General features: G+C 40.9%; 1 protein-coding gene across 1 annotated transcript; it reads left to right on the forward strand.

Annotated features, from left to right (window-relative positions):
* The first annotated feature begins 25,214 nt into the window (after positions 1 to 25,214).
* On the forward strand, positions 25,215 to 50,917 carry LOC100664556 (zinc finger protein 709-like). The gene is made up of 5 exons (XM_010593131.3): positions 25,215 to 25,303; positions 30,583 to 30,809; positions 45,500 to 45,626; positions 46,714 to 46,861; positions 47,645 to 50,917. The coding sequence occupies exons 2-5, from the start codon at positions 30,807 to 30,809 to the stop codon at positions 49,428 to 49,430; spliced, it is 2,064 nt and encodes a 687-aa protein (XP_010591433.1). The 5' UTR covers positions 25,215 to 25,303; positions 30,583 to 30,806; the 3' UTR covers positions 49,431 to 50,917.
* The last annotated feature ends 21,172 nt before the right edge of the window (positions 50,918 to 72,089 follow it).

The following is a 72,089-nucleotide window of genomic DNA, read 5'->3' on the forward strand; positions in this document are numbered from 1 at the left end:
AGGAGATCCCTTAGGGTGTCTCTTAGTACTACCATGCCATGTGATTATATTCAATGGAAAACTACAGCAACCCAATTCCAACATGACTACTAATGGCCCAGACACTTCAGGAATGAAGGTTTGGGTGACGCCACCAGGCAAAGAACGAGCTGTGGTGCTTGCTTAGGGCCAAGGGAGTACAAAATGGGTGGCAGAAAAGGTAGTTCTAAATATCAGTTACAATCGCATGACCAGTTGCAGAGCTGAGGACTCTAATTGTTATGAGTATTTCTTCCTTGTATGTGTGCATCAAATATTTTTGTTTTCTTCACTTCTAAAATATAAGATGTAAATATGGCTAATGCATTTTTGGTTGTACACACATTAGCCATATCATGTTAGGTGCAAGTATGACTTTATAATTGTCTTTTTTCAGAGATTATGTATCATTTAAGGAGATGTGTATAAGTGCCAAGTTGACAAGGGATGTATTGTGATCGTTAAGGTTGTGTGTTAACTTGGCTGGGCCTTGGTTCTCAGTGGTTTGGCAGTTATGATGTAGTTTGGCAGTCGTATCATGATGTAATCCCTTCCATGATGAAACCTGATATAATTTAATCTCTTTCATGATGAGATCTGCTATAAGTAGCCAATCAGAAGAAAGGAGTTTCCTAGGGGTTGTGACCTGCGTCCAACATATGTGGACTTTCTGGCAAAGCTCACTGACGTTTGTTCTGCTCTGAATCCTGCATTTGGCTCATTAGCATCTGACCTCCAGTGTTGGGGACTTCAGCCAGCAGCATGTCATCTTTCCTGCCAATCTTTGATTCATTAACTTTCACAGCCATGAGCCAGCAGCCTGATGTCTGATCTGTGGATCTTGGGTTCATCAACCCGTGCAGCTCTGTGAGTCAGGAGAAGCCTCAAGCCTGATGCTTAATGCCTAACCCGTGAACTTGGGACTTCTCTAATGGGCAACTTTGGCTTGAGGACACCTATCAGCTTGGCTAAAAACTTTTTTAGAGTTTCTCTGCAGTGTGAGACTCTTTCCACTCAACCCTTATTTCTTCCCCTTCACCTTTCACTGATAGCAGACCTGCATTATGGTCTTAAGGCTCTCCCTACTTTCTCCTTTATCCTTCACAAGCATTTCCCCCTAATAAACTCTTTTTTTAAAAAATAAGAAACATGATTTCAAATTTTAATTATTTAAATTTTCTGAGAGTTAGTAGTCTTTTTTTCCCCAATAACTTCTTACATGCTGTTTTAACTATCTCGTGCTGCTGCAATAGAAATACCGCAAATGGGTGGCTTTAACAAACAGAAATTAATTTTCTCACAGTTTAGGAGGCTAGAAGTTCAAATTCAGAGTGCCAGCTCTAGGGGAAGGGTTTCTCCCTCTGTCAGCTCTGGAAGAAAGTCCTTGTCTCTTAGAGCTTCTGCTCCTGGGCTATCTTCATGTGGCTTTCCATATATCTTCCCGTATCTCGGTTCTGCTTGTTCATTTAATCTCTTTAATATCTCAAAAGAGATTGACTCAAGATAAACCTTACACTAATCCTATTTCATTAACATAACAAAGACAACTCATTCCCATATAGATTATAACCACAAGCACAGAGGTTAGGATTTACAACACATATTTTGGAGGGACATAATTCAGTCCATAACACATGCCTAATTCTATCTTGGTGTCTGCTTCTTGGAGGGCCTTTACAAACACACCTGTTGTATCCTCAGCTTATGGAACGGTACCTAAGATGCAAAGTGCTTAAGAAATATTTGATTAATGAATTAGTGCATGAACGAGGAGATGACATTTGAGCTAAGATCTGAAGAATAAGAAGAAAGCTGCCGTGCAAACAGCTAGGAGAAGAGTTTTTCAGCAAAGCACACACCAAGTGCCAAGGCCTCAAGAAAGGAAAGAGCTTGGAAGAATGAATGATACTGAAGCAGAGTAGAACAGGAGGGAGGTATAAAGTGAAGTGAGAGAAGCAGAGGTGGCCAAATCCCCTAGGGACTTACAGGTTTTATGAGGTTTTATTCAATGAAAATCGAAAGTCACTGAGGGATTTTGAACATGTGAATGACATGATCTGATTTATGATTTAAGGTCACTCTGACTGCTTTCTGAAGAGGAGATTGAAAAGGGACATAAGTGAAACAGGGCCAGTGAAGTAGCCTAGATAAGAGATGGTGGTAGCTTGGATTCAAGGGTTGCAGAGGAGTTGGAAAGGAGAGAACAATAGGTTCATGAAGATTTATAATAGAACAGAATACAATTTGCTGATAGACTGCACGAGGGAAAGATGACGCTAAGGTTTGGGGGCAATTGGATGACTAGTGATGATTTGTGGAGATGAAGTGTCTATTAGGCAGCCCAGTATAATGATCATTCGGGCAGTTGGACACATACGTCTGGACCTCAGGGAAGTGATCCTAGCTAGAGATGTACTTGGCAGTCAGCATCTATATATGCTCATTAGAACCATGGGACTAGATGAGATCACCTAGGGAAGGTGTGTTTATGATAGATAGACAAGGGCTTAACACTGAGCTCTCTATATTTAATAATTGCAGCCCTATAACATTTAAAAATTAGGTGGAGATGGCAGCAAATGAACCCCAGAAAGAACTTCCAGTGAGGCAAGAAAAAAACCAGGAGAGTATGGCCTTACGGGAGCCAATGTAGGATAAAGTGTCTCAAGAATGTTTGATCGTACTGAACGCTGATGAGAAGGCTAGTAAGAATTGGACACAGAGATGTGAACTGGTCTTGGCCCAATGGAAGATGTTGGTGACCTTGATGAGAGAATTCTCTTAGAATGGTATGGACAGAGACTAAACTGGAGTAGACTGAGGAGTAAGGGAACGGATGGGAATACAGACAACTCTTTTGAGAAGTTTTACTTTCAAAGGAAGTAAAGAAAGGGTGCATAGCCTGGGGTGAATGGGGGGTCAAGGTAGGGGTTTAAGGTGTTCTCAAACCAGGAATGTACCCAATAAGGAGGAAGAGGCTAAAGGTCAAGAAGAGGGGGTTAATGCTGAACCAAAGTCCATAAAAAGATGAGAGAGGAAAGAATCCAAAGTCTACATGAAGAGTTGGCCTTTGATGGCAGCAGGGAAACAGAATATGCTTACTGAAGTAGGTAGGGAGACCCTGGTGGCATAGGGGTTAAGAGCTATGGCTGCTAACCAAAAGGTCTGCAGTTCGAATCCACCAAGTGCTCCTTGGAAACTCTATGGGGCAGTTCTACTCTGTCCTATAGGGTCGCTATGAGTCAGAATTGACTCGATGGCAGTGGGTTTGTTTTTTTTCGTTTGATGTAGGTAGCTGTTATGATTGAATTGTATCCCTCAAAAATGTGTGTCAACTTGAATAGGCCATGGTTCCCAGTATTGTGTGGTTGGTTGTCCACCGTTTTGCGATCTGTTGTGATTTTCTTATGTGTTGTAAATCCTACCTCTACTATGTTAATGAGGCAGCGTTAGAGGCAGTTGTGATAATGAGGCAGGACTCAATGCAATCTCCAGGATTAGGCTGATGTTGAATCAATCCCTTCTGAGCTGTAAAAGAAAATCCGAGCAGAGAGGAAAGGGAATTCATGACCACAAGAAAGAAGTGCCAGGAGCAGAGCACGTCATTTGGACCCAGAGTTCCTCCTCTGAGAACCTCCTAGACCAGAGGAAGATTGATGACAAGGACCTTCCACCAGAACTGACAGAGAGAGAAAGCATTCCCTGGGAACTGGTGCCCTGAATTCGGACTTCTAGCTTCCTAGATTATGAGAGAATAAATTTCTGTTTGTTGTCTTATAGCAACATTAGAAAACTTAAGACAGAAACTTTGTAGATCTAAAGGAAGATGCGTCTTCAGGAAGACAAATTTTGATCCAGTGTACTCTCTCTGTTCTGGCACTTGAAGTCTAAATATCTTTCAATTGACAAGAAAACTTTTTTTTTTTTTAATTTTCAAATGAAAAAAAATACTCCATCCTCTTTATAAAATAAAAAAAGCTGCCCATAGTTTACTTTTATTTTTGGTCTCACAATTTAGAAGGCATCTCTGGTTTTCTCCTTTAACTGCCACTGGTGTTAAAAAGGATTTTTACTCACTTACAGGTAATTCTAAGAACATTTGTTGAAGGCCATGCTGCTTGGTATTTCCCAAGGGAGGCATGGTCCAAAAGGGATAATGTAATGCTCAATTGGAAGAATCTGAGTGAAACAATGAAAATATGGACTAAATATCAGGAGCCAGCTCCAAAACACTGGTACTTATGACACTGTGCAAAAGTATCCCTAAGGGAAGTGATAGAAAGGCCATCACTTAGGTTAAGACACAACTGTAAAAGGCGCTACAAATGTATTAGAGGGATCAATCCTGTAAGAAGCCCCTGAGAAGTACATTTTATGACCAAAGAGGCCTTATCTCTAATTTTTGTGGTTCTACAAAATTATGTTATATTTGCAGAAAAAGCACTTTGGGGTTGAAGAAAAAGAAGAAAGTGGAGTTTCCACATAAAAACTTTCATGTATTTTTTGGCTTTAAAATAGTGAAACATCTTTAAAAATCAATTCTATGTCAGCAAATACAAATGTCAGAGATTATAAAAGGTTAAACAATTGACAACTTTAGCTAGAACGTAGTGAACAAAATATTGTGGCATAGTAATATTCATGATTATGAAAGAAAGAAAAGACCAAAATGAATGTCAGGAGAGACTGGGAAGCTTTCTCTTAAACCTAGATTAGCTAAAGGGAATGGAAGAAATAATGAAATAAAATTGCTGAACAGAAGATTTCAAAGGGTGGCTCAAGAAGACAAAGCAGAGTATTATAATAAGATGTGCAAAGACCTGAAATAGAGACTCAAAAGAGAATAACACATTTGGCATTTCTCAAACTGAAAGAACTGAAGAAAAAACACAAGCCTCGAGATGCAGTATTGAAGGAGTCTATGGGCAAATGCTGGACAACGCATTAAGCATTAAAGAATATACAGAGTCACTGCACCAGAAAGAATTGGCTGAAGTTCATCCATTTCAGTAGGCTGCATAGGATCAAGAACCAATGGTGTGGAAGGAAGAAGGCCAAGCTGTACTGAAGCTATTGGCAACAAACAAGGCCCCAGGAATTGATGGCATACCAGTTGTTATATTTCAACAAGTGCATGCAGTGTTGGAAGTGCTCACTCATGTATGCCATGACATTTGGAGGGCAGCTACCTGGCCAACCGACTCAAAGAGATTCATATTTGTACACATTTGTAAGGAAGGTGATCCAACAGAATGCAGAAATTATTAAACAGTACCACTAATAATACATGCAAGTAAGATTTGGCTGAATGTAATTCAAAAACAGTTGCAGCAGTACATTGACAGGGAACTGCCACAAAGGCAAGCCAGATTTAGAAGAGTACATGGAAAGAGGGATATTATTGCAGATGTCAGATGAATTGTGGCTGAAAACAGAGAATACCAGAAAGATGTTTACCTCAGTTTTATTGACTATGCAAAGGCATTCAACTGTGTGGATCATGACAAATTACGGATAACATTGCAAACAATGGGGATTACAGAACAATTGTGCTCATGAGGAACCTGTGCATAGATCAAGAGGCAGTCATTCGAACAGAACAAGGGGACACTGTGTGGTTTAAAATAGGGAAAGATGTGCACCAAGGTTGTATTCTTTCACCATACTTCTTCAATCTGTATGCTGAGCAAATAATCCAAGAAGCTGGAGTATATGAAGAACATGGTATCAGGATTGGAGGAAGACTCAGATGACACAGCTTTGCTTGCTGAAAGCAAAGAGGACTTGAAGCACTTACTGATGAATATCAAAGACTACAGCCTTCAGTATGGATTACGCCACGACATAAAACAAAAATACAAACCATCCAATAAGCGACATCTTGATAAATCGAGAAAAAATTAAAGTCGTCCAGGATTTCATTCTACTTGAATCCTCAATCAACGCCCATGGAAGCAGCAATTAGGATACCAAAGGACGCATTGCCTTGGGCAAATCCATAGCCACTGTTTATGCTGGTGAAAAAAGGTATCGGCAATGAAGAAGTCGTTAGTCTTGCAAATTCTATCATGCAATGTCCACCATTGTTGCTATTACCAAGGCTATATTTTCCAACTACTAGTCCTTCTTGCATCCAACTTTTGAATTACAATCACCAATAATTGTCGTGAACCCTGATTGCATGTTGGATCAATTTCAGAATGCAGAAGTTGGTAAAAATCTTCAATTTCTTCATATTTGGCCTTAGTGGTTGGTGCATAAATTTTAGTAATAGTTGTATTAACTGGTCTTCCTTGTATGCATATGGATATCATCCTATCAGTGACAGCATTTTACCCCAGGATAGATCTCGAAATGTTCTTTTTGACGATGATGCAACAGCATTCCTCTTCAAGTTGTCATTCCTGGCATAGTATACCATATGATTTTGCAATTCAGAGTGGCCAATACCAGTCCATTTCAGCTCACTAATGGCTAGGATATTGATGTTTATGCATTCTGTTTCATTTTTGATGATTTCCAATTTTCCTAGATTCATTCTTCGTGCATTCCACGTTTGATTATTAATGGATGTTTGCATCTGTTTCTTCTCATTTTGAGTCATGCCACATCAGCAAATGAAGGTCCTGAAAGCTTGACTCCATCCACATCATTAAGTTCGACTCTACTTTGAGGTGGCAACTCTTCCCCAGTTGTCTTTCAGATGCTTTCCAACCTAGGGGACTCACCTTCCGGCACTATATCAGACAATGTTCTGCTGCTGTTCATAAGGCGTTCACTGGCTAATTCTTTTCAGAAGTAGACTGTGGGTTCCTTCTTCCTAGTCTGTCTTAGTTGGAAGCTCAGCTGAAACCTATCCACCATGGGTGACCCTGCTGGTATTTGAATACTGGTGTTGAAAAGCAAAGATGTCACCTTGAAGACTAAGGTGTGCCTGACCCAAGTCATGGTGTTTTCAATCACCTCATAGGTATGTGAAAGCTGGACAATGAATAAGAAAGACCGAAGAAGAATTGACACCTTTGAATTGTGGTGTTGGAGAAGAATACTGAATATACCACGGACTGCCAAAAGAATGAACCAATCTGTCTTGGAAGAATTACAACCAGAACGCTCCTTAGAAGCAAGGATGGTGAGACTACATCTCACATACTTTTGACATGTTATCAGGAGGGATCAGTCCCTGGAAAAGGACATCATGCTTGTTAAAGTAGAGGGTCAGTGAAAAAGAGGAAGACTCTCAACCAGATGGACTGACACAGTGGCTGCAACAATGGGCTTAAGCATAACAACAGTTGTGAGAATGGTGCAGGACCTGGCAGTGCTTCGTTTTGTTGTTCATAAGGTTGCTATGAGTTGGAATGGACTCCATTGGACCTAACAACAACAGTGACTCATGAGGAGCCCTGGTGTTGTAGTGGTTAAGACCCCAGCTGCTAACCAAAAGATTGGCAATTCAAATTCACCACGGCTCCTTGGAAACCCTATGGAGCATTTCTACCCTGTCTAATAGTGTTGCTGTGATTTGGAATCAACACGACAGTAATGGCTTAGTGACTCATGAATTTGAAGATCTTTTCATGTGGTTGTTTGCCACTTGAATATCCTCTTTGGTGATATATTGTTCAAGTGTTTTGCCCATTTTTTGATTTGGTTGTTTGTCTTTTTGTTTTTAAGTTGTACAATTTTTTAAAATATATTTTGCATATTAGACCCTTATCAGATACATGGTTCCTGAAAACTTTCTCCCAATTAGCAAGTTGTCTTCACTTTGTTGATTAAGTCCTTTGATGAACAGAAATATTTAATTTTTATGAGGTCCCATTTATCTGTTTTGTCTTTTGCTGCTTGTGATTTTGTTGTCATATCTGATAATCCATCATTAAAAACAAGTCCTGCAGCCTCACCCCTATAACATACCAAGAGGGGCAGTTTTATTCCCAGTGATTTTTTTAATTATAAAAATTCCTTACTGTAATAGAGTCACTATATCAAAAAGAATTGTTTGATGTTCAACCATTTCAGGAAGTAACATATGATCAGGAGCCCTTGGTACTGAAGAAAGAGGTCCAAGGTGCACTGAAACATTGGCGAAAAACAGGCTCCAGGAATTGATGGACCATCAACTGAGATGTATCAGCAAATGGATGTAGCACTGGAAGTGCTCACTCATCTATGCCAAGAAATTTGGAAGACAGTTACCTGGTCAACCGACTGGAAGAGGGCCAAATTTATGCATATTCCAAAGAAAGGTGATCCAACAGAATTTGGAAATTATTGAACAGTATCGTTAATACCACAAGCAAGTGAAAGTTTGCTGAAGATCATTCAGAAGCGGTTGCCATAGTACATCGATAGGGAACTGCCAGAATTTCAAACTGGATTCAGAAAAAAAAAAAAGAAGAGGACATGAAATGAGGAATATCATTGCTGATGTCAGATGGATCCTGGTTGAAAACAGAGAATACCGGAAAGATGTTTACCTTAGTTTTATTGACTTTGCAAAGGCATTCCACTGTGTGGATCATGGCAAATTATGGGTAACATTGCTAAAAATGAGAATTACAAAACACTTAGTTGTTTTCATAAGGAAACTGTACATAGATTAAGAAGCAGTCATTCAAACAGAACATGGGGATACTGTGTCAGGAAAGGTGAGCATCAGGGTTGTATTCTTCCACCATACTTATTCAATCTGTATGCTGAGCAAATAATCTGAGAATCTGGACTATATGAAGAAGAACATGGCATCAGGATTGGAGGAAGACTTATAAGCAACCTGCATTATCCAGATGACACAACCTTGTTTGCTGAAAGTGAAGAGGACTGGAAGCAATTACTTATGAAAAACAAAGGCAACAGCCCTCAGTATGGATTACACCTCAACATAAAGAAAACAAAAATCCTCACATCTGGACCAATAAGCAACATCATAATAAGTAGAGAAAAGATTGAAATTGTCAAGAATTTCATTTTACTCAGATCCACAATCCACATCCATGGAAGCAGCAGTAAAGAAATCAAATGATGCATTGCATTGGGCAAGTCTGCTGCAAAACACTTCTTTTAAGTATTAAAAAGCAAAGATGTCACTTTAAGGACTAAGGTGCACCTGACCAAGCCATAGTGTTTTCAGTTGCTTCATATGCATGCAAAGGCTGGACAATGAACAAGGAAGACAGAAGAAGAATTGATGCCTTTCAGTTATGGTGTTGGTGAAAAATATTGAATATACAATGGACTGCCAAAAAAACAAACAAATCTGTCTTGAAAGAAATAAAGCCAGAATGCTCCTTGGAAGCAAGGATGGTGAGATTATGTCCTACATACCTTGGACATGTTATCAGGAAGGATCAGTCCCCAGAGAAGAACATCATGCTTGACAAAGTAGAGGATCAGTGAAAAAGCTGAAGACCCTCAATAAGATGGATTGACACAGTGGCTGCAAAAACAGGCTCAAACATAGGAGCAATGTGAGGATGGCACAGGACCAGGCAGTGTTTCGTTCTGTTGTACATAGTGTCGCCACAAGTCAGAACCAACTTGAGGGTACCTAACAACAACAACATAATAGAGTCACAGATGCTTTTTATCCCCAGGGTATTATTCAAGATATAGAATCAGTAAGATCATGAATTAATATTGAATGGAGGAAAAATAATATTTTTATACTGTAAAAATAACTTCAAATGTAAGAAATCAGAACAAAGCCAATTCTTATGAGGTGGAGGTCAAATACACCCTAGATTTCCACATTCTCCAAGCTGTTGTACCACTCCATTTCTGACACTGGTTATTCTCCCTCCCCCCGGCACTGTTCCCTCTCCTATTTGCATTAGGTAATTTGCCACAGTGTGTCACAGAGCTCAGGAACTGTATTTACAGTTAAGTGGCTTATTAAGGAAGTAACAGGGTACAACTCAGGATCAGGATCAACAGGCTACAACTCAGGATCAGAATTAGGAAGCATGTAGGCAAAATTTCTCTTCTTCAGTGCAAGATATTTCTCTCAGCCCTGCAGGCCTCCTCACAGCCCATTCAGGACAGGCTCCTCGGGGTTCCCTAAGGACTGGCTCTTCTCAACCCCCTCAGGACAGGCCTCTTTTTGTAACCTGATGGGGGTGGGTCCTGCCCAGTGCGACCCTCAAGTCACTTGAGAGATACTAGGCCTTTGAGGAAGAGAAAGTAGACTTTATTGCAAGCTTAGTTAAGCAAGGAGCTTGGAAACTAAGTCTCGAATCAAGCTCCGCAAGGGAAGTTATGCATAATTCATAAAGTTTCTGAGAAATAGGTGGGCAATTCCAGGAACTAATTAACATGTACCAGTACCATGGTACGATGGTACTGAAGGAAAAAGTCCAAGCTGCTCTGAAGGCATTGGTGAAACACAAGGCTCCAGGAATTGATGGAATATCAATTGAGATGTTTCAACAAACAGATGCAGCACTGGAGGTGCTCACTCGTCTATGCCAAGAAATATGGAAGACAGCTTCCTGGCCAACTGACTGGAAGAGATCCCTATTTATGCCTGTTCCCAAGAAAGGTGATCCAACTGAATGTGGAAATTATAGAACAATATCCTTAATATCACATGCAAGCAAAATTTTGCTGAAGATCATTCAAAAACGGCTGTAGCAGTATATCAACAGGGAACTGCCAGAAATTCAGGCCGGTTTCAGAAGAGGACGTGGAACCAGGGATATCATTGCTGATGTCAGATGGATCCTGGCTGAAAGCAGAGAATACCAGAAGGATGTTTACCTGTGTTTTATTGACTATGCAAAGGCATTTCCTCATATATTTGTTAGCTACCTGAATGTCTTCTTTATTGAAGTGTCTATTCATATCTTTTGCCCACTTATAATTGGGTTATTTGTCTTTCTGCAGTTGAGTTTTTGCAGTATCATGTAGATTTTAGAGATCAGGCACTGATTGCAAATGTCATAGCTAAAAACTTTTCCCCAGTCTGTAGGTAGTCTTTTTACTCTTTTGGTGAAGTCTTTGGATGAGCATAGGTGTTTCATTTTTTAGGAGCTCCCAGTTAACTAGTTTTCTTCTGCATTGTTAGTAATGTTTTGTATACTGTTTATGCCATGTATTAGGGCTCCTAGTGTTGTCCCTATATTTTCTTCCATGATCTTTATTGTTCTAGATTTTATATTTAGGTCTTTGATCCATTTTAAGTTAGTTTTTGTGCATGGAGTGAGGTATGGGTCTTGTTTCATTTTTTTGCAGATGGATATCCGGTTATGCCAGCACCATTTGCTAAAAAGACTGTCTTTCCCCCCATTTAACTGTTTGGGGTCTTTGTCAAACATCAACTTCTCATATGTGGATGGATTTGTGTCTGGATTCTCGATTCTGTTCCACTGGTCTATGTATCTGTTGTTGTACCAACACCAGGCTATTTTGACTACTGTGGAGGTATAATAGGTTCTAAAATCAGGTAAAGTAAGGCCTCCCACTTTGTTCTTCTTTTTCAATAATGCCTTATTTATCTGAGGCCTCTTTCCCTTCCATATGAAGTTGGTGATTTGTTTCTCCATCTCATTAAAGAATGTCCTTGGGATTTGGATCGGAATTGCATTAAATGTATAGCTCACTTTTGGTAGAATAGACATTTTTATGTTAAGTCTTACTATCCATGAGCAAGGTATATCCTTCCACTTATGTAAGTCTCTTTTGGTTTCTTGCAGAAGTGTATTGTAGTTTTCTTTCTATAAGTCTTTTACATCTCTGGTAAGATTTATTTCTAAGTATTTTATCTTCTTGGGGGCTATTGTAAATGGCATTGATTTGGTGATGTCCTCTTCTATATTCTTTTTGTTGGTGTAGAGGAATCCAACTGATTTTTGTTTGTTTATCTTGTATCCTGATACTCTGCTGAACTCTTCTGTTAGATTTAGTAGTTTTCTTGAGGATTCCTTAGGGTTTTCTGTGTATAAGATCATGTCATGTGCAAATAGAGATACTTTTACTTCTTCCTTGCCCATCTGGATGCCCTTTATTTCTTTATCTAGCCTAATTGTTCTGGCTATGACCTCCAACACAATGTTGAAAAACAGCGGTGATAAAGGGCATCCTTGTCTGGTTCCCGATCTCAATGGTAATGCTTTCAGGCTCTCTCTATTTAGGGTGATGCTGGCTGTCTAAATGCCCCTTATTACGTTGAGGAATTTTCCTTCTATTCCTATTTTGCTGAGAGTTTTTATCATGAATGAGTGTTGAACTTTGTCAGATGCCTTTTCTGCATCAATTGATAAAAGCATGTGATTCTTGTCTTTTGTTTTATTTATGCTGTATATTACATTAACTGTTTTTCTAATGTTGATCCATCCCTGCATACCTGGTATGAATCCCACTTGGTCATGGTGAATTATTTTCTTGGTATGTTGTTGAATTCTATTGGCTAGAATTTTGTTGAGGATTTTTGTGTCTACGTTCATGAGGAATATAGGCATATAATTTTTTTGTGATGTCTTTACCTGGTTTTGGTATCAGGGATATGGTGGCTTCATAGAATGAGTTTGGGAGTATTCCATCCTTTTCTATGCTCTGAAATACCTTTAGTAGTAGTGGTGTTAACTCTTCTCTGAAAGTTTGGTAGAAATCTGCAGTGAAGCCGTCTGGACCAGGGCTTTTTTGGTTGGGAGTTTTTTGATTACCTTTTCAATCTCTTCTTTTGTTATGGGTCTATTTAGTTGTTCTAGCTCTGTTTGTGTTAGTTTAGGTAGGTAGCGTGTTTCCACGAATTCATCCATTTCTTCTAGGTTTTCAAATTTGTTAGAGTACAATTTTTCATAGTAATCTGATATGATTCTTTTAATTTCAGTTGGGTCTGTTGTAATAATGCCCATCTCATTTCTTATTCAGGTTATTTGCTTCCTCTCCTGTTTTTCTTTTGTCATTTTGGCCAGTGGTTTATCAATTTTGTTGATTTTTTTCAAAGAACCAGCTTTTGGTCTTGTTAATTCTTTCAATTGTTTTTCTGTTTTCTATTCCATTTAGTTCAGCGCTAATTTTTATCATTTGTTTTCTTCTGATGACCGTGGGTTTCTTTTGCTGCTCTTTGTATTTGTTCAAGTTGTAGGGGTAATTCTTTGATTTTGGCCCTTTCTTCTTTTTGGATGTATGCATTTATTGATATAAATTTGCCTCTGAGCACTCCTTTTGCTGTGTCTCAAAGGTTCTGATAGGAAGTGTTTTCATTCTCATTGGATTGTATGAATGTCTTTATTCCATTCTTAATGTCTTCTATAATCCAGTCTTTTTTGAGCAGGGTATTGTTCAGTTTCCAAATGTTTGATTTCTTTTCCCTGTTTTTCCTGTTATTGATTTCCAGTTTTATGGCCTTATGGTCAGAGAAGAGGCTTCGTAATATTTCAGTGTTCTGGATTCTGCTAAGGCTTGCTTTTGTGGAACCAGGGATATCATTGCTGATGTCAGATGGATCTTGGCTGAAAGCAGAGAATACCAGAAGGATGTTTACCTGTGTTTTATTGACTATGCAAAGGCATTTGACTGTGTGTATAACAAACTATGGAGAACACTGCGAAGAATGGGAATTCCAGAACACTTAATTGTGCTCATGAGGAACCTTTACACAGACCAAGAGGCAGTTGTTTGGACAGGATTGGAGGAAGACTCATTAAAAACCTGCGTTATGCAGATGGCACAGCCTTGCTTGCTGAAAGTGAAGAGGACTTGAAGCACTTACCGATGAAGATCAAAGACCACAGCCTTCAGTATGGATTACACCTCAATATAAAGAAAACAAAAATCCTCACAACTGGACCAATGAGCAACAGCATGATCAATGGAGAAAAGTTTGAAGTTGTCAAGGATTTCGTTTTACTTGGATCCACAATCAACAGCCATAGAACCAGCAGTCAAGAAATCAAAAGATGCATTGCACTGGGCAAATCTGCTGCAACGGACCTCTTCAAAGTTTTGAAGAGCAAAGATGTCACCCTGAAGGCTAAGGTGTGCCTGACCCAAAGCCATGGTATTTTCAGTCACTTCATATGCATGTGAAAGCTGGACAATGAATAAGGAAGACCGAAGAAGAGTTGATGCTTTTGAATTGTGGTGTTGGCGAAGAATATTGAATATGCCATGGACTGCCAAAAGAATGAACAAATCTGTCTTGGAAGAAGTGCAGCCAGAATGCTGCTTAGAGGCAAGGATGGCAAGACTGTGTCTTACATACTTTGGACATGTTGTCAGGAGGGATCAGTCCCTGGAGAAGGACATCATGCTTGGCAGAGTACAGGGTCAGCAGAAAAGAGAAAGACCCCCAACGAGGTGGATTGACACAGTGGCTGCAACACTGAGCTCAAGCATAACAGCGATTGTAAGGATAGCATAGGACCGATCAGTGTTTTGTTCTGTTGTGCATAGGGTCGCTATGAGTCGGAACCGACTCGACGGCACCTAACAACAACAACAAAGGCTTGCTTTATGACCTAATATGTAGTCTATTCTAGAGAATGTTCCATGTGCACTAGAAAAGAGGTTATGCTTGGTTGCTGTTAGGTGGAGTGTTCTGTATGTCTATGAGGTCAAGTTGGGTGATGGTGGCATTTAGATCTTCCGTGTCTTTATCGAGCTTCTTTCTGGATGTCCTGTCCTTCACTGAAAGTGGTGTGTTGATGTCTCCTACTATTATTGTGGAGCCGTCTGTCTCACTTTTCAATGCTGATAGACTTTGTTTTATGTATCTTGCAGTCCTGTCCTTGGGTGTATAAATATTTTATATGGTTGTATCGTCTTGGTGTATTGTCCCTTTAATCATTATATAGTGTCCTTCCTTATCCTTTCTGATGGATTTAACGTTAAAGCCTATTTTGTCAGAAATTAATATTGCCACTCCTGCTCTCTTTTGATTGTTGTTTGCTTGATATATATTTTTCCATCCTTTGTGTTTTAGTTTGGGCCTCTAACTCTAAGGTGTGTCTCTTGCAGGCAGCATATAGACAGATCTTATTTTTTAATCCATTCTGCCACTCTCTATTTCTTTATTGGTGCATTTAGTCCATTTACATTCAGGGTAATTATGAATTGGTATGAATTTAGTGCTATCATTTTGATATCTTTTTTTGTGTGTTGTTAACCGTTTCTTTTTCCACTTTATTTTATGTGCTGAGTAGATTTTCTTTATATATTGTCCTTTCCTCATATTTGTTGTTGTTGATGTTGTTTCTGCTGAGTCTGTATTTTTCCCTTGTATTTTATTTTGATGAGTAGGATAGTTTGTCTCCTTTGTGGTTACCTTATTATTTACCCTATTTTTCTAAATTTATAACTAATATTTATTTCTTTGTATCCCTGTATCTTCCTCTCCATATGGACGGTCTGTGATTACATTTCTTAGTTCCTCTTTATTATTTTAACGTTGTCTTCTTTTATATAATAACATCGCCATTACCCTGTGTTGGGCTTTTTTTTTTTTAATCTTGCTTTTTTTTTTTATTTCCCTGTCTGGGTTGACTTCTGGTTGCTCTGCCCAGTTTTCTAGTCTTGGGTTGATACCTGATATTATTGATTTTCTAACCAAAGAATTCCGTTTGGTATTTCTTGTAGTTTTGGTTTGGTTTTTACGAATTCCCTCAACTTGTGTTTATCTGGAAATGTCTTAATTTCACCTTCATATTTAAGAGACAGTTTTGGTGGATATAAGATTCTTGGCAGGCAATTTTTTTCCTTCAATTTTTTAAATATGTCATCCCATTGCCTTCTTGCCTGCATGGTTTCTGCCGAGTAGTCTGAGTTTATTCTTACTGGCTCTCCTTTGTAGGTGACTTTTCATTCATCCCTCACTGCTCTTATAATTCTCTGTTTATCTTTGGTTTTGGCAAGTTTGATTTTAATATGTCTTGGTGGCTTTCTTTTAGGATCTACCTTATGTGGAGTTCAATGAGCATCTTGGATAGATGTCTTCTCATCCTTGAGATATCAGGGACGTTTTCTGTCAACAAATCCTCAACAATTCTCTTTGTATTTTCTGTTATCCCTCCCTGTTCTGGTACTCCGATCACTTACAGTTTATTTCTCTTGATAGAGTCCCACATGATTCTTAAGGTTTCTTCATTTTTTTTAATTCTTTTATCTGATTTTTCTTCATATATATTGGTGCAAAGTGATTTATCGTTGAGTTTAGAAATTCTAGCTTCTACTTGCTCAATTCTGCTCCTCTGACTTTCCATTGAGTTATCTAATTCTGTAATTTTATTGTTAATCTTCGACTTTCCAATTGCTGTCCGTCTGTGGATTTTTCCAGCTTATTAAACTTTTCATTACGTTCCTGAATAATCTTTCTGATTTCTTCAGTTGCTCTATCTGTGTGTTCCTTGGCTTGTTCTGCATATTGCCTCATTTCCTTCCTGATGTCTTGAATGGTTCTATATAAACTTTTGTATTCTGCCTCAGGTAATTCCAGGAATGCACTTTCATCTAGAAGATCCCTGGATTCTTTGTTTTGAGAGCCTGTTGAGGTGATCGTGGTCTGTTTCTTTATGTGACTTGATATTGAATGTTGTCTCCGAGCCATCTATAAGTTATTGTATTAGTTTATGTTTGCTTACTGTGTCATAGGTTCTTGCTTTGTTTTGTTTTGATATGCCCAAATGGGTTGCTTGAGTGAGCTAGCTTGATTATTTTCGCCTTTGGAGCTCTGACGTCCCCAGATGGCTAGAGCAGTTATCAGGCATATCAGTCTAGGAGTCCATTCAGTTTTCTTGTATGAATTCAGCTCAGTTGTCCAGGTAGCTGATCGTCAAGTATGTGGTACAGGCTCTGTCGTATAGTCTTAGAGGGGCGGGGGTGTTTGGTGTAGGTACTGGTATCTGGTTGCAGCAGGGAGTCACTCTCTGAACAAGGAAGGGGGTTGAGAACCAACCCCTGAGTTTCTCTGAGGAAAGTGCGTCCCCGTTCCCTAGAGCGTGCAGTTGAGTGGGTTCTGCAGACAGACCATGGGCACCCAATATTTTTTTATCGTAAGGACTAGGATGTACCAGTTACCCTTGGACCCCTATCGTGGGTGGCTGGGTGACCTGAGTGGAGCTACCAGTCCTTAGGCCCCTGATGTGGGTAGGTGAGGACCCTGTTCAATAAGCAAAGCAATGTCAAACATCAAACACCCACCTCTCCACCGCACAGCTGAAATGGCTGGAGTCTGCCAACAAGGGCCTATTCTCCTGAAATTGGCCCACACATGTCCATGCAGAGGGAAAAGCTGCTGAAAGTCAACGAATCATTTATGCCTAGACAGGAGCTGCTTCTGTCCTGAGCTCCCCAGGTTAGTGGAGCTGGCAAATTATCTTTTCCCAAAATGCAAATTTTTTCCAAGTCCAAGGCTGAGATGATGGGTCTAGGCTCTCAACAGTGTCTATCTCAGGCCCAGGAAATTCAGCCTGCTGAAGCCGGCTTGGGGGTGGTGGGGCATGTTAAAATATACACAAGTACTTAGCTTTTGTCGAGAGCGCTGTTCTTCTCTGGTTCCAGAGGTGTGAGTAGGCTGTGTGGCTGGCTGCTTCTCCCTGAGGAAACTGTGGCTGAACGGTAGTACCAGCCCACTCCCGCCGCTCCGGGAATGGTGCCTGAGGGCTCACTGCAATTCAGGTCCTGTAACTCCTCTCCACTTCTGAACCACCTCTTCCTCCCCTTGCCCCTCAGTTCATTTTCTATGTGTGCCTTTGATGCTCAGGGCTCCTAGCTTGTCATAAATATACTCGTTTCACTTGTTTTTTCTGGTCTTTGTTGTTAGGATGGCTTGCCGGAAGTGTCTGTCTATTGCACCATCTTCTAATTGACATTTATTGAACGCTATACCCTGGTGGCATAGTGGTTAAGTGCAATGCTGCTAACCAAGAGGTTGGCACTTCAAATCTGCCTGGCTCTCCTTGGAAACTCTATAGGGCAGTTATACTCTGTTCTGTAGGGTCACTATGAGTCAGAATCAACTCAGTGGCAGTGGTTGGCATACCCAGTGTTCTCTATTTCAATTAATTCTGCTCTAATTTTTATTATTTGCTTTCTTCTGGTGTAAGGCATTATTTCTAAGTGCTGTCCAAACTCAGACTCTGAAAAATTCAAATTAGAGATATTTTGAGAGGAAAAAACGCAACTTAAGTTAGGGAGGCAGTGACTTCTACTGAGTAAATAGACTGCTTCGCTGGGGCCCAAAGTGACAAGGATCCATAAAGACAAAAGCCGCCAGCAGCTAAAGTCATCTTCATTGACAGGCCTTGCTGCAGCAGGCAGTGGTTGTGAAACTAAGTTCATCTTCATTGGCTGGCATTGGCTCAGTCAGCCAGGGTGCGGGAGCTACACCCAAAACACCTCTGAGTGGCTGACATTTAGGCTGGTGTCTTAATTACCTGATGCTTCTATAATAGACATACCACAGGTGGATGGCTTTAACAAGCTGAAATTTATTCTCTCACAGATTAGGAGGTTAAAAATCCAAATTCAGCTTGGCAGCTCTAGAGGAAGGCTTTCTGTCTCTGTTGGCTTTTGGGGAAAGTCCTTGTTATCAATCTTTCCCTGACCTAGGAGTGTCTCAGCCCACGAATCCTGATTCCAAAAGATGCATGCAGTCCTGGCTCTTCTTGCTTGGTGGCAGTGAGGTCCCTGTCTCTGCTTGCTTCTCTCTCCTTTTATCTTTTGTAAGATAAAAGGCTATGCAGGCTACACCGCAGGGAAGATCCCCTTCTGTTAGCTCAGGGCTGTGACCAGATAGATTAAGGGTGTTGCATCCCACCCTAATGCTCTTTAACATAACCTAACCTTGCCTCATTAACCACAGGCAGAGATTAGGATTTACAATACATGGGAAAATCACATCAGATCACAAAATGGTGGACAATTACACAATATAGGGAAACATGGCCCAGCCAAGTTGACACACACTTTTGAGGACACAATTCCATTCATAACAGCTGGTTAGAACAAAGATGTGGAAAGTTACAAGTATGATAAGGGGATCAGATAAACATTTTTCAAGGGATTGAGGGGGTATCTTCTGAGAATTGACGGACCACTGTGTTTCCTGAAACAATAAATCATCTACATACCTGCAGACTGTTTTAAACTAGTCTATTTCAGCATTGTAATAGTGGGCTGTGTTGAAATATAAAAGCAAAGGGTTTGCTGAAGCAATAGAATAATTATAATTAAAAAATGCTAAGTATTCTAATACTTAAGGGGAGAAAAAGTTTTGAAATAGAAAATCTATAGATCTCTTTTTATTTAACATCTGCTTATTGTAATGATGAGCATATTTTTCTACATATTCAAGCTTAACCATAATTTGTTCTCTTTCCTAGAACATTTGCACAGGCAAGGCAAGTAAAAATCACACTTCAAAAAATAGAGGGCAAGCATGTTTCTTAAAATTTTCCACTCTTATATACTAAAGCTAAAGTGCAAGTGTATATGGGTAAAGATGGAGTCACTCTTGCTCACTTCACATGAGTCCAGCCTAGGCCAAGAGTGAGGTTTTGGATGGTTCCTTCTGTCAATGCTAATTAAGTATTCAGCAAGAGTCTATAAGAGTCACACCTTAGACTTAAGGACAAAAGCAAACTAAAACTCAAAGGGTGGAAAAAATATATCAAGAAAACAATATTCAAAAAAAAAAAACGCAGGAACGGCAATATTAATCTCTGACAAAACACACTTTAAAGTAAAACCACAAAGGATAAGGAAGGACACTATATAATGATTAAAGGGTCTGTACACCAGGAGGACATAACCATAGTAAATATTTACGCACCCAACGACAGTTCTCCAAAATACATAAAACGAACTCTAACAGCATTGAAAAGAGAGTAGACAGCTCCACAATAATAGTAGGAGACTTCAACACACCACTTTCGGTGAAGGACGGACCATCCAGAAAGAAGCTCTATAAAGACACAGAAGATCTAAATGCCACAATCAGCCAACTAGATCTCAGAGACATATACAGAACACTCCACCCAACAGCAGCCAAGTATACTTTCTTTTCCAATGCACATGGAACGTTCTCCAGAATAGACCACATATTAGGCCATAAAGCAAGCCTTAACAGAATCCAAGGCATCAAAATATTACAAAGCACCTTTTCTGATCATAAACCCATAAACGTAGAAATCAATAACAGAAAAAGCAAGGGGAAAAAAAAAGCAAACATGGGGAAAACCCTGCTCAAAAACTACTGGGTTATAGAAGGAATTAAGGACTGAATAAAGAAATTGGCAGAATCATATGAGATTGAAAACACATCCTACCAGAACCTTTGGGACACAGCAAAAGCAGTGCTAAGAGGTTACCTGATAGCAGTACATGCACACATCCAAAAAAGAAGAAAAGGGTCAAATAAAAGCATTAACCCTACAATTTGAACAAATAGAAAGAGAGCAGCAAAAGAAGCCCTCAGGCATCAGAAAAAAGAAAATAATAAAAATTAGAGCAGAATTTAATGAAATAGAGAATAGAAAAACAATTGAAAGAATTAACAAGACCAAAAGCTGGTTCTTTGAAAAGATTAACAAAATCGATAAACCATTGGCCAAACTGACAAATGAAAAACAGGAGAGGAAGCAAGTAACCCGAATAAGAAATGAAATGGGATATCACAACAGACCCAACTGAAACTAAAGGAATCATGACAGAATACTATGAAAAATGTACTGTAACAAATATGAAAATCTAGAGGAAATAGACCAATTTTAGAAACACACTACTTCCCTAAACTAACACAAACAGAGGTAGAACAACTAAATAAACCCATGACAAAAGAAGAGATTGAAAAGGTAATTAAAAAACTCCCACAAAAACAAAAGCTTGGGCCCTGATGGTTTCACTGGAGATTTCTACCCAACTTTCAGAGAAGAGTTAACACCACTACTACTAAAGGTATTTCAGGGCATAGAAAAAGACGGAATACTTCCAAATTCATTCTATGAAGTCAGCATAACCCTGGTACCAAAACCAGGTAAAGACACCATAAAAAAAAGAAAATTACAGACCTTTATCCCTCATGAACATAGATGCAAAAATCCTCAACAAAATTCTAGCCAATAGAATTCAACAACATATCAAAAAAATAATTCACTATGACCAAATGGGATTCATACCAGCTATGCAGGGATGATGCAACATTAGAAAAACAATCAATGTAATCCATCACATAAGTAAAACAAAAGACAAGAACCACACGATCTTATTAACTGATACAGAAAAGGCATTTGACAAAGTTCAACACCCATTCGTGATAAAAACTCTCAGCAAAATAGGAATAGAAGGGAAATTCATCAACATAATAAAGGGCATTTATACAAAGCCAACAGCCAACATCATCCTAAATGAAGAGAGTCTGAAAGCATTCCCCTCGAGAACAGGAACCAGACAAGATGCCCTTTATCACCACTCTTATTCAAAATTGTACTAGAAGTCCTAGCCAGAGCAATTAGGGTAGAAAAAGAAATAAAGGGCATCCAAATTGGTAAGGAAGAAGTAAAAGTATCTCTATTTACAGATGATATGATCTTATACACAGAAAACTTGAAACAATCCAAAAGAAAACTGCTGGAGCTAATAGGAGAGTTCAGCAAAGTATCAGGATACAAAATAAGCATGCAAAAATCAGTTGGATTCCTCTACACCAACAAAGAGAATGTTGAAGAGGGAATTGTCAAATCAATATCATTTACAATAGCCCCCATGAAGATAAAATACTTAGGAATAAATCTAAGCAGAGACGTAAAAACACCTATACAAAGAAAACTACAAGACACTGTGGCAAGAAACCAAAAGAGACCTACATAAGTGGAAAAACATACCTTGCTAATGGATAGGAAGACTCAATATTGTGAAAATGTCTATTCTACCCAAAGTGATCTATAGATATAAAGAAGAAGAACAAAGTGGGAGGCCTCGCACTACCTGATTTTAGCACCTATTATACTGCCACGGTAGTCAAAACAGCCCGGTACTGTTACAACAACAGATGCACAGAATTGAGAATCCAGACTTAAATTCATTCACCTATGTGCAGCTGGTATTTGAAAAGGCCCAAAGTCCATTAATTGAGGAAAAGACAGTCTCTTTAACAAATGGTGCTGGTATAACTGGATATCCAACAGCAAAAAAATGAAACAAGACCCATACCTCAAACCATGCACAGAAACTAACTCAAAATGGATCAAAGAGCTATTTATAAAATCTAAAATGATAAAGATCATGGAAGAAAAAATAGGGACAATGCTAGGAGCCCTAATATGTGGCATAAATAGAATATAAAACATTACTAACAATGTACACACACCAGAAGCGAAACTAGTTAACTGGGAAACCCAGTAAAACCCAGTGCTGTCGAGTCGATTCCGACTCATAGCAACCCTATAGGACAGAGTAGAACTGCCGCATAGAGTTTCCAAGGAGCGCCTGATGGACTTGAACTGCCAATCCTTTGGTTAGCAGCCGTAGCACTTAACCACTACGTCACCAGGGTTTCCAAACCCAGTGCCGTTGAGTCGATTCTGGGAGCTCCTAAAAATCAAACACTTATGCTCAGCAAAAGGCTTCAGCAAAAGAGTAAAAAGACAACCTAGAGACTGGGAAAAAGATTTTGGCAACCACAAATCCGATCAATGTCTAATCTCTAAAATCTGCAGCATACTGGAAAACCTCAACAACAACAAAAAAGACAAATAACGTGAAAAAATGGGCAAAGGATATGAACAGGCACTTCACCAAGGAAGACACTCAGGCGGCTAACAGACACATGAGGAAAGGCTCACAATCATTAGCCACTAGAGAAATGCAAACAAAACTACAATGAGATACTATCTCACCCCAACAAGGCTAGCATTAATTCAAAAAACACAACATAATAAATGTTGGCGAGGTTGTGGAGAGACTGGAACACTTATACACTGCTGGTGGGAATGTCAAATGGTACAACCACTTTGGAAATTGATTTGGCCCTTCCTTAAAAAGCTAGAAATAGAACTACCATACATCCAGCAATCCCACTTGTTGGAATATATTCTAGAGAAATAAGAGCCATCACACAAATAGATATATGCATACCCATTTTCGCCGCAGCACTGTTCACGATAGCAGAAAAAGATGGAAACAACCTAGGTGCCCATCAACAGACAAATGGATAAACAAATTATGATATATTCACACAATGGAGTACTATGAAATGATAAAGAACAACGATGAATCCATGAAATATAACATGGATGAATCTGGAAGGCATTATGCTGAGAGAAATTAGTCACAAAAGGACAAATATTGTATGAGACCACTATTATAAAAACTCAAGTAAAGGTTTAAACACAGAAGAAAACATTCTTTGATGGTATACAAGGGTACAGAGGGAGGGAGAGGCGTATTCACTAACTAGAGAGTAGACAAGAATTATCTTAGGTGAAGGGAAGGGCAACACACAATACCAGGGATGTCAGCACAACTGGACTAAACTAAAAGCTAAGAAGTTTCCTAAATGCAACCAAACACTTTAAAGGACAAAGTAGCGGGTGAGGGGAGTGGTATCTAGGGGCCATGGTTTCAGGGGACTTCTAGGTCAACTGGCATAACAAAGTTTATTAAGAAAATGCGCTGCATCTCACTTTGGTGAGTGGCATCTGGGGTCTTAAAAGCCAGCAAGCGGCCATCTAAGATGCATCAATTGGTCCCAACCCACCTGGAGCAAAGGAAAATGAAGAACACCAAAGACCCAAGGAAAATATGAGTCTAAGAGAAAGAAAGGGCCACATAAACCAGAGACTCCATCAGTGGGGTGCAGAACTCAAATTCTCGTAAAAAGACCAGACTTAATGGTCTGACTGAGACTGGAGGGATCCCGGAAGACATGGCCCCAGACTCTCTGTTAGCCCAGAATTGAAACCATTCCTGAAGCCAACTGTTCAGACAAAAATTAGACTTGACTATAAGATACAAAATGATACTCATGAAGAGACTGCTTCTCAGCTCAAGTAGATACATGTGAATAAATGGGCAGCTCCTGTCTGGAGGTGAAATGAGAAGGCAAAAAGGGACAGGAGCTGGTTGAATGGACACAGGAAATCCAGGGTGGAAAGGAAGAGTGTGCTGTCACATTATAGGGAGATGGAAAAGGGCCACATAACGTGTGTATAAATTTTTGTATGAGAAACTAATTTTCACTTATAGCACAATAAAAAATAATAATAAAAAAATTCAGCAAGGTAGACCATATGCTGGGTTATAATATAATTTTAAGAACAGAATAAAATAAATGAATAAGAGAAATTGTAGTATATTCATCCACCGAAATACAACAAATCAAGAACAACCAAAAATAACTAATTACTGGTATATGCAATATTGATAAAATTTCTCACATTATGTCGTCTAGATAAGTCACACACAATATACTTCATATAGCATTATTCTGATTATATGAAGTCCAAGAATGGGCAAATCTTATCTCTGGCAATAACAGTCAGAGCACCAGTTACTCTAGGGTGAATACTACCTGGGAAAAGGGCAGGAGGGAATCTTGTGTGCTGGAAATTCCTCTTACTTGATCTCAGAGAGGTTAAATGAGTGTATATCCAGATGTAAAAATTCATCACATAGTACACTTTAGTCACATTATGCACTTTATTATATGTGCGTATATGAGAAAAAAATAAAAAACTGTTTATAGCTGCCATTTTCAAAAGTACTTCACCTTTTACCTCCTGGCCCTCAAAACTACTGGTATTTTCCAGCCTCCACCCTTGGAGAGCTCCTCTCTCCAGGGTCCTTAGCACTTGGAAAGATTAGGCTGGGTGTGCACAGTCTGTACCCTGCTCCTAGGCAAAGATACCTGATATGCAAGAGACGACAAACCATGAAACAGAAGCCAAACTAGAGATTTCAAAAATTCTAAAGATGGGGAAATATTTATGAGGAGCAAACAAATTATTTCTCTAAAGATCATGGTAAAGTTTTTTCAAATAGCCAAATATCCAAATACCAGCTTTCTCTGCTCCCAAGTGTATTTTGAATACTGAAATCCACGTTTCGTTTCATGTATGCATATAAGAAAACCTAGGCTTTTTTGTACAGAGGAAATAAGGATTAAAAAAAGCCGTGACCAAATCCCAAATACAAGGGCCTGCCGCGTAACCCCACGGTCAGGAGTTACCGCCGTCTAGGTTCGGCACGGAGCCCTTTTCTTGAGGCACCATGCGTCCCAGGAACCGGAAGCGAAGGTGTGTGTTTTCGGGTTGGCAGCCCTGTGGCACTCCTACTCCTTTGTGAGGTAGGTTTTTCCTCTGTCGCCAGTCACTCTGACCCACTACTAGGTGACCCTGTAGGCTCCTGTCCCAGAGTCTAAGGGCGTTGCTCCTGCTGTCTTGCGCACTTCTGGTCTGTCCGCTCTCCCAGAGTGGGGGACTTCTCTAGTCGGGGAAGCCGCAGCTGCTGCTCACCGGGCCGCAGCTGTATTCTGGACGGCCAGGTAGGTGGGGTGGACCTGTGTCTCTTGGTGGATTTACAGGTAAAAATCACGTGAATCTTCGCTAAGCAAAAGTGTGGTTCTTAGGTCAGCAGCGTCAGCTTCATTTGGGAATTTATAAAAAATGCAGTCACCATCGCCATGGATGCCCAGGGTCGTACCCAGCATAGTTAGCCTGAGGCTAAATGCCCCGCTCCCATCCCCTTCAGTGTCCGCTCTCCATGGTCCCCTTTGTTGTTGTTTTCTTCTTCTTTTTTTTTTTTTTTTAATTCTCCGTCTTCGGCCGCATCTGCCACCACCACTCCCTAACGTCAAGACTCGCTCTACCACGCAACACACCCAGACGCTACAGTCAGGTTGAGCTCATGAGGCCTCAGTCACCCCTCGGCCTGATGTGTATTTACCTGAGCTGTTTCAGAAGGGCTTGGCATTTCAATTAAAATTAATTAAAACTAAAATAAAAAGTTCACTTCCTTAGTTGCACTAGTCCTGTGTTCAGTACTAAATAACCACATGGGGCTAGTGGCTACCATATTGGACTGTGGAGAAAGAGAACATGGTGCTGCTCAAGAATATGTACAAGACATAATCATCTGTGTGTGTCCTCAATGATCAGTGTCATATGCCAGAAGGAACAAGAAAACAAAATACATAGTGTCTACCCATAGATTTAAACTCTAACATGGGAGACAGTTTTAAATAAATAATGAAAAACCAGGGACACTAACCAAGGAATTGGGTGGTAGTTGTTAGGTGCCCTTGAGTCAGCTTTGACTCATAGGGGTACCATGCACAACAGAATAAAACACTGCCCGGTCCTGTGCCATCCTCCAAATTGTTATGTTTGAGCCCATTGTTGCAGCCACTGTGTTAGTCCATCTCATTGAGGGCCTTCCTTTTTGTCGTTGACCCTCTGTTTTAACAAACATGGTGTCCTTCTCCAGGGACTGGTCCCTTTTGATAACATGTTGAAAGTATGTGAGACAAAGTCTCACCATCCTCACTTCCAAGGAGCAATCTGGCTGTATTTCTTCTGGCTGTCCATGGTATATTCAGTATTCTTTGCCAACACCATAATTCAAAGGCATAAATTCTTCTTCGGTCTTCCTTATTCATTGTCCAGCTTTTGCCTACATATTAAAAAAAAAGACGATTGCAAATATCATCATTTGGGTCTGGTGCACCTTAGTCCTCAAAGTAACATCTTTTCTTTGTAACACTTTAATGGGGTCCTTTGCAGCAGATTTGCACAGTGCAATGTGTCATTTGGTTTCCTGACTGCTGCCCAAGTAAAATGAAATCCTTGACAATGTCCATGTTTTCTCCATTTACCATGATGTTGCTTATTGGTCCAGTTGTGAGGACTTTTGTTTTCTTTATGTTGAGGTGTAATCCATATTGAAGGCTTTAATCTTCATCAGTACGTGGTCCAAGCCCTCTTCGTTTTCAGCAAGCAAGGTTGTGACATCTGCACATCCCAAGTTGTTAATGAGTCTTCCTCCAGCCATGATGCCATGTTCTTCTTCATATAGCGCAGCTTTTCAGATTATTTGCTCAGCATACAGATTGAATAGGTATGGTGAAAGGATACAGCCCTGACACACACTTTTCTTGATTTTAAACCATGCACTATCCCCTTGCTCTATTCAAATGACTGCATCGTGGTCTATGTACAGGTTCAACATGAGCACAATTTAAAAAAGAAAAAAAGCCAAACCCGTTGCTGTGGAGTCGATTCCAACGCTTAGTGACCCTAAAGGACAGAGTAGAACTACCCCATAGGGTTTCCAAGGAGCGTCTGGTGGATTTGAACTGCTGACCTTCTCGTTAGCAGCCATAGCGCTTAACCACTACGCCACCAGGATTTCCATGAGCACAGTTAAGTGTTCTGGAATTCCCATTCTTTGCAATGTTACCCATAATTTCTTATGATCCACACAGTCAAATGCCTTTGCATAGTCAAAAACACAGGCAAGCATCTGTCTGGTGTTTTCTGATTTCAGCCACGGTCCATCTGACATCAGCAGTGATATCCCTCATTCCATGTCCTCTTCTGAATTCGGCTTGAATTTCTGGCAGTTCCCTGTCAATGTACTGCTGCAGCTGTTTTAGAATGATCTTCAGCAAAATTTTACTTGTGTGTGATAATAATATTGTTCGATAATTTCTGCATTCTTTTGGATCACGTTTCTTTGGAATGGGGACAAATATGAATCTCTTGTTGGTTGGCCAAGTAGCTGCCTTCCAAATTTCTTGTCATAAACGAGTGAGCATCTCCAGTGCTGCATCCCTGTGTTGAAACATCTCAATTGATATTCCGTCAACTCCTGGAGCGTTGTGTTTTGCCAATGCCTTCAGTGCAGCTTGGACTTCTTCCTTCAGTACCATCAGTTCTTGATCATATGCTACCTCCTGAAATGTTTGAACAGCGACCAATTCTTTTTGGTACAGTGATTCTGTGTATTTCTTGCGTCTTTTTTTTTTGTTGTTGTGTGTGTGTGCTTTATGTGAAAGCACAATATAAGTCAGTTTCTCATTAAAAAAAACTTACATTGTTATGTGGCCCTAGTTGCTCTCCCTGCTATGTGACAGCACACTTCTTCTTTCCACCATGTATTTCCTGTGTCCATTCAACCAGCTCCTTTCACCCTCTGCCATCTTATCTTGCCTCCAGACAGCAGCTGCCCACATAGTCTTATGTGTCTACTTGGTAAGCTAAGAAGCATATTCCTCACCAGTATCATTTTATGTCTTATAGTACAGTCTAATCTTTTTCTGAAGGGTTGGCTTCGAGAATGGTTTTAGTTTTGGGCTAAAAGAGAGTCCGGGGGGCCATGACATCTGAGGTCCCTCCAGTCTCAGACCATTAAGTCTGGTCTTTTTTACTAGAATTTGAGGTCTGCATCCCACTTTTCTCCTGCTCCATCAGATTCTCTGTTGTGTTTCCTGTCAGGGCAGTCATTGGTGGTAGCCGGGCGCCATCTTGTTCTTCTGGTCTCACGTTGATGGAGTCTTTCATTTATGTGGCCCTTTCTTTCTCTTGGGCTCGTATTTTCCTTGTGTCGTTGGTGTTCTTCATTCTCCTTTGTTCCAGGTGGGTTGAGACCAATGTCTTCCCATCTGCTTTTGATGCTCCCTACATCATTCAGTATTATGCCCATAAACCAAAAAACCAAACCCAGTGTCGAGTCAATTCCGACGCGAAGTGACCGTATAGGACAGAGTAGAACTGCCCCATAGAGTTTCCAAGGAGTGCCTGGCGGATTCGAACTGCCCACCCTTCAGTTAGCAGCCGTAGCACTTAACCACTGCACCACCAGAGTTTCCATTATGCCCATAGAATCCTTCAAAATTGCAACTTGAAGCTTGAATTCTTTCTTTAGTTCTTTCCGCTTGAGAAATGCCAAATGTATTCTTCCCTTTTGGTTATCTAACTCCAGGTCTTTGCAGGTTAAACTGCCTGAAAAGGAGAATTATTTAAGTGAAGATTCAGAGAATTCATTTTATTTAGCTACATGCATGGTCGTGTAGGGCTGATATCATGTGGTGTGGGTGGGGGTGGAAGTGTATTTCAGATGGGAAAAATGAGTGTGTAAATCCCCGAGGCAGCAGAGAACCCAGTATTATCCATTCCTTGATGAAAGTCAGAGACGATTGAAGCAGAGAAAATAAAGTGTGTGTGGGTTGGAGGGAGTTGTGTGAGCCAGATTGAAGGAGGCAATGGCAGCAGCTTGTTTAGAACTATGCTGACTACTCTGGGCTTTTTGAAGGCCACTGGGCAGCCACTGATGGGCATTAAGCATTTCCTGTGCTGCATATAGATTTTAGATGAGACAACCATGGTTGAATGACATCACGCAGGAGCTTGTTATGAACAAGTTAAGGAAGACCATGAGGAGGCCTAGACATGAGATTGGTTGTGGATCAGGAAGAGATGGTTCAGTGATATGAAATAAATGTAGATGGTTCAAAGGGCATCTGTTTATAGAATGCTCATTCCTTGAGTTATAGGCTATAAATCAGTGAATGCTTCTCATACTTGAATAACAATGTGGATAACCCAGTAATCTTAAAATGCCAGTTTTGATTCAGCAATTCTGGGGTGGGGGTTGAGATTCTACATACTGAACAAGCTGCTCTTTTATGCTAGAAAGAATAAGTATAGAAATAAGGATATGAATTAATATTAGAGAGGGCTATTAGAGTAAATAATACAAGGAAGGATAATTCTTAAAGGGGAGACACTGGTGTAAAGATCATACAAGAGAGAGAACATTTACACTGATACGAAGAAATGAAAGAATAGGAGTGAGCTTGGAGGGAAAGCTGAGTGAAAAGAAACAGGGACAGAGGCAGGAGATGGCTCCATAGAGAAAACTTAATGATTTTCTGACTTATTTGTTGATCGATTTATTATAAAGATTAAAAGGCGAAGTGTTCAGGAATCCTCCCAGATTTCTCAAAAGCTTAGGGACTGGTGGTGTCATGGTATGAGAGCGAAGGGGTGGAGGGACTCAAGGGAGAGAAAGAAACGTTAATTGTTAAAACAATAGGAAAACTACCCAGTCACATTACAATGGTATAAATGAAGTGGAAAAAATTTTTAAAACGCAATAGAAGGGTTTTAACTGTACATAATTAAAAATGAATAAACCATGATGTATTCATTGACAAAACTTGAAAAGTATGCTCTTCCTGAAAATTCACCCATGTTAATATCAAATAACAGTGCACTTGTTGACCTATCAGGGACAAAGGTATGTAGGTGAACCCAAAACTTCAACATTGGACCCCTGACTCCCTGGAGGAAATCAGGCTCAAGTTTTCTAGCCTGGCCAGGCCTGGTTGCTTTTCATGCTCTGGAATAAGTAAATTCCTCCATCTCTGATGTTATTGCCAGAAAGAAGGAGCCCTTGGACCTGCATGGAGAATGTAGATGTATACTCTGGAAGGCTGGAGTCTGTTCTGCCTTAAGTGCAAATGCCGTCTGGGTGGAGCATTGCCCTGAGTCTGGAAGGAAGCCAAAAACCTGTCACGCCCTGCTTACTCAACACTGTTTTCTCCCCACCGTTCTTCCATTTCAGGTCTCAAGTATAGTCTAGTCCAGGCAGCTGGATACCTACGCCAACCATCTCGCACGTCCATAAATCACAAGTAGGATTTCACCTGCCCTGACTGGTGTGTGGACCAAACATTATTCATCTGCTTCCAGACTCTGCTCTGCTTCCACTCCCATCTGTCTTACTGAAGTGACTTATTGGGCATAGAGACGACATTCTCTTAGATTTCTGGAAGCTGGAGCAAGGAAATGGTGAGTTCTCTGAAAACTGGGTTATTCTTACCATAAGTGGGTGAGGCTTGACATGAATTGTTGGGGGGCCAGCTGTGTGCTGTGGGACTATGGCTTCTCAATGAAGAATAAAGTTGGCAGAGTAGGCCAAGGAACTGAGCCTTAGGAGGCATCCTAAGGCCCTACTCCACTATTGCTGGGCCCTTGTCTATACACATGTGGCTTTTCAAGATTTGAATGCCTGAGGTTATTTTCCTTATGGGACTCTCAGATCTGGCCGCCTGGGGTGTTAACATCCCCACTCTGGGCTTTGGTGCTGTGTGTCGAATGACAGAGTCTCCTGACCAGAGCCTGAAGATGGAGCAGCTCTGGCTGTGGATGCTGAGACCCAGCCCTCCACAGCCATCCTGGTCCCATCTCTCTTTTAACAGTTTTCTTGACCCCCCTCAGGGACTAGAGCGTTTTCTCTGCAGTTCTAAAAGTATAGTTCCACCTCTCCCATTGTGTTAAGAGTTAGAAGAGAGGGAAGAGAATTCATAGGGGAAAGCTCTGAATGTTCATGGCATCCTGGGTGGTGGTGGTACTCTCCTGACGTCACCAAAGGTATGAAGCTGAGGACAGTGAGTCCACTGGATCCTCTCTGGGGTCTTCACAGCCATTTTCCCCCCAGCGGGGAATGCCTTTGCCTTGAGGCTTTTAGGTGTATGGAAAGTGTGAATCCCCATGTAGGTCCTTGTCTTCCCACGCATGCGTAGAGCTGGTATTTAAGCCCTATGTTCTCCATAGTCGTGAATTAGAATCTAAAGTTTAAGTGTTCTTTTTTGCTAACCCACTGCTGTTGAGTCCATTCCAACTTATAGCAACCCTATAGGACAGAGTAGAACTGCTCCCTAGGGTTTCCAAGGCTGTAAATCTTCATGGGAACAGACTGCCACATCTTTCTCCTGTGGAGCGGCTGGTGGGCTCAAACTGCTGAGCTTTTGGTTAGCTGCCAGGCTCTTTAACCACTGCACCGCCAGGGCTTCTTTCTTTTTTGCCAGAGAAGCTCAACATATGAGATGTGTGTATTTAAGTTCTTGGGTTTACAATTCCCACTGGAAGAAAATTGCTAGATCATTTGGTGTGTTTCTACCGAGAATTTTTCAATTTAATGGATATAAACTTCTCAAACACTGAGGAATGCCTATTTTAACATGTAAAAGTTACTCTAAAGCTTAGTTAAATCTTCAGAAGGTTCTTAAATACTTTTACTACATTTAATAAGTCATACCAGAACTCCTAATTTGTTCAATATTTTAGCCATTTTAGAAACATTCTCCTGGCAGAGATAAAATGGATGTACAGACTCTGATATCCCTGATTACTGTGTTTTGAAAGAGCTCTAATTTATATATTGTGATTTGTACAAGTGTATTCAACTATTTAATAGAAGTTGGGCCCTAAATGATTAAAGTTGAAATGGTTTTATTAATATTGTTGTGTGCCATCGAGTCAATTCTAACTCATAGCAACCCTGATTCCGGCTCATAACGACCCTGTAAGACAGAGTGGAACTACCCCATAGGATTTCCAAGGCCATGATCTTTACAGAAGCAGACTCCCACATCTTTCTCCAGTGTAGCAACTTGTGTGGTCAAATGTGAATTCCTAGTAAAAACACTTAATATCTCTTTTGACTTTTATCATTTTTAAAAGTATAATACATACAGTTTACTGAACTTATCCCCCATGTGTCTGTCAGTTTGTCATACTGTGGGGGCTTGTGTGTTGTGCTGTGATGCAGAAAGCTATGCCACTGGTATTCGAATACCAGCAGGGTCACCCATGGAGGACAGGTTTCAGCTGAGATTCCAGACTAAGACAGACTAGGAAGAAGGACCTGGCAGTCTACTTCTGAAAAGCATTAGCCAGTGAAAACCTTATGAATACCAGTGGAACATTCTCTGATATATTGCTGGAAGATGAGCCCCCCAGGTTGGAAGCCACTCAAAAGATGACTGGGGAAGAGCTGCCTCCTCAAAGTGGAGTTGACCTTAATGATGTGGATGGAGTAAAGCTTTCAGGACCTTCATTCCCTGATGTGGCATGACTCAAAATGAGAAGAAACAGCTGCAAACATCCGTTGATAATCGGAGCCTGGAATGTACGAAGTATGAATCTAGGAAAATTGGAAATCATCAAAAATGAAATGGAACGCATAAACATCGATATCCTAGGCATTAGTGAGCTGAAATGGACTGGTATTGGCCATTTTGAATTGGACAGTTTTATAGTCTACTACGCTGGGAATGACAACTCGAAGGAATGGTGTTGCATTCTTTGTCAAGAAGAACGTTTCAATATCTATCCTGAAGTACAACGCTGTGAGTGATAGGATAATATCCATATGCCTACAAGGAAGACCAGTTAATATGACTATTATTCAAATTTATCAGCTGCTATAGTCTGAAATTGATCGAACATGCAATCAAGATGCATTGATAATTACTGCTGATTTGGAATGCGAAAGTTGGAAACAAAGAAGAAGAATCAGTAGTTGGAAAATAAGGCCTTGGTGATAGAAACAATGCTGGAGATCAAATGATAGAATTTTGCAAGACCAATGACTTCTTCATTGCAAATACCTTCTTTCACCAACATAAACGGCGACTGTACACATGGACCTGGGTGGATGGAACACACAGAAATCAAATTGACTACATCTGTGGAAAGAGATGATGGAAAAGCTCAATATTATCAGTCAGAAAAAGGCCAGGGGCTGACTGTGGAACAGACTATCAATTGCTCATATGTAAGTTCAAGCTGAAACTGAAGAAAATCAGAGCAAGTCCATGAGAGCCAAAATATGACCTTGAGTACATCCCACCTGAGTTTAGAGACCATCTGAAGAACAGATTTGACGCATTGAACACTGGTGACCGAAGACCAGACGAGTTGTGGAATGACATCAAGGACATCATCCATGAAGAAAGCAAGAGGTCACTGAAAAGACAGGAAAGAAAGAAAAGACCAAGATGGATGTCAGAGGAGACTCTGAAACTTGCTCTTGAGCATCAAGCAGCTAAAGCAAAAGGAAGGATTGATGAAGTAAAAGAACCGAACAGAAGATTTCAAAGGGCCTCTCGAGAAGACAAAGTAAAGTATTATAATGACGTGTGCAAAGAGCTGGAGATGGAAAACCAAAAGGGAAGAAACATGCTCAGCGTTTCTCAAGCTGAAAGAACTGAAGAAAAAACTCAAGCCTCGAGTTGCAATAGTGAAGGATTCCATGGGGAAAATATTAAATGACATAGGAAGCATCAAAAGAAGATGGAAGGAATACACAGAGTCATTATACCAAAAAGAATTCGTTGAAGTTCAAACATTTCAAGAGGTGGCGTATGATCAGGAACCGATGGTACTGAGGGAAGAAGTCCAAGCTGCTCTGAAAGCATTGGCAAAAAACAAGGCTCCAGGAATTGATGGAATATCAACTGAGATGTTTCAACAAACAGATGCAGCACTGGAGGTGCTAACTCTTCTATGCCAAGAAATATGGAAGACAGCTTCCTGGCCAACTGACTGGAAGAGATCCATATTTATGCCTATTCCCAAGAAAGGTGATCCAACCGAATGTGGAAATTCTCACACGCAAGCAAAATTTTGCTGAAGATCATTCAAAAGCGGCTGCAGCAGTATATCGACAGGGAAATGCCAGAAATTCAGGCCCGTTTCAGAAGAGGACACGGAACCAGGGATATCATTGCTGATGTCAGATGGATCCTGGCTGAAAGCAGAGAATTCCAGAAGGACGTTTACCAAAAACCAAACCCAGCGCCGTCGAGTCATTCTGACTCATAGCGACCCTATAGGTCAGAGTAGAACTGCCCCATAGAGTTTCCAAGGAGCGCCTGGTGGATTCGAACTGCTGACCCTTTGGTTAGCAGCTGTAGCACTTAACCACTACACCACCAAGGTTTCCGAAGCATGTTTACCTGTGTTTTATTGACCATGCAAAGGCATTCGACTGTGTGGATCATAACAAACTATGGATAACGTTGCGAAGAATGGGAATTCCAGAACACCTAATTGTGCTCATGAGGAGCCTTTACATAGATCAAGAGGCAGTTGTTTGGACAGAACAAGGGGACAATGATTGGTTAAAAGTCAGGAAAGGTGTACGTCAAGGTTGTATTCTTTCACCATACCTATTTAATGTGTATGCTGAACAAATAATACTTGAAGCTGGACTATATGAAGAACGGGGCATCAGATTGCAGGAGGACTCATTAACAACCTGCATTATGCAAATGACACAACCTTGCTTGCTAAAAGTAAAGAGTACCTGAAGCACTTACTAATGAAGATCAAAGACCACAGCCTTCAGTATGGATTGCACCTCAACATAAAACAAAAATCCTCACAACTGGACCAATGAGCAACATCATGATTAACGGAGAAAAGATTGAAGTTGTCAAGGATTTCATTTTACATGGATCCACAATCAACAGTCGTGGAAGCAGCAGTCAAGAAATCAAAAGATGCATTGCATTGGGCAAATGTGCTGCAAAGGACCTCTTGAAAGTGTTGAAGAACAAAGATGTCACCTTGAAGACTAAGGTGCGCCTGACCCAAGCCATGGTATTTTCAATCACATTATATGCATGTGAAAGCTGGACAATGAATGAGGAAGACTGAAGAAGAGTTGATGCCTCTGAATTGTGGTGTTGGCGAAGAAAATTGAATATACCATGGACTGCCAAAAGAATGAACAAATCTGTCTTAGAAGTAGTACAATCAGAATGCTCCTTAGAGGCAAGGATGGCGAGACTGCGTCTTACATACTTTGTACATGTCGTCAGGAGGGATCAGTCCCTGGAGAGGGACATCATGCTTGGCAGAGTACAGGTTCAGTGGAAAAGAGGAACACCCCCAACGAGGTGGATCGACACAGTGGCTGCAACAATGAGCTCAAGGATAACAATGATTGTAAGGATGGCATAGGACTGGGCAGTGTTTTGTTCTGTTGTGCATAGGGTCACTATGAGTTGGAACTGACTCGACGGCACCTAACCACAACAACTATGTATTAAAAATTTGAGGTACACAGATTTAATGGTCTGACTGAGACTAGAAGGCCCCCGGAGGTCATGGTCCCCAGACCTTCCGTTAGGCCAAGACTGGAACCATTCCCAAAGCCAACTTTTCAGATGGATTGGACTGGACTGTAAGACAGAAAATGAAACTGGTGAGGAGTCAGCTTCTTGGCTTAAGGAAACACATGAGACTATGTGGGCAAATCCTATCTGGAGGGGAGATGAGAAGGCAAAGGGGGACAGAAGCTGGCTGAATGGACATGGGGAATACAGGGTGGAGAGAAGGAGTGTGCTGTCTCATTAGCAAGAGAGCAACTAGGAGTACATAGCGAGGTGCATATAAATTTCCATCTGAGAGACTGACTTGATTTATAAACTTTCACTTAGGGCACAATAAAAATTTCGAGGTACATACAGTGGTTCTTTTTTTTTTTTTTTTTTTTAAGCTTCAAGTGAACGTTTACAAATCCAATCAGTCTGTCACATATAAGTTTACATACATCTCACTCCCTACTCCCACTTGCTCTCCCCCTCTTGAGTCGGCCTTTTCAGTCTCTCCTTTCGTGACAATTTTGCCAGCTTCCCTCTATATCCTCCCATCCCCCCTCCAGACAAGAGTTGCCAACACAATCTCTCAAGTGTCCACCTGATATAATTAGCTCACTCTTCATCAGCGTCTCTCTCCCACCCGCTGACCAGCCCCTTTCATGTCTGATGAGTTTCTTCGGGGATGGTTCCTGTCCTGTGCCAACAGAAGGTCTGGGGACGATGGCCGCCGGGATTCCTCTAGTCTCAGTCAGACCATTAAGTTTGGTCTTTTTATGAGAATTTGGGGTCTGTATCCCACTGATCTCCTGCTCCCTCAGGGGTCCTCTGCTGTGCTCCCTGTCAGGTCAGTCATCTATTGTGGCCGGGCACCAACTAGTTCTTCTGGTCTCAGGATGATGTAGGTCTCTGGTTCCTGTGGCCCTTTTTGTCTCTTGGGCTCTTAATTGTCGTGTGACCTTGGTGTTCTTCATTTTCCTTTGCTCCAGGTGGGTTGAGACCAATTGATGCATCTTAGATGGCCGCTTGTTAGCATTTAAGACCCCAGACGCCACATTTCTAAGTGGGATGCAGAATGATTTCATAATAGAATTATTTTGCCAATTGACTTAGAAGTCCCCGCAAACCATGTTCCCCAGACCCCCGCCCTTGCTCCGCTGAGCTTTGAAGCATTCATTTTATCCCGGAAACTTCTTTGATTTTGATCCAGTCCAATTGAGCTGACCTTCCATGTATTGAGTGTTGTCTTTCCGTTCACCTAAAGCAGTTCTTATCTACTGATTAATCAATAAAAAACCCTCTCCCACCCTCCCTCCCTCCCCGCCTCGTAACCACAAAAGTATGTGTTCTTCTCAGGTTTACTATTTCTCAAGATCTTATAATAGTGGTCTTATACAATATTTGTCCTTTTGCCTCTGACTAATTTCACTCAGCATAATGCCTTCCAGGTTCCTCCACGTTATGAAATGTTTCACAGATTCGTCACTGCTCTTTATCGATGCGTAGTATTCCATTGTGTGAATATACCACAATTTATTTACCCATTCATCCGTTGATGGACACCTTGGTTGCTTCCAACTTTTTGCTATTGTAAACAGAGCTGCAATAAACATGGGTGTGCATATATCTGTTTGTATGAAGGCTCTTGTATCTCTAGGGTATATTCCTAGGAGTGGGATTTCTGGGTTGTATGGTAGTTCTATTTCTAACTGTTTAAGATAACGCCAGATAGATTTCCAAAGTGGTTGTATCATTTTACATTCCCACCAGCAGTGTATAAGAGTTCCAATCTCTCCGCAGCCTCTCCAACATTTATTATTTTGTGTTTTTTGGATTAATGCCAGCCTTGCTGGTGTGAGATGGAATCTCATCGTAGTTTTAATTTGCATTTCTCATGTGGCTAATGATTAAGAGCATTTTCTCATGTATCTGTTGGCTGCCTGAATATCTTCTTTAGTGAAATGTGTGTTCATATCCTTTGCCCACTTTTTGATTGGGTTGTTTGTCTTTTTGTGGTTGAGTTTTGACAGAATCATGTAGATTTTAGAGATCAGGCGCTGGTCGGAGATGTCATAGCTGCAAATTCTTTCCCAGTCTGTAGGTGGTCTTTTTACTCTTTTGGTGAAGTCTTTAGATGAGCATAGGTGTTTGATTCTTAGGAGCTCCCAGTTATCGGGTTTCTCTTCATCATTTTTGGTAATGTTTTGTATTCTGTTTATGCCTTGTATTAGGGCTCCTGGGGTTGTCCCAATTTTTTCTTCCATGATCTTTATCGTTTTAGTCTTTATGTTTAGGTCTTTGATCCACTTGGAGTTAGTTTTTGTGCATGGTGTGAGGTATGGGTCCTGTTTCATTTTTTTGCAAATGGATATCCAGTTATGCCAGCACCATTTGTTAAAAAGGCTATCTTTTCCCCAATTAATTGACACTGGTCCTTTGTCAAATATCAGCTGCTCGTACATGGATGGATCTATGTCTGGATTCTCAATTCTGTTCCATTGGTCTATGTGCCTGTTGTTGTACCAGTACCAGGCTGTTTTGACTACTGTGGCTGTATAATAGGTTCTGAAATCAGGTAGAGTGAGGCCTCCCACTTTCTTCTTCTTTTTCAGTAGTGCTTTGCTTATCCGGGACTTCTTTCCCTTCCATATGAAATTGATGATTTGTTTCTCTATCCCCTTAAAATATGACATTGGAATTTGGATCGGAAGTGCATTAAATGTATAGATGGCTTTTGGTAGAATAGACATTTTTACTATGTTAAGTCTTCCTATCCATGAGCAAGGTATGTTTTTCCACTTAAGTATGTCCTTTTGAATTTCTTGTAGTACAGCTTTGTAGTTTTCTTTGTATAGGTCTTTTACATCCTTGGTAAGATTTATTCCTAAGTATTTTATCTTCTTGGGGGCTACTGTGAATGGTATTGATTTGGTTATTTCCTCTTCGGTGTTCTTTTTGTTGATGTAGAGGAATCCAAGTGATTTTTGTATGTTTATTTTATAACCTGAGACTCTGCCAAACTCTTCTATTAGTTTCAGTAGTTTTCTGGAGGATTCCTTAGGGTTTTCTGTGTATAAGATCATGTCATCTGCAAATAGTGGTAACTTTACTTCCTCCTTTCCAATCCAGATACCTTTTATTTCTTTGTCTAGCCTAATTGCCCTGGCTAGGACTTCAAGCACGATGTTGAATAAGAGCGGTGATAAAGGGTATCCTTGTCTGGTTCCCGTTCTCAAGGGAAATGCTTTCAGGTTCTCTCCATTTAGAGTGATATTGGCTGTTGGCTTTGCATAGATGCCCTTTATTATGTTGAGGAATTTTCCTTCGATTCCTATTTTGGTAAGAGTTTTTATCATAAATGGGTGTTGGACTTTGTCAAATGCCTTTTCTGCGTCAATTGATAAGATCATGTGGTTTTTGTCTTTTGTTTTATTTATGTGATGGATTACATTAATGGTTTTTCTGATATTAAACCAGCCTTGCATACCTGGTATAAATCCCACTTGATCATGGTGAATTATTTTTTTGATGTGTTGTTGGATTCTATTGGCTAGAATTTTGTTGAGGATTTTTGCATCTATGTTCATGAGGGATATAGGTCTATAATTTTCTTTTTTTGTAATGTCTTTACCTGGTTTTGGTATCAGGGAGATGGTGGCTTCATAGAATGAGTTGGGTAGTATTCCGTCATTTTCTGTGCTTTGGAATACCTTCAGAAGTAGTGGTGTTAACTCTTCTCTGAAAGTTTGGTAGAACTCTGCAGTGAAGCCGTCCGGGCCAGGGCTTTTTCTTGTTGGGAGTTTTTTGGTTACCGTTTTCAATCTCTTTTTTTGTTATGGGTCTATTTAGTTGTTCTACTTCTGAATGTGTTAGTTTAGGTAGGTAGTGTTTTTCCAGGAATTCATCCATTTCTTCTAGGTTTTCAAATTTGTTAGAGTACAATTTTTCATAATAATCTGAAATGATTCTTTTAATTTCATTTGGTTCTGTGGTGATGTGGTCCTTCTCGTTTCTTATTCGGGTTATTTGTTTCCTTTCCTGTATTTCTTTAGTCAGTCTAGCCAATGGTTTATCAATTTTGTTAATTTTTTCAAAGAACCAGCTTTTGGCTTTGTTAATTCTTTCAATTGTTTTTCTGTTCTTAGTTCAGCTCTAATTTTTATTATTTGTTTTCTTCTGGTGCCTGATGGATTCTTTTGTTGCTCACTTTCTATTTGTTCCAGTTGTAGGGACAGTTCTCTGATTTTGGCTCTTTCTTCTTTTTGTATGTGTGCATTTATCGATATAAATTGGCCTCTGAGGGCTGCTTTTGCTGTGTCCCATAGGTTTTGATACGAAGTATTTTCATTCTCGTTGCTTTCTATGAATTTCCTTATTCCCTCCTTGATGTCTTCTATAACCCAGTCTTTTTTCAGGAGGGTATTGTTCATTTTCCAAGTATTTGATTTCTTTTCCCTAGTTTTTGAGTTATTGATCTCTAGTTTTATTGCCTTGTGGTCTGAGAAGATGCTTTGTAATATTTCGATGTTTTGGACTCTGCAAAGGTTTGTTTTATGACCTAATATGTGGTCTATTCTAGAGAATGTTCCATGTGCGCTAGAAAAAAAAGTATATTTTGCAGCAGTTGGGTGGAGAGTTCCGTATAAGTCAATGAGGTCAAGTTGGTTGATCGTTGTAATTAGATCTTCCGTGTCTCTATTGAGCTTCTTACTGGATGTCCTGTCCTTCTCCGAAAGTGGTGTGTTGAAGTCTCCTACTATAATTGTGGAGGTATCTATTTCACTTTTCAATTCTGTTAAAATTTGATTTATGTATCTTGCAGCCCTGTCATTGGGTGCATAAATATTTAATATGGTTATGTCTTCCTGTTCAATTGTCCCTTTTATCATTATATAGTGTCCTTCTTTATCCTTTGTGGTGGATTTAAGTCTAAAGTCTATTTTGTCAGAAATTAATATTGCTACTCCTCTTCTTTTTTGCTTATTGTTTGCTTGATATATTTTTTTCCATCCTTTGAGTTTTTGTTTGTTTGTGTCTCTAAATCTAACGTGTGTCCCTTGTAGGCAGCATATAGATGGATCATGTTTCTTTATCCAGTCTGTGACTCTCTGTCTCTTTATTGGTGCATTTAGTCCATTTACATTCAGCGTAATTATAGATAAATAAGTTTTTAGTGCTGTCATTTTGATGCCTTTTTATGTGTGTTGTTGACAATTTCATTTTTCCACATACTTTTTTGTACTGAGGCGTTTTTCTTAGTAAATTGTGAGATCCTCATTTTCATAGTGTTTGACTTTACGTGAGTTGAGTCGTTACGTTTTTCTTGGCTTTTATCTTGAGTTATAGAGTTGTTATACCTTTTTGTGGTTACCTTATTATTTACCCCTATTTTTCTAAGTAAAAACCTAACTTGTATCGTTCTATATCGCCTTGTATCACTCTCCATATGGCAGTTCAATGCCTCCTGTATTTAGTCCCTCTTTTTGATTATTGTGATCTTTTACCTATTGACTTCCATGATTCCCTGTTATGTGTAGTTTTTTTTTTAATTAATCTTAATTTGTTTGTTTTTGTGATTTCCCTATTTGAGTTGATATCAGGACGTTCTGTTTTGTGACCTTGTGTTGTGCTGATATCTGATATTATTGGTTCTCTGACCAAACAATATCCTTTAGTATTTCTTGTAGCTTTGGTTTGGTTTTTGCAAATTCTCTAAACTTGTGTTTATCTGTAAATATCTTAATTTCGCCTTCATATTTCAGAGAGAGTTTTGCTGGATATATGATCCTTGGCTGGCAGTTTTTCTCCTTCAGTGTTCTGTATATGTCATCCCATTCCCTTCTTGCCTGCATGGTTTCTGCTGAGTAAATGAACTTATTCTTATTGATTCTCCCTTGAAGGAAACCTTTCTTTTCTCCCTGGCTGCTTTTAAAATTTTCTGTTTATCTTTGGTTTTGGCGAGTTTGATGATAATATGTCTTGGTGTTTTTCTTTTTGGATCAATCTTAAATGGGGTTCAATGAGCATCTTGGATAGGTATCCTTTCATCTTTCATGATGTCAGGGAAGTTTTGTGTCAGGAGTTCTTCAACTATTTTCTCTGTGTTTTCTGTCCCCCCTCCGTGTTCTGGGACTCCAATCACCTGCAAGTTATCCTTCTTGATAGAGTCCCACATAATTCTTAGGGTTTCTTCATTTTTTTAAATTCTTTTATCTGATTTTTTTTCAGCTATGTTGGTGTTGATTCCCTGGTCCTCCAGATGTCCCAGTCTGCATTCTAATTGCTCGATTCTGCTTCCTATTGCGTTGTCTAATTCTGTAATTTTATTGTTAATCTTTTGGATTTCTACATGCTGTCTCTCTATGGATTCTTGCAACTTATTAATTTTTCCACTATGTTCTTGAATAATCTTTTTGAGTTCTTCAACAGTTTTATCAGTGTGTTCCTTGGCTTTTTCTGCAGTTAGCCTAATTTCATTTGTGATTTCTTGAAGCATTCTGTAAATTAGTTTTTTACATTCTGTATCTGATAATTCCAGGATTGTATCTTCATTTGGGAAAGATTTTGATTCTTTTGTTTGGGGGGTTGGAGAAGCTGTCATGGTCTGCTTCTTTAAGTGGTTTGATATGGATTGTTGTCTCCGAGCCATCACTGGGAAACTAGTTTTTCCAGAAAATCTGCTAAAAAAAATGCAGTCAGATCCCTATCAGAGGTCTCCCTCTGGCTCAGGCTATTCGGATGTTAATGAAGCCGCCTGGGGAGGGTGGGGGAGGGAACAGAGAGATAGGAGAGTAGCACCTCAGAATATAGCCAGAGTTGCTTGTCTTGCTTGGAATGACTATTATATCTGCGATTCCCGCGGGACGCGTCGCCTATGTGTGCTGGCTGTGTGGATATTGCCCCCGGGGGGTCTGGCCCGCTGGAGTCACGGTCAGATCCTCCGCTTCCAGCCCCACGCTCAGTGTCAAGGCTCCCCTGCTGGGACGGTGCACTCTCGACTCCAAAATCAGTCGCTGCCTCCCTGGGACTTCTCGTCCCTCCAGCCTTGTTGCCGTGCCGCCCTCGCGAACCGGTTGGGCCCCCTCCCGGGGTTAGTTCAGGTGCGTGGAGCAGCTCCCCGTGCTTGTGCCGTGACTGAGTGTCCCTGCTGGGACGCTGTTCTCCCCGCTCCAATACCAGTCGCTGCCTCCCGGGGACTTCTCCTACTGGCTGTGTCCCACGCCGCCCGCCTGAACCGGCTGGGCCCCCTCCTGGGGTTAGTTCAGGGGGGTGGAGCAGCTCTCCGTGTTTATGCCATACCTGCGTCCAGTCCAAATCCCTGTGGGACGGTTCCCCAGCTGGGACGCTGCTCTCCCCTTCCAAGACCAGTCACTGCCTCCCGGGGACTTCTCCTACCGGCTGCGTCCGACGCCGCCCGCGGAACCGTCTGGTCCCCCTCCCGGGGTTAAATCAGGGGGGTGGAGCAGCTCTCTGTGCTTGTGCTGTACCTGACTGGTACGCTGGCTCCAGGCTCTGAAAACAATCGCTGCTTCCCCGTATTAGTTTGTTCTCCGTCTCTAAATCTGTGTTTGTTGTTCCGGGTTTGTAGATTGTTATGTATTTGATCGATTCACTTGTTTTTCCGTGTCTTTGTTGTAAGAGGGATCCGAGGTAGCGTCTGCCTAGTCTGCCATCTTGGCTCCGCCCCCATACAGTGGTTCTTAATAACAAATGTGCACTACTTTACCACACTCATAAAAATATTATTACTGTATTATTATGTTAAACATGTTCTAGTGTATCTGGACGTGTTTTCTTTAATGGCTTTTTATGCATAGAAAGGTACGCTGTATATCCTAAGGCAAACATTTGGCTGACACTAGATACAAAGTGTACCAGCTATTGTATACAAGAGACATGAGATACATGTATTTCCTGGAAGAACCTGTTGTTTGGCTACATCTTGTTGCATATGCTATGTCTTGTTCTCCATTCAGAATTTGTGAACTCTAATATAACCTTATAGGACCACAGATGTATATTTGGTTGGATGTTGCCCAAACATATGTTATATGGCGGCACATGACTATATTTCGTATGATGAATGTTAGGGTTTTTGATGACTTTAAAATATGTAACCTTGCCCACTGCAGTGGAGGAGACTTGGATTTTGGCTATAGCGCAAAGTTTGTTGTGACATCATCATATCAGGATTGATTAGAGATGACATAGACAGCTCACTTCATTACTTCCCTGAGAAATGGAGTCTTTTTACTCTAAAGCTGTTCTATTTTAGCACCTGAAGTATAGTTTGGCATCCTTTTCTCTCCTCACTACAGAAGAAGCCAATGGATTGGTGCCATTATATTTCACAGAGGTCACTCCTACAGACCAGGGAATCCCATTGGTCAGGGTTTGGGAGTCATGGTTGTGTGCCTTTCAGAGGCTGCAAATGTGAGAGAATTTTGAGCACTAGTTTGTAACTCTCTGTTTTCTTGGCTTCCCAGGCAATTTAACAGATAAATCATCTGTGCTTCAGTTTACTTACAAAATCGTTTGTGGTGAAAAGTTTATATAACAACATTTGTCAGTTTAGCAAAACTTGCATGTATACCTTGGTCGGGTTGATTATTTTTATCATGTTGTGCAGTCATTACAAAATGGGATTCATAACCTCTTCTCAGTCAGCAAACTTAATGGCATGGTGCTCTTATTTTTGCAGAGATGGTGCTCTTTGTCATCTTACGGCATTGGACTATGCTTGTGTGAGGGTGTATGAGTTTATGTTTATTGAGGGGAGCAGTCACTAATAATTGCTTTACAGTTGCATCAGGTCTCAAAAATTGGGAATGATGGGGAGATCTGGATTCTTATGTTTCCTGTCTCACCTGAGCTTTTTTGTAACTTTTATTCCCTCTGCTTATCTCTGTGAAAGGGACAGAGAGAATGACAGAACAACGGAGTTTTTGACAAATAGGTGACTGATGTAAAAAGTCATAATTCTTCAAAACAGTGTTCTTTTTTCAGTGAGTGGAGTTGTCATCTCCTGATCTACAATTCAAGAAAATACGACAAGCTCAGGGGGTTACCTTGCCAGTATGTGCAGGCCCTTGCTCCTCCCATGGCTGTTAGGGGCAAAAGGAAAAACTGCCATTCTGCAGTGTTTCTCAGTGGTGAATACTTCATCCTACCTTCACTCTGCCTTATGTTTCATTGAGTGTTTTGGTGGGCCTTATTGAAAGAGATGTAATTGTTTCTTCACAAGAGTGTGAGGATCTGAGTTAGAGCATTTCTCTAATTTCTGCTGTTTTCTGTTACAGACCATAAAGGTAGAGAAGTAAGACTGTACTTGGTTGCAGACTGTGGTGAGAGTACCTATTTCACTGTGTTCGTCGCCTGTGAGACAGGATGCAATCAGTGAGGAAGTAAATGTAGTTAGTGAAGGAACAAGGCTGATGCCTATACTCTAGAGCAGGCCTTGGTAGAACACAGAACCTTGTGTCAAATTCCTATGAATTCCCAGTTCCCCAGGACTGTCACCCTCACCCTTTATTGTTGTACACACTGGAGTACATGGGACCTTGCTGATTCAGAATTTATGGGATATTTTAGGACCTAGTGGTTGTCGAGGATGTGGCCGTGGTCTTTAGCCAGGAAGAGTGGGCTTTGCTGGATCTTGCTCAGAGGAAACTGTACCAAGATGTGATGATGGAAACCTTCAGAAACTTGGCCTCAGTAGGTAAGAATGGCATGTTTTTTTTAAATGTTTGTTTATTCCTTTAGTGAACAAAATATTTTACTCACTGACTTTGCTCCAGTGTTTGGGCTAAGGGATGGGAATAAATTGTTAAATAAAATAGGCATGGCCCCTCGGTCTTTGGAACACACATATTCCGGCTTCCCCATAAATGTAAAGCTCTGTGTATTAAAGTGAGTTTTCATTTCTCTTGTGATTAAAAGCTCTGAAGCTCTTTAAGTGTTCTAAGTGTAAGCATTAGCTTCAGCATTCACTTTAGGGCACTGAGATATTTATGATTTGGGACCTTGTAAAGAGTTTTACTGTGTTTATTACAAGGACTCCTTGCCCTCAAGTCAATTTCTGACTCATAGCAACCCTATATGACAGAGTAGGACTGCCCCATAGGGTGTCCAAGGAGTGGCTTGTGGATTCAAACTGCTAGCCTTTTGGTTAGCATCCAAGCTCTTAACCAGCACACCATCAGGGCTCCCTTATTTCAAATATGGTATGATTATTTCCTGCAAATAAACTCACACGTGTCCATCTTAAGAGACCTTGAAGAACTAAGTATTGGCTCAGTGTCAAGGAAATGGTCATTGCTTTGCACTGTCGTCCCTCATGATAAGCGTTTCTCCATGAGCACCATGTCAGCTATACCAGTTTGTTTTCCCAGAGAAGTAAGGGAAAGATCTGAGGACAGTGGATATAGGACTCATCCAGGGCCACTGTGTCAGGAAGCACTGGGAAAGCAAGAATTTTTTGAAGGATCCGCCCTGCATGGGAGAAATGATATTTGAACCAGTTAGCTAAAAAAAAGTGTGTCTGTTTTGGTTTGAGGACACAACTTCACTGAACTTACTTTGCTAACTTTAACAATCCTCTCACACCTTTCTACTTAACTCTCCTAATCACACCTATTTATGTTACCATCACTCTCAATCCACATGGGGTAAATTGTTTTGTACCCATTGCCAAAGTGCTAAAACGGTGAAATGTGGCTCAGTCTTATCTTGTTCACATCAGGTTTTTTTCTTTTAATAATTTGTTTGTTTCATACTATGAACCTCTACTTGAATTTTTGGGTCAGTTTCTCAAAATCTTGATGAAGAAAACTTATCCAGTGAACACATAATGGCGCGATTCATGAAGAGTAACACGTGGTCCTCAATATTAGGAGAAATCTCCAAATCGTGTGGCAATAAAGATCAGCATAAAAACCAGGGGAGACATTTGAGGTGAGTGTCATTCAAATGAGAAAACAATGCCTCAGGAGAAAGTCATAAGGTATCAAGACATAAAAATACACACATATATTTAAAAAAAATCTGTTGCCATTGTGTTGATTCTGGCTCATAGCGAGTGTATAGGACAAAGTGGTACTGCCCCAGAGCATTTCCAAAGAGCAGCTGATGAATTTGAACTTTTGTTCTTTTGGTTAGCAGCCGAGCTCTTAACCACTGCACCACCAGGGCTCAATTATATATCTGTGTATATATAACAATATGTATGTGTGTGTGTGTGTGTGTGTATATACTAACATATATATGTATATATTGGAGCCCTGGTGGTGCAGTGGTTACAAGCTCAGCTGCTAACCAAAGGTCAGCAGTTTGAATCCACCTGCCACTCCTTGGAAACCCTTTGGGACAGTTTTACTCTGTCCTATAGGATCAATATGAGTTGGAATTGACAACAGTGGGTTTGGTTTTGTTTTATATTTTTATGTATATAAACTTAGCTGTAAAATTTTCCATTCAGAGAATGTTCACAATACAACATTTTCATAAATGTAAGTCAGATATCAAGTATTTCCAATGTTTTTCATTTGGACACAATTATCAGAAAGCCTCGCATTTTTTAAAAGCAGTGACAGTAGTGGTAGTATTTCTGCTGGATGATTTAAACTATGAAACATGAGAAGTCAGGACAAAAGCCATACACCTTCACTTCACCATACACATTTCACTGTGAAATGGGAACGAATTTATTTCCAACAGCATGTTGCCTATTTTTAACAGAATTCATACAGTAGAGAACCTCTGTGAAGGTAATGAAGACAATCAGTGTGGGAAATCCTTCAGCAAGATTCCAGATCTTACTGTGGTGAAAAGAAATCTTCCAGAAGTAGATGCTTCTGAATGCTGTGAGTGTGGAAAAGCCTTCATGAATTACTCATCACATAACTGTCATACCAGATCTCATACTGGATGCAGTACCTATCAGTGTAAGGAATGTGGGAAAGCCTGCAGATGTGCTTCTCACGTAACCAGTCCTGTGAGAACTCTGAATGGAAAGAAATACTATAAATGTAAGGTATGTAGGAAGGACTTCATTTGTATCTTAACCCTTAAGAATCCTGTGACGACACTCACTGGCGAGAAACTATATGAATGCGACGAGTGTGGGAAAGACTTCTGTAGTTTCTTAACCTTTTGGACACATATGAGAGGTCATAAGCATGTATGTAAAGAATGTTATAAAACCTGTAGCCATCAGTCATCCCTCATTTCACATAAAAAATTTCATAACAGAGATAAGGAATATCAATGTAAGGAATGTGAGAAAGGCTTTAGTCAGTCATCACACTTCACTACACATATAAGAAAACACAGTGGGCAGAGGCCTTATGAATGTAAGGAATGTGGGAAGGCATTTAAACAGTCCTCATCCCTCACTCAACGTATAAGGACTCACAGAGTGAGGCCTTATAAATGTAAAGAATGTGGGAAAGCCTTTAAGTCTTCCTCATACCTCACTCAACATGTAAGAACTCACAGTGGAGAGAGGCCTTATGAATGTAACCAGTGTGGGAAAGCCTTTCGTTATTCCTCAGTCCTCACTAAGCATAAAAGAACTCACAGCGGAGAGAAGCCTTATGAATGTAAGGAATGTGGGAAAGCTTTCAGTTGTTCCTCACACCTCACTTCACATATGAAAACTCACAGTGGAGAGAGGCCTTATGAATGTAAGCAATGTGGGAAAGCCTTTCGTTATTCCTCTGCCCTCACTACACATATAAGAACTCACAGTGGAGAGAGGCCATTTGAATGTAAGGAATGTGGGAAAGCCTTTAGTCAGGCCTCAGGCCTTACTACACATACAAGAACTCACAGTGGAGAGAGGCCTTTTCAATGTAGGGAATGTGGGAAAACCTTTAGTCGTTCCTATGACCTCTCTTTACACGTAAGAACTCACAGTGGAGAGAGGCCTTTTGAATGTAAGGAATGTGGGAAAGCCTTCAGTTGTTCCTCAGCCCTCACTACACATAGAAGAACTCACAGTGGCGAGAAGCCTTATGAATGTAAGGAATGTGGGAAAACCTTCAGTTGTTCTTCAGCCCTCACTACACACAGAAGAACTCACAGTGGAGAGAGGCCTTATGAATGTAAGGAATGTGGGAAGGCCTTCATTTGTTCCTCAGCCCTCACTACACATATAAGAACTCACAGTGGAGAGAGGCCTTATGAATGTAAGGAATGTGGGAAAGGCTTTAATCAGGCCTCACACCTCATTATGCATATAAAAACTCACAATGGAGAGAAACCTTACGAATGTAAGCAATGTGGGAAAGCCTTTAGGTGTTCCTCACAGCTCACTCTGCATATACGAACTCACAGTGGAGAGAGGCCTTATGAATGTAAGCAATGTGGGAAAGCCTTTTGTTATTCCTCAGTCCTCACTAAGCATAAAAGAACTCACAATGGAGAGAAGCCTTATGAATGTAACGCCTGTGGGAAAGCCTTCAGTTGTTCCTCAGCCCTCACTACCCATAGAAGAACTCACAATGGAGAGAGGCCTTGTTAATATAAGGAACGTGGGAAAGCTTTCAGTTGTTCCCTATTCTTAAGCTAATCTTATAAGAATTCGGAGTGGAGAGATTTCTTATGAATGTAAAGGATGTGAGTCTTTAGGGAAGCCTCAAATCTCAACTAGTCGTATAAGAGCTCAGAGTGAGTCAGAGACCTTATGAATGTAAGGAATGTGGGAATACTTTTAGGTGTTCCTCACAGCTTACTACGCATAGAAGAACTCACAGTGGAGAGACCTTATGAATGTAAGGAATGTGGGAATACTCTTAGGTGTTCCTCACAGCTTACTACGCATAGAAGAACTCAGTGGAGAGACCTTATGAAAATAAGGAAGAGGCCTTATGAATGAATGTAAGGAATATGGTAAAGCCTTTTTGTTTGTCACACCTCACTTGACACGTATGAGCTCAAAATGGAGAGACTACCTTATGTCAAAAGTGGAATGTTTCATCCTTACTGCTATAATTTCAAACAGCAAATTTCTCAAAGTCAGCGATTAAAGAACAAAGTTTCTCAGTGAGTATGAAAGCAGTGTTAACTCAAAGAAGGGGTCATTAGAGGTATTTTGTAGCTTTGGGAGAAGTGACATTTTCATTGTAACTGTGGGGCTGTCCTCATCAGTGTTTGTTACTTGCTCAGCCCAAGCTAAATTTTACCTTTCTTAAAATCTTTGGCTATTACGCATAGGATAGTACCCTGATGTAGTCTGTGGACTTTAGTTAACGGTAATGTATTAATATTGATTTGTCGATTGCAACAAATATACCACATGCCACAAGAATGCAAGATGCTAACTATAGGTGAAACACTTTGGGGGTGGAGGAGCAGGTACGTGTGGACTCAACTTTATGCACAATTTTTCTGAAAAATGTTTCTAAAATAAAGTATTTTAAAACAATTAAAAAATGTGGTATCCTATTTTTAAGTTTTTGCAACAAAGACTGCACAGTCTTTCAAAGTTACTTATATCTTGTTTTCCGTAAACTGACTAAACATCATTTGTTATTGTAGGTTTTTTTTTTACAATTTAATTTAAAAAAACATTGTGGTAAAAAACGTTTAGCGTAAACTGTTGTTTTAACCACCTTAAGTGTACAAATGCTTCGTTACATTGACAGTGTTGTGCAACCATCACCCCTATTTTAAAAAACTTTAATCACTCCAAACACAATCTCTGTACCAATTAAGCAATAACTGCCAAACCCCTCCCCCGCAAATCCTGTGGTAACCACTGATGAATCTTAGTGTCTCTGCATTTGCCTGTTCTGGACATTTCATATAAATGAAATCATATTTGTCCTTTGGTGTCCGACTTATTTCACTCATCAAAATGCCTTCAAGGTTCATGCATGTTGTAGCTTGTACCATAATTTCATTTCTCTTTATGGTTGAATAATATTCCAGTATATGTATATATCATGTTTTGTTTATTCATGTTTTGATGGGCACTTGGATTTTCACCTTTGTCTATTCTGAATAATATTTTTATGAACAGTAATGTAAAAAAAAAAAAAATTTTTTTTTTTCTGTTTGAGTCCCTGTTTTCAGTTCTTCTGGATACATACCTAGGAGTTGAATTGCTGGTCATAGGGTAGTTCTATGTGACTTTGTTTTTTATTTGTTGTAAAAAATGTATATTTAACTAAACATATGTGCTGAGGGTTACAATTGCCTGAAAAGTAATTATTAATGTTCATGGGAATAGCCCTTTGGGGCCAGAATAACATACTGTAAGGATTTAAATTATGACAGCACCCCACCAGTGCATCATCGGAGCATCCCAGACTATTCACGTGGCAGAAATGGGTGCCCAGAGTAAGAGGAGACGTGGAAGTCCCTGAAGGCCTAGACTGGGACCTGGGACACCTTAGTTTTTCCTGTTGCTCAAAGCAAGTCACTAAAGCAGTTGCTTATCAAGTCAACACTGACTTTTTGGGGAATGTATGTGTGTCAGAGTAGAACTGTACTCCTTAGGGATTTCAAGGCTGTGACCTTTCAGAAGATGATCTCCAGGTCTGTCATTCTGAGGCACCTCTGGGTAGGTTCAAACTGCCAACCTTTTGGTTAGTAGCTTAGTACCGAACAGATTGCACCACCCAGGGACTCCATGTACATATATCTATGTATGTATATACATATGTGTATATACACACACACACAGACACACTTGCCTTGAGCATTTGTCCCTGTGATAGGCTTGTGATCTCTCTCAGCCTCAGTTTCCTTATCTAGTAATGGGAATAAAAATAATTTTTACTTTTTAAAGTAAATGTGAAGATCCAGTAATCATATATGCAACTAAAAGAGTTTGAATAGGGCCTGGCACATAATCAGTGCTCACTAGGATATTTACTGTTTAGACCTGTGGGTGCAGGGCACTCTCTCTGGTTCACTTGTGTGTGTTGTTCAGCTCTTGCTACAGTGGCTGAGGCAGCTGTCCTTTGTGCTTTGGGTTGGCCAAGCTGGCTCTGCTCCTTGTGTCCCCTCAGCAGGCTAGGTGGGACATGCACTTTCCATTGAAATGACTGTGGCTTGAGACAGCGGTGAAAACATCCAAGAACCCTTAATGCCTGGGCTTATAAATACATACTGGCAAAAAGACCACAACAAAGGCCCAGCAGGCTACATGGATTCAGAAACTATTCTGTGAGAATGAATAACGAGCTGTACTATGTGGGGAAAATACTTGTGCTTGACTACTAACCTAAAGGTTGGCAGTTCAAACCCACTTAGCAGCACCAAGGAAGGTGAGCCATTTCCTTTATACAGTTCATGAGTTCTGTGAGACAGTCAATTAAAAAAAAAAAAAAAAACAGTCAATTAGGGAACCCAAAAACAAAAGGGAGAGTACTGGAGGGAGATGGAGTAGTTGATGTTAGAGATGATGGAGTGGTACAGCAGCTTGGAAAAATTAGACATTTGGGACTTCTTTAACCTCTGCTTCATTGGAACCAGCTTTATGCTGATCCTTTTAAAAGAAATTAGTTGGTATCACATGGTGGGTTTTGCTGCAGCGGCCCAGACTCACAGGAATATGTGGTTTTAGAAAAAAGGGAATAAAGGGGTGAATGAGAAGCCTTTGGTTTCTGGATGGAATAAAAAATATCCATGGATTGAAGTAGCTGTTATGTTGCAATCAGTTACCCAAGGCAGCAGCTATTTATGGGATTTAGGAGAGGTGGATCTAACTCCTGAGGAATTGGCTAATTGGATGCATATGGAAATACAGAGTAATAAAGAAATGGCTAGATATAAAATTTCTTGGTTTATGTTACCAGTAATAGTTGCAATGGCAGGGAAAAAGAATGTAGGGATGGATTTTAGCACTGAACCAAACCCAGATCAGACCCTGTCAAAGCTACGACTACTAGCCTCCGGGCCGATCCAGAAAGGGAAAATTATGTTGGAACAACAGGAAGTTCCTCTATGACTGTTAGTCAACAAGTAGGTGGTCAGGGAGGGAAACAGGTAAAACCAGGAAACTATAGAAACCAAGGGATGTAGTGTAGAGGAGTTGTTTGTATTTGTAGGTTGATAGCATCAGCTTCCTGAGGAACCGTTACTAAAACAGATTGTGACAGTGAGTAATTTGGGGGCAGTGTCTTTAGTTTTGAATGCTGCAGAATGGAAGAGTATGTTTGAGTTGATGCAGAACACACAACTCACTATGGTAACAGTCATGAATGATGATACAAGATCCATTTACAGAGCAGGTTAACCCAGAGGGGATGGCCAGCCTGGTGGACTGGATAAAATTTGCAGTGAGGTTTGTTTACCCTGAGAAGGGAAACTACCCCTCTCCCCTCTCTAAATACCCAATGGAACACTCCAGAGGAAACAGCTGGTGTGCCACTTACAGAAGCCATGCTGGAATGGCTTTATGGTGATCGTGATATTCATCCAATAAGTATGCCGCTTACACAGGTCATGGTAGATATGGTAATCAAGAAAGTCTTATCTACATTAGCACGTCATGTAAACTTGATGCTGCTAAACAAAGCAAAAATCCAAGATTTGCTGGATCCTTTTTTTTTTAGCACAGCTTCTCCGCATGGGTCTTACAGATGCAAGAAACATAAGGGTGATTCATAGGAGAATGGAAAGAGACAAGAGGAAAGAACTTACACCAGCAGGACAGAGATTTTTAGATGGTTACTGACAAATGGGATGAATATAGCATACATTGATGGAGTTGAGACAAAGTTTCTAAGGCAGCTCTACAGGCAGCTGGGTATACCAACAGAAATTTCTACTGGTCTCCCAACATTAAAGAGGTCTAAACAAGTCCATCCGATTCACCCTAGCCAGCGGGTATTTAATGATGGGAATTCCCACCTGAGACCATTTGAAGCACAGGCTCAGGTAGGTGATCAAGATAAGCATTGATGATGGGGCTGGGGTCTGCTGCTCCACCTCCAAGCAGGGGACCAAAGGCCATAGGCACATGTTTGGATGAAATGCTCCAGGGGTGGGGAAGAGGCCTTCTTGAGCCTCCTGGACAGAGAAGCCCAATGTACTGTAATCCCAAAACCTGTCAATAAAATCTTGAAGCGGCTTAAGCTTAGACGGGGGATCTGGGGGTATAAGCTCTGATGGGACTAAGGTGAATATTTGGATGAGAATTGGAAGATTTAAACAGATCTTGCATGAAGTAGTTGTATCTCCCTTATCTAAATGTTTTATTGGTATGGATTTTATGTCTAATTGGGGAACAGTTCTACCTGATACTGTAAATTGAAGGTGTGTAAGTCTGCCTTTAGGCCAGTACTGATTGGATATGCTAAACAGGAACCTTTAGAATTGTCAGAACCCACTCAGGCTGTCAGTGTGAAACACTGTAGGACACCTGATGGACAAAAGGAGATTACTGCCTTGATTAAAGACATGCCAAAGGCTGGAGTATTGTTGCCAGCAGATTCTCTATGTAACAGCCCTATATGGCCCATGAAAAGGCAGATGGCTCATGGAGGCTGACAGTAGACTATCAAGGCCTAAAGAAGTGCAATCCGTGGCTTCAGCTCTTCCAGACATGTTATCTATGGTGGAGAAAATATAGCAGGCTAAAGGAGACTAGTATTCAGTGACAGATGTTGAAAATGCCTTTATCTCCATATCAATCTCGGAGAAGAGCCAGTAACAGTCTGCTTTCACATGGGAAGGATCTCAACTTACTTTCACTGCATTGCCACAGGTTTTCCAGAATTCATCGGCTTGCTGTCATAGTTTGGTTAGAAGAGACTTGGACCTGGTGTGGATCTCAGGTACAATGGTACATTACATTGACGATATTATTTTAATATCAGTCACTGAAGAACACGCTAGGGCTTTTTTGAGTAGATTGGTGGCCCACATGACCAACAGAGGCTGGTTCATAAATCCAGCAACAATACAAGGCCCTGCCAAATGGTGAAATTCTTGGGAATAACTTGGGCAGGAGCCACCCATGACATTCCTCAGACAGTGAAGAATAATCCCCAAGACTAAGAAGGTTTGGTATTTGGATTTTGGAGAATGTATATTCCACATCTGGGAGTATCACTGGCCCCCATCCATAAAACCATGTCTTAGTCATCTAGTGCTGCTATAACAGAAATATCACAAATGGGTGGCTTTAACAAAGAGAATTTTTTTTTCTCACATTAAAGTAGGCTAAAAGTCCAAATTCAGGGCGTAGGCTCTAGGGGAAGAATTTCTCTGTTGGCTCTGGAGGAAGGTCTTTGTCCTCAATCTTCCACTAGTCGAGGAGCTTCTCAGGCACAGGGACCCAGGTCCAAAGGACACGCTCTGCTCCCGGTGCTGCTTATTTGGTGGTATGAGGTCCCCCATCTCTCTGCTGGCTGGCTTCTTTTATATCTCAAAGGATTGCCTCGACACAATCCAGTCTTGTAGACTGAGTCCTGCCTCACAAACGGCTGCTCATCCTCCTCATTAACATCATAGAGGCAGGGTTTACAACATATAGGAAAATCACACAAAACCAGAAGTCATGGCCCAGCCCAAATGATACACATGTTTTTTGGGGGGCATAATTCAATCCATGACAAACCACTTGGAAGAAAACAGCATTCAGATGAGGGCTAGAGAAACAGCAGGCTATGGCTGAATTACAAAAGGCGGTTTCACTGCCTTTAGGTCCTTATGATCTACATTCAGACACGGTTTTGGAAGTGTCTGCCCCACATGCTTATGCAGACTAGAGCTTATGGAAAAAACCTGAGAATGCTCCCTACAGCAACCACAGGGATTCTGGACTAGAAAGTTTCCAGATGCTGCAGCACGATACATGCCATTTGAAAAACAATTACTCACCTGCTATTTAGCATTGACTGAGACTGCCTCAGTGACAGAAGGACATAAAATTATGAGACCTGAAATACCTGTAATATCTTGGTTCGTGTCAGAGAAACACTCTAATAAGGCAGTGCCCAGAATAGTTCAATAATAAAATGGAAATTGTGCATACAATAACAAGCTACTGGGGGGATGCAGAGAGGCACCCACTGAGTCCATGAGCAGATAGCCTATTTTCCCATAGGTTCTACCCTGGAACGACATGAGAAACTGCAAGAGCACATTGCTACATGGACAGTGTCCTATGAACAACTTTTTGTTGACCAGCAAAAGGTTGCTTGGTTCACAGATGACAGTTCCAGGACAACAGGTAACACATGATGTGGAAAGCTGCTGCATTAAGGCCATCAGATGGAAAGAATCTGGTTGAAGAAGGTAAGAACAAGTCAGCTCAATGGGCTGAATTGCATGCTGTCTTCCTAATCGTGATGGAAGAATTGTGCAATGGTGAGAGCCCACATATTTGGATTTTTACTGATTTATGGGCAGTGGCCATTGACCTGACTATATGATCAGGCAAATGGGCAATGGAAAATTGGACTATGAAGGGAACATCCGTGTGGAGCATGAATCTGTTACATGCACCCTGGGAACTCAGTGGGTGCATCAGAGTAGGGCATGCCCATGCTCATCAGAAAAAAAAAAAAAAATCCCCTTCCTGTATTGAAAGGTGATTGAAATCAGCAAGTGGACCTGTGGTACACTCACTTGAGGTGGCAAATTGGGCCCATGAAATGAGCAGGCATGGGGGTGCGGCAGTGTCTTAGTTATCTAGTGCTGCTATAACAGAAATACCACAACTGGATCACTTTAACAAAGAGATATTTATTTTCTCACAGTCTGGTAGGCCAGAAATCCAAATTCAGGGTATCAGCTCCAGGGGAAGGGTTTCTCTCTCTGTCAGCTCTGGAGGAAGGTATTTCTAGGAGCTTCTCTGTACAGGAACCCTGGGTCTAAAGGATGCGCTCTGCTCCTGGTGCTTCTTTCTTGGTGGTATGAGGTTCTCAACTCTCTGCTTGCTTCCCTTTCTTTTTATCTCTTATAAAAGGTGGTGCAGGCTACATCCCAGGGAAACTCCCTTTATATTGGATCAGTGATGTGACCTTAGGGTGTTACAATCCCACCCCAACTCTCTTTAACATGAAATTACAACCACAAAATAGATGACAGTCATACAATACTGGGGATCATGGCCCACCCAAATTGATATGCACATTGCGGGGGGGAGGGGGATATAATCGCAATCCATGACATGTGCAGCAATGCAGAGATGGGCTGAATCTAGACAAATTTCCCTTGTACCCTCTGAGGCACGAAATGCTAATAAGGACTGCTCTGTCTTCCAACAAAAAAGACAGAGGTTTCAGGTGGCTATAGGGCAGATTCCCCGGGGAGGAAAGCACTGCACATAGCTGGCAACTTGATTATATTGGACCAATGGTGCTGGTGGCACCAGGTGGGTACAAATGGGTCCTCACAGGAATAGACACTCTGGACTGGGCTCTGCATATCCTGTGAGAGATGCAAATGCCAAAAACATCATTAAGGGATTAGAACGCAAGATACTGGGCCACCAACTTATATTTCATCATACCAAGGAGCACATTTTACAGCCCACAGGGTGCAGCAGTGGGCCAGGAAACATCATATTAAGTGAACATACCATGTTAGATTCAACCCTCGGAGTAATGGTTTGGTAGAGAATTGAAATGGGCAGTTGAAACTTTTGTTATATAGAACGGAGAGATATAAGCATGAAGGGCTGGCTCACACACCTTCATGAGCGTGTTCTCACACTCAAAGTGAGGGAGAAAAGAAGATCACCACTGGACAGATTGCTTCTCTGGGGGATTCTGGGGAAGAAGGGCATGGGACGATGCTGGTGCCACTGTATAGCTCTTCCCCACATCACCTAAAATTGCTTTCCTCCTGCCAGATGCTGCAGTTCCATGACCAGGGATGCAGGTGTAGATGCCGGAAGCAGGGTTGATTTGTCCTCAAGCAGGAGACTGTAACTATACTCCTGAACATGTATCTAGAATTCCCAAGGGCCTGATGGGATTGATTGTACCTTCCCCCCATCTGGCAAAATTGGGGTTGACAGCGAATACTGTCATATTGCCTAGTGGCCCAGATAGCCCAGTAGTGTACGTATGTAACCCTACCCACCATGAATGGGAGTGAACTGAGGGGGATGCACTTGATAGACTGGTCGTGCTACCAGCAATCTGGACTAGCACAGCAGCTGAACCTGATGCTTCTTCCCAAAGTGGAAAAGTTTGTTTAAAAATAGATAACAAATGGAAGGAAGGAGAAATAATAGCTGAAGTTAAAGGAATGGATAAATGGGTTATGCAGCAGGGGAAACATATCATTTTGCTGATACCTCGAGAGCAGAGCACGGAAATAATCTTTTGTCAGTTGAATTATGTTGGAGTCCAGAAAGAGTGAAGATGAGATGAACTCTTGTAGAGCCTGACCAAATCAGATGGATGCTTGCAGCAGACCTGAATGGCTGGTATCTGAGTAACTTCACCCTTTTGTCCTACTAAAGGACTGATTGTTAATGACTCTTTGGGACCAGTAAAATGATTGGGAGGAGAAAGTTAATCCTCAAGTATGAAAGGGTCAATGGCTAGAAGAGCCAGAGGGTGGCCTACAGTGTAATGAATTACTTAATATGACCCTTCTAACCATGGTCTTTATGACTCACACACAGTGATCAAGTGGGACTATGCAAATAATGTATATGGAAGCTGTGATGTTTGGGGTTATGTGTCAACTTGGCTAGGCCATGATTCCCAGTATTGTGTGGTTGTCCTCCATTTTATGTGTTGTGGATCCTGACCTCTATGTGTTGATGAGGTAGGACTGGTATAACGTGTGTCTTGAGGTCATGAATAGAGCCCCACCCTTTTTGGAGTGTGGCCTACATCTGAGATATATGAGTGTGTCCTGGTGAGGCCCTCTCTCTCTCTGCATTTGGAGCCCATGTCCTCTTTGTGATCAGTTCACCTCCCCAGAGGCCAGCTGTCTGACCTGCTGATTCTGGGATGCACCAGTCACCACAGCCCCTTGGGCTGGCCACTTATCCTTTGGCCTGATTCACCAGCTTCCACAGGCTTGTGAGCCAGCAGCCTGTGGCCTGAACTGCTGGTTTGGGTTTGTTAGCCCCTACAGCCATATGGGTCGGGAGAAGCCTACCCCTGATCCATGGATTTGGGACTTGCCATCCTCCACAACAGTATGATCCATTTCCTTTATACAATATATGAGTTCTGTGAGATGTTACAGAGATTAGGGAACCCAAAGACGGAAAGGAGAGTACTTAGGGGAGATGGAGTAGTTGATGTTAGAGATGATGGGTTGTACAGCAGTTTGGAAAAGTTGGACATTTGGGATATCTTTAACCCCTGCTTCATAGGAACCAGCTTTTTGCTGATCATTATATAAAAAAAAATCATTTAGTCAGAGTTGACAGCAATGGGTTCGATTATGTTGGTTTATTATATCTGTATGCTTTATTGGGACTAGTTATTTATATGATGTTCCTTTTGTGGTCCCTGCCAGCTCTATTTGATACAAAGCTTCTGTTGAAAAATCCCGGGTTTCACTTTCTCTTTACATGCTATTAAGTGCCATTGAACAAACTATATGAGATTGCCATGGGTGTGTAAATACTCAAGAGACTTAAAACAAGAAGCCCTTATTTCTGGGTCAGCAGAGTGGGTTTCTGGCCGTGGCTGGGCCCCTGCGTGCAACTGCATCAGCTGTGGGTCCAGGAGGCACCTGCTTCTGCAGGCTGGATTCTCTCACCAGGTTGGGGCTCTGATGGATGCTGGCTGGTCTAGGATGGCCATGGATGGGACAGCTGGCTCTGGTCCATCTGATGAGTTCTCCTCCAGCAGGCAGCCCAGGCCGTTCACATGGTGGAAGTAGGTCCCCAGAGTTAGAGAAAGCATGCATCGTTTCTTGAGGCCTAGTTGGGAATCTGCACACACTAGTTGATTCTATCGCTGCAAGCAAGACATTAAAAAAAAAAAAGCAGTTGTGCATCAAGTCAAATCTGACTTATGACTATCCCGTGTGTGTCAGAGCAGAACTGTGCTCTATAGGGTTTTCAATGACTGATTTTTTACAAGTTGATTGGCAGGCCTTTCTTTTGAGGTGCCTCTGGGTAGATGTCTTAGTTATCTAGTGCTGCTATAACAAATGAATACCATAATTGGACGGCTTTAACTAACAGAAATTGTTTCTCTCACACTAAGGAGGCTTAGAAGTCTGGATTCAGGGTGCCAGCTCTACAGGAAGGCTTTCTCTGTCAGCTCTGGGGGAAGGTCCTTGTCTCCTTTCAATATCTGTGGGCCCTGCATTACTTGGAGATGTCCATGTGTCTTGGCATCAATCTTCTCCTAGATCTAGGAGTTTACCAGCGCAGGGACCCTGGGTCTAAAGATCGCACTCTGCTCTTGGCTCTTCTTTTTTTGTATATAATGAGGCCCCTCTCCTCCCTGCTCGCTTCTCTCTCCTTTTATCTCTTACAAGATAAAAGATGTGAATCAAGCAAGGATGTGACTTAAGTAAGAATGATGACTCAAGATGCACCCTACCCTAACTGGCCTCATTATCACATCACAATTTATAGCATGCAAAAAGAAGGATAATTACCTCAAGTCACAAGATGGAGGTCAACCACAAAAAACTGGGAATCATAACCTAGCCAAGTTGACACATATTTTGGGGGAAAACAATTCAGTCCATAACATTCCATCTTTTGCCCCCCCCATTCATGTCCTTGCCGTATGTAAAACATTGACCCATTACATCGTCCAAAAAGTCATAAATTGACTTCAAGTCCAAAATCTCATCCTCTGAATTATCTAAATCAAATATGGGTGGGACTTAAGGTGTACTCTATCCTGGGGCAAAATTCCTCTTCATCTGTGAACCTGTAATATCTAGACTACAAGTTATCAGTTTCCAAAGTACAATGCTAGACCAGGCACAAGATAGACATTTCTATTACAAATGGGAGAAATTGGAGGGAAAGAAGGGATAAAGGGAATCAAGCAAGTCCAAAACGCAGCAGAACAAATTACATTAGCTCTCAAGGCTTTAAGATAATCTTCTGTTCTCTGAGACCATCTAAGCGATGGCCCTGCACTCCATATTCTGCGTGTTAGCCACACTCTCTGCATTATAAGTAGAAGTCCCTTGGCCCTCGGCTTCAGCTCCACCTTCCAGGCGCACTGGGATAGCAATTCTGCTTTTTCTGCTCTGGGCCACCCAACACTCCCCATTCATTGGAGTGGCGATCCCACCCCTTTTGCCTCAGCTGACCCAGCTTTTCTGTCCCCTGAGCATGGCAGACTCACTCCTTCAGCTCTGGACAGAAGCCCCATTTCCCAGCACTTGTGAACAGCAGCCCTACACTCTGGAACCGAGATGGAAAAGATCTATCTTCTCGAAAACTCGGAAGGCAGTTTCCCCACCCTTTGAAACCCAACAGGCTATGGTTCCACCCTTTGAAATGGAGGCAGCCCTGTTTTCCGTGCGCCTTCCAACAGCTCTGCCAATCTCCTAGCTTCCCCAGGTATGGTCCTCCTCCTTTCTTAGAGGACAACAGACAAAGCTCCCCTGGCCTGTTTCCTGCCTGTAGAATTCCAAGAAGCAGACTGTGTTCCTTCCCTTCATTCCTTCTCTGTCCACCTCAGTCCAAGCTGATGGTCTCTCTGCTGTGGTAGTTGACCAGATCCATCAGTCACAAGCTTAATCTCTTTTAACAAAAGTTTGTGGAGCCACGTCCTATGCTAGGACATATGTCCTTAGCTTGTACAATGAAATTTTCCAAATCTTTAAGTTTTCTTTTCGTTTTGCACAGTTTATTTTTAAGTCCATCTCTTTCCTCTCACATTTTACTATAAGTAGCAAGGAGAAACCACATGGCCCCTTTAAGATCTTGCTTAGAAATCTCATCAGTAAGAAATCCAAGCTCATCTTTTACAGGTTCTACCTTCCACCAAACATTTGAACATAATTCAGATAAGGTCTTTGCTACTGCATGGAAAGCATTGCTCTTCCTTCATTGTCCACACATTCATCACTTTCTTTTAAAGCCTTATCAGAAGCACATTTAACATCCACTTTTCTAGCAACATACTGTTGCTGGTGTCATATGTTCTCTGAAAAGATGGACATCTTTTCTATAGCTCGCCTCACCTCCTTATAATCCCTCATCAGAATTGCTTTTGATGTTCATGATTCTATCAACAGCCTCTTCAAGGCAATCTAGAACTCTTAAACTCTTCCAACATCTTAAAACTCTTCCAGTCTCTACCCATTATCCAGTTGCAAAACCACTTCCCCATTTTAGGGATATGTTAGAGCAGTACTCCACTGATCCGGTACCAAGTTCTCAGTTATCTAGTGCTCTTATAACAGAAATACTGCAAGTGGGTGGCTTTAACAAACAGAAATTTATTTTCTCACTGTTTAAGAGGCTAGATGTCCAAATTCAGGTTGCTGGGTCTAGGGAAAGACTTTCTCTGTTGGCTCTGGAGGAAAGTCCTTGCCTGATCAGCATCTGCTTCCTGGTTCCTTGGAGATCTCCATATGTCTTAGCATCTGTCTTACCCCATCACTGCCCCCAGTTTGTATTTAATTTCTTTTATATTTCAAAAAATATTTACTCAAGATACACCGTACACTAATTTGCCTCGTTAACATAATTAAGATAACCCATTCTCAAATGGGATTGTAACTACAGACAGAGGATAGGGTTTACAACATATTTGGGGGGGGGGGAACAATTCAATCCTTAACAGGTCTTAAGCCATTTTTAGTCTTCCCTATATTGAGCTCTTATACTTTTTTTTTTTTTTTAACATTTATCATACAACATAGGAACACTAAGAAGCACCCCAGTGGACCTTCTGCATTCCATACATACGCTTCCTGTAGCAATCTCATATCCCCTTGACAGCCAGGATCATTACTCCCACTAGAACACTAATCACTTTTACTGGCTTTTGGTTTGCTGACATGAGGACCCAAAGTGTCTCGGAGGCAGTTTCAGCTTCTTTAAGTTATTGGAGCCACAAATCAATGAGGGCCTATAAACTCTCTTTCCAGGAAAAAAGAACACCCAGGTTAACTGTTCAAAGCTCTTCCCTTTTGGAGAATTTCCCTTAATCAGTGTCCTTCAGAAACATTCTTAAATAGACTGTAGTGCTACAGTTGTCCACTTTTGAGTTGTGGCAGCATATCATGCAGAACCATGTATAAACTGGCACAAATAGCCTCTTTGTCAGTCACAGGGAACTCCCCATGAGGAGAAGGTGCAGATTGAGAGATGAGAGGCAATGCAGTAGAAGTAGGGATCGTGGGAATCTTGCTCGTGTAACTTACTCATGCCTTGAGAATGTACTTGAGCCCAGTTTCATACAGACCACTCTCACTTGATGGAGTGCTGCTGTGCACACCCAACATTATGGGTTGGTGGGTGAGATAACACCCACTTCACGATGGGTAGATTAGGTCGTGTATAGCTGGGAGGATCACGATCAAGCAGTCAGTCTCTATTAGGGTCCCGGAGCAAGCCAGACGCTGTTACTCAAATGGAGAAGAGTTATCTGCAGTGGATGGCATGGCTTAGCTCCTTGATCCTAAAGGTCTGTTGTGTGAGTTACCTACCAACAGCTCCATCAAGCAATCATATCTGTCACAGACATGTTAAGCACCATCACATCTGGTGGGTTGTATGGCACAAGTTGCAGAGCAGCTCATCTGCAGCTGAGATCTGCGTCAGAGCCTTCTCTTGTTCTGGGCTCCGCTAAAAACTGGTAGTCGTTAGGATTACTGAGGAAATTAGTCAGCATAGCATTCCCAGATGAGGTACATGTTGTCTCCAAAATCCAAAGAGACCCACTAGGTTTGGTGCCTCTTTATTGGTAGGAGGTGGTAGGTGGGAACAGATGCAACAACTTGGCCTTCACATTGGAAAAGACATATCGCCATGAACTAGACCCTGGACTCCTAGAAATTTAACTAAGGTAGCAGACCTGTGGATTTCTAGAGGGTTATTTCCCACCCACTGGTACACATGTGTGACTTGAACCCACTGGTACCAAAGTGACTAGAACCGTTGCTACTTCCTGATTACCCTGTCCAAGTCAGCATAATACCATCAACATCACAGTGGACCAGCATGTTGTGAAAAGGAGAAATGATCAGTCTCTGCAGAGGAAAACAGTGACAGAGGCCTGGAGAGTTTATATTTCCCTGAGAAAGGACAGGAAAGCTGTTTTGGTCCTGCCAGCTGAAAGCAAATACCTTCTTTTGCTCTTTACTAACACAGATAGATAATAAAGCATTTACCAGATTAATAGCTGCACACCAGGTGCCAAGGATTGTGCTGATTTGCTCCAGCAATGAAAAGACAGCTGGGACAGCAGATAAATTGTAGTGACCACCTGGTTAAGTAACTAAAACCCACTTTCCTTCACCAATATCTGTCTTTTGCATATGTAACTGAGCAATTCATATTTTAAAGAAGAAATTGGGGCTAAGATCTTATATTTAGTAAGTGCCTGAGCAGGAGTCACACCAGCTCATCATCACTGCACCTTCATACTTTCATGGCTCTGTAAGCCCATCATGTCTCCAGCCACAAGTCTAGATCAGCAGATTCATTGATAGAAATTAGTTTCAGTAGTAAAGCATTTTTTAAAAATTCACCCTCCCCTAAATATTATCTCTGTTGTAAGGCTGTTGTTGTTAGGTGCTGTCTCGACTCACAGAGACCCTTAAGTACAACAGAAAGAATTACTGCCAGGTCTTGTGCCATCCTCACAATTCTTGCCATGTTTGAGCCCACTGTTGTAGCCTCTGTGTCAAACGATCTTCTTGAGGGTATTCATCTTTTTCACTGACCCTCTACCTTGTCACGCATGATGTCCTTCTCAAGGGGCTGGTCTCTCCTGATAACATGTCCAAAGTGCTTGAGACAATGTCTTGACATCCTCGCTTCCAAGGAGCACTCTGGCTGTATTTCTTCCAAGACAGTCTTGTTTGTTCTTCTGGCAGTCCATAGTATATTCAATATTCGTCACCAACACCATAATTCAAAGGCATCAATTCTTCAGTTTTTTTTAATTCATAGTCCAGCTTTCGCAGGCATATGACGCAATTGAAAATATCAAGTCTTGGCCAGACACATGTTAGTCCTCCAAGTGACATCTTTGCTTTTCAACACCTTAAAGAGAATTTTTGCTGCAGATTTGCCCAAGGCAATACATTGTTTAACTTCTTTACTGCTGCTTCCATAGGTGTTGATTGTGGATCCCAAGTAAAATGAAATCCTTGACAACTTCAGTATTTTCTCTGTTTATCATGATGTTGCTTATTGATCTAGTTGTGAGGATTTTTGTTTTATGTTGAGGTGTAATCCATACTGAAGGGTGCGGTCTTTGATCTTCATCAGTGTTTCAAGTCCTCTACACTTTCAGGTTGTGTCATCTTTATATCACAGGTTGTTAATGAGTCTTCCACCAATCTTGATGAGGTGTTCTACTTCATATAGTCCAGCTTCTCGGATTATTGCTTAGCATACAAATTGAACAAGTATGGTGAAAGGACAGAACCCTGGCACACAACTTTCCTGATTTTAAACCATGCGTTATCCCCTTGTTCTTTTCAAACAACTGTCTCTTGGACTATACAGGATTCTCATGAACATAATTAAGTGTTCTGTAATTTCTGTTCTTCACAATGTTATCCATAATTTATTATAATCCACTCAGTCGAATGCCTTTGCATAGTCAATAAAACACAGGTAAACATCTTTCTGGCATTCTCTGATTTCAGCCAGGATCCATCTGATATCCTCCACATCCTCTTATGTATCAGCTTGAATTTCTGGCAGTTCCCTGTCATTGTACTGCTACAACTGTTTTTGATTGTAAGATAGGTGCCACAATCAATACATAATCCTTCTGCTGCAGTATTTAAAAGATTTCTGGTGGAGATCAAATAGCTACTCTCTGGATGACAGTCTGGTAACGGATCAAAACCCTAACAGTGTTCCAGAGATGGGGTGGTAGAGGGTCCTTCTTGTGCCTGAGTCAATTGAAAATACAATGCCTTGGGTCAGGTGTACTTTATTCCTCAGAGTGACACCTTTGCTTTTTAACTCTTTAAAGAGGTCTTTGGCAGCAGATTTGTCCAATGCAAATTCTAGATATTACATATTCATCAACTTAAACTAGCAGCACTTAGTATTTTAAGTCGTTAGGACAATATGACAACCTACGTAGATTTCATGAGCACAGAACCAGGGCTTCTGAATTAAAAAAAAAGGTAATGATGGGATTTGTAGGGGCAAGTTATTTAAATGAAGAGAAAATACTCAAATTCTGCCTTTATTGGAGGTAATGTTTTTCAAATCGTAATATTGACTCAAACAACAAATGAGCTTTGGAGTTTTAGAATTAATTAGAACTTAAGGTTAACTCTCCTCCTTTTTCCTAAATCCATGCAAGGATAGTTTTCCAGACTAGAATGTGGGAGATCAGATTAATTTAAAACAATTTCCTGAAAATCCTCTGTTGAGGCTTTAGATGTAGTTTGTTAAAATTCTAAGCACTAAGGTAAAACTTACAGCACTAGAATAGCTATTTAATATGACAAATATTAGAGAACAAGTTCATGAGAGCCCAAGTACGACCTTGAGTATATCCCACCTGAACTTAGAGACCATCTCAGAATAGATTTCACACGTTGAACACTAATGACCAAAGACCAGATGAGGCGTGGAATAACATCAAGGACATCATACATGAAGAAAGCAAGAGTTCATTAAAAAGACAGTAGAGAAGGAAAATACCTAAATGGATGTCAGAAGAGACTCTGAAAGCTGCTCTTGAACCTGGAGTAGCTAAAGCAAAAGGAAAAAAATGATGAAGGAGCTGAACAGAACATTTCAAAGGGCAGCTTGAGAAAACAAAGTATTATGATGACATATGCAAAGACCTGGAGATAGAAAAACGAAAAGGAAGAGGACACTCAGCATTTCTCAAGCTGAAAGAACTGAAGAAAAAATTCAAGCCTCGAGTTGCAATACTAATGGATTCTATGGAGAAAATATTAAATGGTGCAGGAAGCATTAAAAGAAGATGGGAGGAGTACACAGAGTCACTATACCAAAAAAATTGGTTGATGTTCAACCATTTCAAGAGGTAACATATGAGCAGGAACCGATGGTACTGAAGGAAGAAATCCAAGCTTCACTAAAGGCATTGGTGAAAAACAAGCTCTGGGAAATGACAAAATACCAATTGAGTTGTTTCAACAAACAGATGCAGTACTGGAAGTGCTCAGTCATCTAAGCCAAGAAATTTGGAAGACAGCTACCTGGCCAACTGACTGGAAGAGATCCATGTTTATGCCTATTCCCAAGAAAGGTGATCTAACCGAATGCAGAAATTATCTAACAATATGATTAATATCACACACAAGTGAAATTTTCAAAAGCATCTGCAGCAGTACATCGACAGGTAACTGCCAGAAATTCAAGCAGGATTTAGAAGACGAAGTGGAACCAGGGATATCATTGCTGATGTCAGATGGATCCTGGCTGAAAGCAGAGAATACCAGAAGGATGTTTACCTGTGTTTTACTGACTATGCAAAGGCATTCGACTGTGTGGATAACAAGTATGGATAATATTGCAGAAAAGAGGAATTCTGGAACACTTGATTGTGCTCATGCTGAATCTGTACATTGATCAAGAGGCAGTCTTTCAAACAGAGGAAGGGGATACTGCATGGTTTAAAGTCAGGAAGGGTGTGCATCAGGGTTGTATCCTTTCACCATGCTTACTCAATCTGTATGCTGAGCAAATAATCCGAGAAGCTGGACTATATGAAGAAGAACAGGGCATCAGGATTAGAGGAAGACTCTTTAACCACCCACGTTATGCAGATGACACAGCTTTGCTTGCTGAAATTGAAGAGGACAGGACATGAAGCATTTACTGATGAAGATCAAAGACCACAGCCTTCACAATGGATTATACCTCGACATAAAGACAACAAAAATCCTCACAACTGGACCAGTAAGCAACATCATGATAAATGGAGAAAAAATTGAGGTTGTCAAGGATTTCATTTAACTTGAATCCACCATCAACAGCTATGGAAGCAGCAGTCAAGAAATCAAAATATGCATTGCACTGAGCAAATTGTCTGCAAAAGCCCTCTTTAAAGTGTTGAAAAGCAAAGATGTCACCTTGAGGACTAAGGTGCTCCTGACCCAAGCCATGGTGTTTTCAATCCCCCCATGTGCATGTGAAAGCTGGACGGTGAATAAGGAAGATCAAAGAAGAATTGATCCCTTTGAATTATGGTGTTGGCAAAGAATATTGAATATACCATGGACTGCCAAAAGAACAAACAAATGTGTCTTGGAAGAAATACAACCAGAATGCTCCTTAGAAAAAAGGATGATGAGACTATGCCTCACATACTTTGAACAGGAGGGATCAGTCCCTAGAGAAGGACATCATGATTGGAAAACTAAAGGATCAGTGAAAAAGAGGAAGACCCTAAACGAGATGGATTGACACTAAAATGAGTGAAGAAAGGTGGTAAGACTGCACCCTGTCAAAGGCAGAAAACTTGTAAGACTTGGAAAAACAAGGCAGTCCTGTCGAGTTCCTGCCCTCACAGGTTTCAGTGTATTTGTGTGGACTTCTTTGAAATCCTGCCCTAAATTGTGTATGCTCATATGTTTGTATTATGCTCATCAGCTGGAATATCTTTATTCCTTCTCTAATGTCTTATTTCCTAGTTAACAAAAATCTAATTGTATGGAGAGCATAGTTTGACCTGGATCAAAAACCTTGTGAGCACGACAGACATTTGGACCATTTAGGTTGTAGTAAGTGTGGACCTGGCAGAAATTGACAAAAATTGAAAATAGACTTGGTCTTTAAAAGAGCAACCTTCTAGCCATCAATCTGTAAAGTGAAAAAGTCACGATATGTAGCATAAATAGTAATTTACTAACCCCAGCTTACCTCAGAGATTTCAAAAACATTTCTGATGTAATCATTGTTTAGTCTAAAAATTTTTTTTTTTTTCAATTTACAGAGTAGGGTTTAAAATAGGGTTAGCTGTATTTTAAATTTGACTTGGTCAAAAAGAAAACAACAACAAAAAAATTATTTTGGCCTGGGCATATTAACAGGATAATATTTTTTTCCAGGAGAAAGACTTGGCAATCTCCTTCTGTAAAGATTACAACAGCCAAGAAAACCCTATGGGGCAGTTTTATTCTGTCACATGGAATCTCTATGAGCTGCAATTGACTTAACAGCACCTAACAACAACAGCCTGAATACTAGGACGTTACTAAAAACTACGGTTTTGAACCAGTTCTTCCCACTTCAGTCATGGCCCAGGAGGTGACACCTGAACAGACCCGAATTTTTAAAATTTGGGTGACCCAGTAGCATAACTGGAACAGGAAAAATTACAAGTCAAATTCCTGCTAGAAACTGAATACCCCTCTTAGAAAATAAGGGCATCATATATGTAATGGATTGAATTGTGTCCCCGAAAAATATGTGTCACATGGTTAGGCCATGCGTGATTATCCTCCATTTTATGATTTTCCTGTGTGTTATAAATCCTAATCTCTGCCTGTGGTTAAAAGGATTAGGGTGGCATGTAACACTTGCTCAGGCCATATCCTTGATCCAAAGTAAATGGATTTTTTCTGGGGTGTGGCCTGCACCGCCTTTCATTTCACAAGGGATAAAAGGAAAGGGAAGCAAGCAGAGAGTTGGGGACCTCATACTACCAAGAAAGCAGCACCAGGAGCAGAGCACGTCCTTTGGACCCAGGGTCCCTGCGTCCGAGAAGCTCCTTGACCGGGGGAAGATTGAGGACAAGGAACTTTCTCCAGGGCCGACAAAGAGAGAAAGCTTTCCCCTGGAGCTGACACCCTGAATTTGGATTTGTAACCTACTAGACTATGAGAGAATAAATTTCTCTTTGTTAAAGCCATCTGCTTGTGGTATTTCTGTTCTAGCAGCACTAGATGACTAAAACAATATGCATTGCATAGCAACCAAATCTCTTGCCCGTCAGATTCTGCAGAGTCAAAAACAGTGTTGTCCAGTTCAAAGATGGCAGCTGAGTACACTATTTTTTTTAATAATTTTATTGTGCTTTAAGAGAAAGTTTACAAATCAAGTCAGTCTCTCACGCAAAAACCAATATACACCTTGCTACACACTCCCAATTACTCTCCCCCTATTTTTTTTTAATGAGACAGCCTGCTCTCTCCCTCCAGTCTCTCTTTTTGTGTCCTTTTTGCAGCTTCTAACCCCCTCTACCCTCTCATCTCCCTTCCAGGCAGGAGATGCCAACATAGTCTCAAGCGTCCACCTGATCCAAGAAGCTCACTCCTCACCAGCATCCCTCTCCAACCCATTGTCCAGTCCAATCCATGTCTGAAGAGTTGGCTTTGGGAATGATTTCTGTCCTGGGGCAAGAGAAGGTCTGGGGGCCATGACCACCGGGGTCCTTCCAGTCTCAGTCAGACCATTAAGTCTGGTCTTAACGAAAATTTGAGGTCTGCATTCCACTGCTGTCCTGCTCCCTCAGGGGTTCTCTGTTGTGTTCCCTGTCAGGGCAGTCATCGGTTCTAGAACTAGGCACCATCTAGTTCTTCTGGTCTCAGGATGATGTAGTCGCTGGTTCATGTGGCTCTTTCTGTCTCTTGGGCTCATAATCACCTTGTGTCCTTGGTGTTCTTCATTCTCCTTTGATCCAGGTGGGTTGAGACCAATTGATGCATCTTAGATGGCTGCTTGCTAGCGTTTAAGACCCCAGACGCCACTCTTCAAAGTGGGATGCAGAATGTTTTGTTAATAGATTTTATTATGCCAATTGACTTAGATGTCCCCTGAAACCATGGTCCCCAAGCCCCTGACCCTGCTACACTGGCCTTCGAAGCATTCAGTTTATTCAGGAAACTGCTTTTGGTTTAGTCCAATTGTGCTGACCTCCCCTGTACGGTGTGCTGTCTTCCGTTCATCTAAAGTAGTTCTCATCTACTATCTAGTGAATACCCCTCTCCCACCCTCCCTCCCTTCCCCCTTTCGGAACCACAAAAGAATGTTTTCTTCTCAGTTTAAACTGTTTCTCAAGTTCTTATAATAGTGGTCTTATACAATATTTGTCCTTTTGCAACTGACTAATTTCACTCAGCATAATGCCTTCCAGGTTCCTCCATGTTATGAAATGTTTCACAGATTCCTCACTGTTCTTTATCGATGCGTAGCATTCCATTGTGTGAATATACCATAGTTTATTTATCCATTCATCCAGTGATGGGCACCTTGGTTGCTTCCATCTTTTTGCTATTCTAAACAGTGCTGCAATAAACATGGATGTGCATATATCTGTTCGTGTAAAGGCTCTTATTTCTCTAGGATATATTCCAAGGAGTGGGATTCCTGGATCATATGGTAGTTCTATTTCTAACTTTTTAAGGAAGCGCCAAATCGATTTCCAAAGTGGTTGTACCATTTGACATTCCCACCAGCAGTGTAGAAGTGTTCCAATCTCTCCACAGCCTCTCCAACATTTATTATTTTGTGTTTTGGGTTAATGCCAGCCTTGTTGGAGTGAGATGAAATCTTATCGTAGTTTAGATCTGCATTTCTCTAATGGCTAATGATCGTGACCATTTCCTCGTATATCTGTTAGCTACCTGAATGTCATCTTTAGTGAAGTGTCTATTATCTTTTGCCCATTTTTTAATTGGGTTATTTGTCTTTTTGCAGTTGAGTTTTTGCAGTATCATGTAGATTTTAGAGATTAGGCACTGATCAGAAATGTCATAGCTAAAAACCTTTTCCCAGCCTGCAGGAAGTCTTTTTACTCTTTTGCTGCAGTCTTTGGATGAGCATAAGTGTTTGATTTTTAGGAGCTCCCAGTTATCTAGTTTTTCTTCTATGTTCTTTATAATGTTTTCTATACTGTTTATGCCATGTATTAGGGCTCCTAACGTTGTCCCTATATTTTCTTCCATGATCTTTATCGTTTTAAATTTTATATTTAGGTCTTTGATCCATTTTGAGTTAGTTTTTGTGCATGGAGTGAGGTATGGGTCTTGTTTCATTTTTTTGCAGATGAATATCCAGTTATGCCAGCACCATTTGTTAAAGAGACTGTCTTTTCCCCATTTAACTGTTCTGGGGCCTTTGTCAAATATCAACTGCTCATATGTGGAT

The sequence above is a fragment of the Loxodonta africana genome, chromosome 3 (assembly GCF_030014295.1).
Source record: "Loxodonta africana isolate mLoxAfr1 chromosome 3, mLoxAfr1.hap2, whole genome shotgun sequence".
NCBI lineage: Eukaryota > Metazoa > Chordata > Mammalia > Proboscidea > Elephantidae > Loxodonta > Loxodonta africana.

Bases quoted from the DNA above. Each gene is read 5' to 3' on its own strand.
- LOC100664556 (XM_010593131.3), top strand. The intron at 45,627-46,713 runs GTAAGAATGGCA...TTTTTGGGTCAG, and splicing joins CAGAAACTTGGCCTCAGTAG to TTTCTCAAAATCTTGATGAA. The intron at 46,862-47,644 runs GTGAGTGTCATT...TATTTTTAACAG, and splicing joins AACCAGGGGAGACATTTGAG to AATTCATACAGTAGAGAACC.